This window comes from Glycine max, chromosome 11 (assembly GCF_000004515.6).
Source record: "Glycine max cultivar Williams 82 chromosome 11, Glycine_max_v4.0, whole genome shotgun sequence".
In the NCBI taxonomy this organism is placed as follows: domain Eukaryota; kingdom Viridiplantae; phylum Streptophyta; class Magnoliopsida; order Fabales; family Fabaceae; genus Glycine; species Glycine max.
In genome coordinates this window covers 6,512,532-6,578,934 of record NC_038247.2, presented here as the reverse complement: position 1 = coordinate 6,578,934, position 66,403 = coordinate 6,512,532, and the positions used below count along the sequence as shown (strand labels likewise).

The following is a 66,403-nucleotide window of genomic DNA, read 5'->3' as shown; positions in this document are numbered from 1 at the left end:
GACAATAAAGGAGGTGATCAAAATCCTTAACCAGGTGTGATAATGGCTTATCCTTTAAGGAGGCCACAAAGGCTTATCCTTTAACGAGAAACAACGCCACATTCCCAAGCAGGGGTGTCTATTCTAATTCATTGAAGCTATGTTTGAATTGAAATTAGAAGAATACTTACCTAAATTTTAATGCATTATAGCGAATTTCAATGCATAACATAAAAGAAGAAGAAAAATTATCGTTCGGAAAGTAAAAAAGTTTTTGAGCTCTCATAACTGAAATCCAAATATACACTAATTTATTTGTGATATTCGAAAAAATACTTCCTCCCTCAAATATAAAAAAAAATTAACTAATTATTGCAATAGTTAAAAAAATTATTTAATATCATTTAATTTTATTAATTACATTTAAAAATATTTTTCCTAAAATGTTCTTAATTGAAATTTAATATAAAAATTCATTATATAAAATAAAATTCCAATTAATTGAAAGATCTTTTTGAAATAATATCATTAAATAATCTGAAAGTAGTTAAATCTTGTTGAGTTCATCAAACATTTTTTTGTTGCTTATAATTAATTCGAGAAGGAGTACCCTTTTAGAAAATATTTTTTTATATACACTACTTTAATAATCTATATTTATCATGAGAGAACAAGTACTCTACCAAAAAAATTGTTGATCATTGTTGAATGTTTGACAAGTGTAAGTGTACCAAAATATTCAAATAGTAATATTCGAAAGTCCGAGTGTCAATTTCTACAAGACTTTATTTTGTACTTGCGTTGGATAATTTCTTTTTTATAAGAGGAAAAAATGAAATGAGGTAAAAGATGAACTAAAAGAAACAATAACTAAAATAATAGATATAAATAAGAGACAAAAGATATAATAGGAAATTCAATGAGATGAGAATGCTATGACCTAGCATGTCTTATTTGTCTAAGATGTATTATTTTAGATTTTTCTCTATCAATTAGGTAAAAAAAATTTATCCACATCAATTAGAATACTTGCCCCTCATGTCTCATTCTGACAAACATATCTTACATATTTATTTCTCAAATGTCTTTACTAAGATTCAATAGATAAAATGCATCAAATTTTAATTCTAGATATTTATTTTGAAGCATGAGCATAATGCAATCACTCTATGTCTAGCAATGATTTTATTATGATACCCCTTCCTTTTAATTCTATTAGAAATTATCCTTTGTCGAGCGACTAATCCCTAAAACTGATGCATATAAGACCTTTCTTGTATTTCTATTAAAAAATATATGTCGAGTACCTAACCCCTAAAGATGATACAAGGATGAATGATACATGAAATTAAAATAAGAAAGGATAATAGGAAAGAAAACATCTATTTGCATTGATAAATATGAAGCATACAATACATCTTTTGACTTTTAGACCTGTCAAATCGTAACTAAAGGTTTAGCCTCTCATAGCCATAAAAGGTCTTACACTTGAAAAGGGGTATAGAAACTGATGGAGGAGAAGGGGTGAAAAAAGGAAATAGAAAATAATGAAAGAGAAGAAATAATTTCCTAAGGGAGAGATCTCAGGCTTTAGGTGTGTATTAGAGTACTCAGTGTGTCTTTTTTTCTCTTTGGCGGCTTGACCATCTTTTTATAATTGTTGGAGTGGACTTGGGCCTGCGCGATTCACTTAGCACAGGTGTCTGTATTCGCATTAAGCTTGTGATGCTCGCTTAGCGTGTGTGTCTCTATTCGTGCTTAGCACGCCTCTTCTCGCTTAGCGCGTTAATGCATATTTTCGTGTTGAGCGCGTCTTGGGCTAGGCCAGATGCCGAAATCTTCTTATTTCATATTTTTGCTATTTTTTACATGTTTTTTACTTTTAATCCCTCCTTTTTTATATCTGCAAGTCATAAATAAGAAAAATATTAATTCTTAACAATTAAGTAAAATAATTGCTAAATAAATATTTTTAAAGTTATTTTTATTATATTTTTGTTATAAAAAATAACTCATATTTAGTCATCATCAATCATAATTAAGTCAAGAAGAAGTAATCTTTTAGAAAGAAAAAAAATTCTTTATATACACTACTTCTACAATCTTTATTTATCATAAGAGAACCTTTATAATTAAAAATATTATTTATTGTTTTTAAAATAACAAAAGTACTGAATAGTGATGACAGTTAGAATCTAATTAAAAGTTGACACCACTTTGCGAAATATCTAAATTCAACTCTAGGAAAAAGTCCATACAGACGATACTAAAACTAATATAGAAGACAAATAGACAATTCTTCCAAAAAGAATAAAATAACACTCCATTAATGGATGATTAGGTTTCGGATAAAAATTTAAATTGATACCGATTTGGTAAATACCGAAATTCAACTCTTGAAACCAAAAAACAATTAAAAAAAAATCAACTCTTGGAAAAAGTCCTTACAGATAATAAAACAACACTTAAATTAATGCATGAATAGTAAGTTTTGGGTAAAATATTTAATATAATTAATGAACTTTCCCTGCTAAACTTATTCGTGTAAAAAAAAAAAAAGCAACCAATATACAACTGATAATAAAAGGGAAATATATTCAACAATAAGCAAAGTTATCTTTTTTCACGAACCGAGTGATAGTGGCCTGCATCTTTAATCGAGTGATTCAGAATTTGAATTATGAAATAAATGAATAAAAAAAATATATTGATTTTTTTAAGCTTAAGAGTGTTTCACTTCCATATCCTCGTATGTATTCTCAAATGAAAAAAATAAAGGTGCGTAATTCCCACAATGAACAAACAAGTACTATGTCCAAAATGATTTTAACTAGAATTTATAATTATGACAAGTTAAAGATTACAAATGCATCATGACTCAAACATTTTCTAAGATAAATCATTGAAAGTACCAATCAATTAATATGAAATTGTTTTAATTTACTTAAATTTTTTATGTTTAAATCTTTTAACACATTAAATATTTGAAATAAGAATTTTATTATGATTCTACTTCGCTCAAGAAGTATTACTAATGATTAATATAAAAAAATCTGGAAGGGATATAGGGGATTATCACTATAGATATTTTTAAAAAATTTTATATAAAGAAACCTCACATCAAAATGCATTGCCCTGACTGTACATTACACCTCCCGCGCGCTGTGTTTCTTTGACTAAAATTTGCAACTTGGAACCTTTACGAGGTGCATATATATAACAGTGTGGATGTAGATGTAACTTTATGATGATGATGATTTATCCATGGGGTAGTGATAATCACACGAACCTGAAGGGTAACCACGTGATCGTGATTCGTGAAGGTAATAAATATATCATGATATCATAGGAATAACGTTTTCCTTAGCATTTACACCAAGTGCATATCAACCAAAAGTTGCACATGCCTTATTAGGTGGCTTTATAGCATATGGCTAGAAAAGATTTACCATTAGGTAAGGTCACTTGATATTTTGTAAAGATCATATATATTAATAGATAACTTTGTCTAATAATAATAATAATAATTTTTAATATCACAACTTGATTTTTTTAAACAGAATTATACATGTATAGAAAAGATTTATATCTAGGATATTTGTAGAAGAGAATCAGACATTTACTTACCAGAACTAACAACCCGTAGCATCGTGGTATATATTCTTATTTCTTGGTATATATAGAAACATCTAATGTGATTGTTCACTGGATTTTGTTTTGAAATTCAACGCACGCTGAGATGGTCATTTTCATGACGTATTTCATTCTCAGTTCACTCACTGATTTTTGTGTAGCGATAACAATCACTGCACTGCCATCGATCGCACAAATGCAGAAGATATTTAAGTGATTATTACAGGTCCATTACACATCAGTTTATCAAATATTGTTGTCCAGTGCTCCACTTACTGTCGAGTTCAACATTAAATGTACTTTTGATGTCTAACTTATATATTTGTTAAACAATTTCATTTAGCGTCAATTAATTTTAAAATAAAATCTAACAACATTATAAGCATTTTGATGTGCTAGCTATCTCATGTTGTATATACAGACCGTTTGTAAGTCGCCCTATATATATGATTTACTGCACTGTTTATTAACCGAAACCTCACATAAAACATTAGTATATATGAATGAATTAATTAAGGGTCGGACTATTTTTTATACATTTAATTTTGATTCAGTGCTAGCATAGAAATTTTTTATGTTAGTACTTAATGAACTACCATATTATATTCAATATATTTGTCCTTTTATATAACTATAAATACAACCAAATCTATTAAATCAGTTAGTTGTGAACATAAAATTGGATAATTACATTAATAGTTTATGAAATTAAGTTGCGTATATCTTCATTATACATATATACCTACTTCCACTCAATTTGAATGTTTATTTTACTTGAGTGTGCATATTAAAGATATTTTAACTTTTCAACTAACATTTAAAATCTAATTATTTTTAAAGTATAAATATCATCGAAGTGGATTATATTTCTTCCAACAATAATTTTTATATACAAAATTAGAAATTGAACTTTCAACTTGTTTAAAAGACCTTGCTATTTATTAGCCGTATCGGACTTTATTTACATGGAATAAGAATATCTGTGTACTCTCCTCACCTAACTATGTGATTTTTCTCGTGTTTGTCATGTATGTCATCATTTGAGATTCATATCAAATCAATTTTCCTTTCCTTTTTCTTGTTTTGTTTAATAAAAATACTTCCCTTTATTTTTAATCAAAGTTCAATTTTTTAAAATAATGTCAAATATAATGGAATGTGTAGATTTGGATAATATCCATGAAATAATAAATTTTAATCTTAGTGCAATCATTATATAAAAAAAATTGTGTTTACGAATCATCAGTAAAGTCTGAACCTTCCTTTTTTACGTGTTAAACTATTTGATTGCCAGTTTAAATATAACTTGTGTTTACTTTTCTTATTAGATTTGTTCTTGCTGAAGCTTGGGGCCTCTTCCAAGCTGTCCAGTTATCTTCTCAACGCACCTCTCCAATGTTATTTTTGAAGTGGACTCTAAGATCCTAGCAGACAAATTCAACAAGAGGCCAAGACCGAAGACTGTCTTCCAAACTATCATTAAAAAATGTCTACATTTGCTTTTAAATTTCATTCCAAACTTAAGGTAAGTTTTGTAAGGCGGCAACTCAATCATGCAGCTCATACATTAGTAATGAAAAGCCATAAACTTGTGTTTCTTAAAAAGAAAATTGTTCTTTGAACAATGAGTTGGAAATTGATCACTCTTGATACAATCTTACTTAATTTCTTGATCTACGACTGAACTGCAGTTAATTAATGGGACTACAAAATAAATTGGTTGGAGGATGGAGAATCAATTACAATCTTCTACATTCATGATCATGTCAGTTAATAAAATAACAAATCTATCGAGATTTCATGCTTTTGACATTGAGAACAATAATTTGGAAAAAATAAAAAGAATATTGACATTGGATGATTATTGGGTATTAATAAATTTAAAACAAAGGGTTAACAATTAAGAAAATATGAGTTATAGTGTTACACGTAACTGATCGCATAAGTGAAACCAAATACCTAAGACATTCATAATTGAATTGCTTTGGTTTATTTTCATTCCTGTAGAATCTTCTTTCTTTCTTTTTTCCTTTCTTTATATTTTCTTGACTTACATTTTATTTTAATCATCCACAATCTTTAATGTTGCCAACAATTCTTTTGAGATGATATTTTAAATTTTTTAAGTATATGCCTTTGTCTAATAGCAAATAGTCACAATAGCAATAATTTTGGACAACAGCTTTAAAACATCTAAAATATTTCATTTTCTTTTTTTAAAGATAAAAAAATTGATAATAGATATTCAATACTAGTTGTCAATCATGCCAAGAATCACTTCAAGAGAAAACAATCACTAAAAACTTATTTATATTAAGATGGAGTCAAATGCAACTTATATTCATCTTTCAAGAAAGGAAAGTATATATATTAAAACAAGAGACAAATAGAGTGCAATTTAAGTATTTGCTAGGAGACAAAAAAACATAATTTACTCTTGTAATTTTTTAATAATTCACCTGTATTTAAAAATTGATTCCTGATTTTGCACCGTCGGAGCCTTTTAATTCTCAAGCATGGATGAAAAGTATCGACGTTAAAAGCATGGATATAATGTGAGGGCAATGCTTCCATTAGGAGCAAGTGAATTATGCTGATCAAGAATGTAAAAATTCATCTCTAAGTTTCAAGATACCCCATGATCTAGAAAATGTTTTTTTCTTCTTTTTTATGTGAAGATATTGCAAAAGAATAGAGGTGAATATATGCTGCTATGTGGTGGTTCTAATTTCTACGGGGTCAGGTTTTGCAAATGAGAATTCACCTTCACTGCTACTGTTGGTTTCTCCCTCACTATGTTGTCTATGTTCTTCTTCTGCTTGTTGTTGTTGGTCGCCACGGTCCACTCTTACAATGAAGCTAGTTGTTTGCGACGACACAGGAAACAACTCAACATCATCGGATTCATATTCATGATCATGATCATGATCTTGATCCTCGTACGTTGTTGAGTGGCCGGTAGTTTTGAAACGGTGTAGTGTGGGAACAGAGGAGGAGTGCACTGTTGAAGAATTACCAATGGGGCTTCCATCCATGATTCGTGCACTCGACTTTCCTAGTGTCACTGTTCCTACATGCTTCTTCTTCTTCTTCTTCGCATCCATGTGCCATTTCTTCAGAGCCTTGTTTGTTTGCTCTTCAAATACTGCTGTTTTCATCCTTGAACCCATCTGCGTGTATGTGTGTGTTTGCAGTGATACATAGTCGCCAATTAGACCAATTCAAACGTTTATAACTTGCAAATATAAATCGTATAACATTATGTTTAAAAAATAAGCTACTATATATCAAAAACATTTAATAGAACATTGACAGATTGACTATTATTTGGTCCAAACTTCTAGTCATTTGATCTCTACAGTTCCACAAACTTTACTCTAACATATAATCATATATCACCCTTTGCTATATATTAAAAACATTTAATAAAATACATTTTCTGATTTATATGTTATCTTTCAAAATAGACAGGAAAAAAAAGGGGTAGTAAAGACTAAAGACATATCACATATTGGAAATAACATCACAATTAAATTTTTACCAAGATTTCATTTGAATGGTTTGGTTAAAATAGCTTAAAAAACATAAGGAGGGTTAGTGGCATTGGTAATTATATTGGAGTTCTGTCATTTCTTCTGTGTACCCCTCTGTTTCGGGTAAACAACACTCTACACTCGTGTGTGATATGTCTCGGTTAAGTTCATGCCAGCCCAAGATATTATATATGATTTGATGAAATCATCAAACCTTGCAAGAATGTCTCAGCAGAAAGCTAGGGAAAGAAAAACGTGAAGGTATACCTGAGTTACAAGAGCATATAATGGAAGGGTGATATAGCTGCAGAGGCATAGCATCGAAATCCTGCAAAGCCCCGTGAGAATTAATCAAATTAATTTATGATATTATCAGAGACGTCGATCATTCTAATGTTGGATGCGTCTATAAGACTCCCTCTTAAGTTTTAACTATTGTTTTCAAAAGCAAAGGGGATAGACTCAACAAACAACATAAGACACCTATTAAAATGCCAAATGTATTCTTAGGCAAGCAAGGGAATTTCAGAAGGAAGGTTTACCCTATAGCTACTTTTAATGCTGCAAGCTTGTAGTCAGTACGGAAACAGTTTCTCACCCCAAAAGAATACTGCAAATAAGAAATTGTTCTTTTATTATTCAGGAATATAGACAATAAAAACACATTGGCCTATAGCCAAGAAAGATAGTGTTATAAACTTCATTACCCATATCCACAAGATATATGTTATTTGGAATGCGTTCTGCGAGTGTAAGAAAATCAGTTAGTTGCTAACCTTAAATAAAAATAAAAAAATCCTTCAGATATTTTTGTAGAAGATCCACCAAACTATCTCAAATTGCATAATGATATAAATTTTGCAAATCCAAACCACATGAAAAGATCATTGCTTTTAAGCTGTTTAATGTTTATCAAAAAAGAATATGATTTGCCTGAACAGACAGACAAGTTATTTTCAGCATTATAGATAATTAGTGTTATGCATCAGAAAAGTTCATTTGCGACATGGTAAAGCTGCATTCAACTACAAATCTCAGATGTAATAACTAATAAATTGTCTATTCCGTATCAAAAACATTTGTAATTTGACTAGTTTTTACTAAAAGAAAACCCACTGAATACCTGGAACAAAGCAAAATGAATAACATGAAGAACTAACTGTGGTTGACCAAACCAAAAGTATTTGTCTGAGCCCTGGACAAGAGGCATTCCTTGGACAACTGCATGTCTTTCGGTGATTTCAAGAGCCATCTTTGCCAATATAGCTTGAAGTTTTGTTCCAACAGCCAAAATTAACTGCAACCAATCAAATGGCTTACAATTCGAGATCCAATTTGAGAATTTCATATATACAGAGAACAGAATGCTTACGACAACAGGAATTAAGGCTGCCCAAATTGTGGTACGCCATCCTGCAAAATTATATTTATTGAATTTAGTTGAATTTTCAACTACAAAATTAACAAATTCCATAGGACACCCCAGACAACATAGTTGCCTCTTACCATTAATATTGATGAGAAGGTAAACTACAACTGATGCCCAGAGGATAGGACTGTCAATAACATAGTTAGCACACATTTCAAATATAGAAGGAAAAACCTTACATAATACAAATATAATGTTGCGTATACATTTTACTGTTGTTACTAGTGTTACCTGACTCCCACAACCACCTTGAAGTCATCTTCTAATGATCTTTTGATAAACTTTTGGAAATTATATTTACTTCCAGGAGCCAGGTGGACCTATATATACACATAATTCACAGTCAATATAGAAGAAAGGTAAATCCACTAAGAAAAGAACATATTGTTCTATAAGAAGTGTTGACTCACAGTGATAAACCCATTGCGCAAAGTCAAGTAGTCAGTCTTATTTACAGACCTATAAAACTGCCTAAAGAAGCAGCGCTGAAATTGAAAAAAAAAAGTTGTTACATCATCACTTTTAAAAATAAGCATGAGAAATAGAAGGTATGGAACATTTGAGTTTTGACATAAAAAATTTGCTTAAGTTGGCCAATTTGATTTTTTTAATCAGTGTTTAATTTATAACTCAAATTAATGCCAGTAAAGTACCATCTTTTTGTTTCTTTTTACTAAACATTACATGTCTACCGACTACCATGGTGCCTCTATCTTGTTAGCAAAATTAGACTAGATATTAGCGAGGTGGGTCTTACAATGTAGAAGAAGATGGGAATCCTTGTCAAAAAGCTGGTATGGGCTCTCACGAATGATGTTTCGTGAGTAAACCTAAATCTTGAAGCAGCTGCATGCACACATAAATAGTAAGTGACAAATATACGCATGAGGTTTCATGTAATACTAATAGTATTTCCAAGATTAAACTTGCAAGTAAAACCGAAGAAATAGCAATTTTACGCTAGAAGAAGAAAATATACATTGTTTGAACCCATACCATTGGCGAACTCATAATTATGAGTTGAAGTCTCCGCCTCCCATGCCTTCCATCCACGTATCTGCAGAAAAAGTAAAACTCTGAGGTTTGGAACTATAACGGAATTTAGTTTCATCAAAATTAAATCAATTTAAGACACATTGCCTAAAGATCTAACCACAACCAAAAATGTACTTCTAGACTAACGTTTCCAGAGCAAGACAAAAAAAAAGGCATAAGGTTGTGTATCCTTAATATGCAGTTGCACAGATATGAAAAACAGGTTAATAAATGTTAGTAGCACGCTTTCTAACATACTCTTTTCAGCACACTCTTTATTATTCACTGAAATTCACATCTCATTTAATGAATCTCTGTCCAAATTTTGTAATTTTTAATAAAATTTGACTAATAGTAAAGTGTGTGTTGCTAGCACTATGATCTAGTCTACAAAAATATAGAAGAAAAAACAGACCTTTAGTCTTCCAAGCATCATTGTGATAGCACTGTAAAACACATGAATGACTGCTAAGAAGAATATGAGGATGTGTAACTGGTGCAATCCATTGACAGATAAAAGTGGCTCATGTCCCTGTAACCGCCAACAATTATATAAGCAACTATTCTTAGGAGATAAAATTGTTAATAAAGTCAGGCAGTGGAAAAGAAATCGTTTATATTGTGCTTATATAAATAAATAGAATAAATCAAAATATCATTATTAATATACAGAAGAGGTGGTAACTATAAAGGATCTGCATAAGAAAAAACTGTGAATAAAGATTGTAAATCTCTGTAAAAATGAAAATGATTATTATTCTCTACAGCAATTGATAAAAGAACTAACCTGATAAGCAACTGTTTTCAATTTGCTAATCTATTAAAGTACACCAACTACCTATACTTATAAGTTTAGCTGTGAGAAAAATTCTTCAAGGAACTATTCTGTTTCCAAAAAAGAATATAGAATAGATGAAAAAGAACAACTGAATAAAGGTCAACACAGTTATATTATACCTCCCTGCTGCATTTGAACGAGGCAGTATCAGCAGCTAAATATCTACGCTCATAGGACAAAAGTTTCCTACGATGTTCCTCTTCACTATCTGATGCCTTTTTGGCTTCCTTATACGGACATGGTAACATAATGTCTGCGAGCTTTTCAGGAATACATATTCTGACAATGTAACTCTGCCCGAAAGTTAAAAGCAGTGAAATGAAACCTAAAATCATCAACTCTGCAAGAAAAAAAAATGAATGAATAAAATATACTAGTACTAAAATATGACAAATGAAATGGTTATTTATTGCAAATAAAGATCCAAAAGAGCCTTTGACTTATTAAAATTCTTACCAGCCTTGACCTTTTCCAGAGCTTCGAGCAAAGCCGTCTTGTGCTTTTGTACAAGCCACTGAAGAAAATTTCAACGGGTGAGGGAAAGAGTACATGCACAAGAGAATTCCAATAAACACCCATCATGATCACAACAATCCCTCAACTTTATACTCCTATATTTCTAACACTAACACTTCAAATTCTGTGCCTGAATTTCAATAAAAAACAAAAGGATACTCTAATAAAATACTACTGACTCTCCAAATCTTCCTCGGGAGTTCTAAACAAGGGAAAACGGAAAAATGGTAAGGAAAAAACTCACTCTTATGGAAGAAAAAAAACAGCAATAAAAACTTCAATTTTAAATTGTTATGACTAACTTGCATGAATTATTATAATTGAATAATACAACTCTTAATTTGAACGAAAGAAAAAACTATTCTTTAAATTGAATGAATCAATTCAACTTTAAGGAAGAAAACAAATTTTCAATTTAAATTGGTGCTTTAAAAAATTCTCACAAAGGCAATTTAATAGAACCACAAACACAAGATAAGGCACGTAATGTCACAGCTAACAGTAAATTAGTCATCTCTGTAGGTCCAATGACCAAAATTCAGCAAGGAAAAAAAATAAAAATAAGATATTCCAAATTAAATTAAAGGGGACATAAATTGAGAGCAGCAACTAACGTATTTTTCTGAAATGAATGGAAGAGATGTAGAAAAGACAGTTGAATTAAATGGGAAACGCACAAACAGAGAGTTAATGAAAACAATAATAACTACAGAAACAGAGGTTCAGAGTTTCATTAATTGCATACACACCGTCCCAACTTTGTGGAGGCTCTTTTCGAGTGCTATGGATATCAAGATGAAAACAGTGCAGACAGCAGCAACGGCCCATGTTGGTGTCTGGTCGAGGTCTCTGGAACCGCTTCTACTCCCACCAGCTGCCATGGCCAAACCTCCAAAACAGAGCCATGAAAACAACACGGAACAAAACAGGTTTCTGAACTTTGAGCTATACATGGAAAAAAAAAGACTAGAACTTAGAAACAGGTTTTAGTTTTATGTAGGAATTATGTGTCGGTGTTCCTCGTGAAGAGAATATAAAGAAAGAGGTTTTATTATATACGAATTGAGAGTGTTGCTTAGAACGAAGGAAGGAAGTTGTGAATTGCTTAGACACTATAGCCCATTGGTTGTTGCTGATATTATTATTTATTAACAAAAATTCATCAAGAATCTTACCGTTATTACTTATTAGAAGTTGTAAATGGTTGACTTAATTAATCGTTAATGGTGGTCATACCAAAAAAAAAATCTAATGGTCATACCAAAAAAAAAATAAAAATCTAATGGTAGTGGTGGGTCATACCAAAAAAAAAAATATCTAATGGCAGTGGTGTCAATTCAAGTTGGGGCGCTCAAGGCAACCGATTGTTAATAAACAAAATATCAGCTTAGGTTAAATTGGAACAATGTAATCGCAGGCCAAAAATTTTCTAGCTAACCTAAGGTGATACTTAACAAACTAAATTGATACTTCATGGTCAATTTTTATGTTAAGCCTAAATTCAGTTAGGAATCAAATTTAATAGATATTATTTCATCAGATAAAGTATCAATTTACTTTGTGAAGTGTCACCCTCTCTCTTAAATAGTTCTTAAATTAACAAAATTATATAAGTACCTACAGTATTCAATATCCATCAACTTAATTCTTGAGTTGATATATTTTATTGACATTGAGAGATTAATTTAAAGAATTTTTCAATACTTGAAGTTGAGGGATTATGTAACATAATTGTTAATATTTTAAGAATACTTATATAATTTTAATACTTTAAAGACTATTTAGGGAAAAAAATATAATACTTCAAAGACCAAATTGCCAAATTGGTGATTTATTCTTTTTCCATCAATTCATCATATTTGTTACTTGGTTTATCTTGTGTGTGTTTGGAATTACATTATCCATCGATGGGATGTAATTCAAGTTCGACACACAATTAGTATTAGGAGTAACATTTTCCTTATTTTTCATTTTGACTTGAAAAACATTGATATGTACGTTGACAAAGCTGTTTCAAACATGTTAAGTCATGAAGAACTCAATGATATCTTAGTTGGTTGCGTATATATGGATAAATTTATGGAACTTATATTCAAAGACTCACTCATGGAATTGGTTGTCTTTGAAATCGAATGCTTTTGAATTTATACTATATTCTTGTCGGTGTATGGATCCAATATCTTGCATCAATCGAAGTTGTTAACACTGTTGAAACTGCATTTATCGTAGTTGGATCTGAATACCCCTTATATATCTTAATAATATACCTATTGCTATTAAAAAAAAATGTAATTAAGATTAGGTATGAAATTTTAATTAACCTGCATTTTTTTTCTTTAGTAAAGTAAATTGTTTCGATTTCTTTTTTTTAATGATATTTTTTTTCTTCCCATAACACCTTTTCATTTTGACGTCTCTTTCTCTTTTCTATGACTTTTTTTTTATTTAATACATATTATTAATTTGTTCGATTATACTTACTATCATATATTTTGGATTGAATAAATATTGACCAATAATAAATGATTTATCAAGAAGATACATGACTTCTAAAGAAAGAATTTTTCCTTTTTAAATAAATGTAAAATTTACAGTCAACAACAAAGAAATGAAAATTTAATAACACGTCTCAAATTTCATTAATTTATGTTTAATGACCTTTTATCAAAGAAAACAATTACTTTTTGTTAACAACTTTTCTTCTAAAGCTTACTTGTCTATAAATATTAATAATAAAAAATTATTTCTTTTGTATATATATTTCTTATTCTTAAATTATCCTTCAATATATATAACTATTTTTATTTTCTTTATGAACCTTTAAATATAATTAATGTTACTATTTTCCTCAACTGTTTTTTATTTTTTATTTTAAAAATAGGGGATAGAAGTATGAAGTGTCTCTGTCAACTAGTATGAAATAATAAATTTCATTAAAGAAGAGACAAAGAAAAATACTACTTTAAGAGACAAAATAAATAAATAAAATGTATATCAGTGTGTATTTAACTATTTATAAGGAAAGAGACCCTAAACATCTAGGGTGTTAAACTTATCTGATATTAGTGATTTCACGCATATGTTCCACATTTCAAACCCGTAATAAAGAAAAGACAATTAAGTTCCTATAGTCCAAAAGTAGGGGTCCTTTAATTCCTGCTTTTGACGCATAGAAATAGAATAGAAAGTCTATCAGATTGTCCGTTTATTGAAAAGTATGTTTCATATTAAAAAATACTAAATGATAAAATATGAATAAAATTTATTTACAAATATTATATATGACATATTATCAGAGTTTTTTAAATCTCATAAAAAGAAAATGATTTATATTTTTATCATCCGTGTATACTTATACGAATTAATAAATTTTAAATATTAACTAAAATGAATCAAATTGTCAAACTACTAAAATAATTTTATAAAATAATTATAATATATCATATTAATAATAATATTTTTATTATAACATATTATTATTAATCGGACCAGTTCATCATGATTAAAAAACTTTTTTTTAAGGTTTATCACCTGACTTATTTAATCAAATATATTTTTAAAAAAAATTAAATTTGATCTATTTACTGAATAAATTAGACCAGATTAGATGTTAAATAAACTGAATCATAAAGCTTTGACGTACTTCCACCCATCTTGGCATGGGAACAATATATTTCCAGGATTTGATTAGCTGCAATTAACCGTGATCATCAACTGGTCTTGATATTTATGGAAATTTGATCTATTGAGCTTGAATGTAGTTGTAGAAGACAATAGGTCCTTATCATGCAAATGCAATCATCCATTCATTTTCCTTACTCCTCATCCCCGAGATATAGTCAATTAGTCAGTCATCTGTTTAAGAGTAAATTGACTTGTTTTTTTGGATTGACCATGACTTTAATATTCTAATTAGTATACAGGTTGTGCCTTGAAATTCTTTTTTTCTTCTATCTACCAAAGATGTGGTTGTGTTTTTTTTCTTCCATCTACTAAGACGAGTGGAGACTGGAGCGAGCAGAGCACGGATGAGGGACGAAGGACTTTATTTTAATTTTTAATAAAATGTTTTACTAAATTAAATTAAATATTAAAAAAAAATCCATTACGAAACTTTTGAAATTTTAGAGATTCAACCAATTACATGCATCTCTCATGGAACTTTTGAAATTTTAGAGACTCAACCAAAAATAAATTTTTTTAGGAATTCATTACGAAATTTGAATATATTTTAATATTTCGGAAATTTTTAACATATTTAAGTCTAAAGTAAACAACCATCAAGTGATGTCTACATGCATTTTCAAATGTTTTTTTTACCAAAGTGCACCTTCTTGATTTTTCCCACAATATATCTATTCAAAAATTATTTCCCAAATTACACTTGTACACTACAAGGAGGAACTCGGGTTTGACCATCACGACTTCCGTTGAGGTTTTTTTTTAAATTTAAATGATTAAAAAATATAAATATTATATTATATAAATATATTTTTAATTGATTTTAAAAATAATTTTTATTAAATTAATTTTTTTAATAGCTAATTAAATTACTTTTTTAATAAGAAAATGATATTATTAAATATAATTATTTTTGTTATATTATTTAATTTACTTAAAATATTTCTTAGGTGAATATTTTTTAAAAATCTGAATTTTGTTTAATAATATATTTATTTTATTAAAAAAATTAAAATTTTTAATATTATTATTTTACTAAATATAATTTGTTTGTTTATGTCATTATATTTAATTAAAAATGATAATACTTTTTGTTTAACAATTTGTTCATAGAATAACATTATACTACATTATCAATAAAATACTTAAACAATCACATTTGATTAGGAAAATCTTAAGATGAAAATATGTTAAGACAATTGTTTTTGTTATGGTCATGTTGTCGCTAAATCCCATATTTTGTTCTACTTTTCCGTTCCATCGCATTTGATTAGGCAGCCATGACGTGAGAATACACAAGTGTTTAGTCTGATATTCACCACAATCACATTTTTTGGGATTGTAACATTACTCTAAACATTCTAGGTGGTCTAGGTGTTTGAAGTGGGGATTGAGTCTTTATTATAAGAAAAAAAAAAAAAACACAGTCTGAATTGACATCATTCTACAATGTGCACACGTCTTTAAAAAATTAAATGTCTTGCCAACAAAACTGACATGAAATGGACAATTCATAATCTCTTTTTTCACTCTGTAAATTACCATGGACGTCTGCTGGATTAATTACACGAGAAAAATCACAGTTCAAATTGACAACACTCTGCAATTTGCACTAGTATCTGAAAATTAAATGTCTCACCAGCAAAATTAACATGAAATGGATAATTCAGAATCTCTTCTTTCACTCTAAAATTATAATGGACGTCTGCTATATCAGTTACAAAGGAAAAAAAAACATTGGATTTTAGAAAACCCTTTAGGAGGACCACAACTCTAACCTTATGAGATTTCACACAACATACCTTCATAAACCAAATTTAATCTTATTACTATGTCATTTTTGGGAGGAATAAGCAGCCAGACCATTGCTAACTCGAGATTAATTTTCATTTTTCCAAATGGATCAATCACTCGTCAAAGTGGTGTTTATTTTCAAAGTCCCACTCTAACACCAATACGAGTTCCTAATGATTGTTCTTTTGATACACATAGAATGCACAACACCATTCAACTCACCAACGATCAATTAGTGGATGAAATCTACTACCGACAACCATTCATAGATACAGGTCAACAATATTTTTTTCAATCTCTACAATTGAAAAATGATGATGATGTTTACACAATGTTAATGTGCAATGAACAATACTCGTGTGTTGACCCTATAGAATTATTATATACCATCAATAGAACATTGGATGCTATACTCAACCTGCTTCAATCCACTGTCACTCATACTCTTGATGTCATTATGTATTACAATAGGAAGTGAAACATACCATGCCAAGGTGGGTTTTTGGGTTACTCCTTCATTGGAACTAATTCAATAAGATTTCGTATTCCTTCCGGATGCAACATGGACAAACTCAAGAATTTAATCATGCAAGTTGCACCTATGTGAGTTCCCCCTTATGGAATTCACGAATCACAATTGGTGGTCAGACGATTGTTCTTTCGACAACCAAGTCATGCTAAGTATTCAGAAAATTTAATTGAATATGAAATAACAGAATTGAAAAAATGAAGACGCACAATTCAACGATTGCAAACGATTCTGTCTAATAGAAATTTTGGCTATTTCTAACAAACCAGTAACCGAAATAGAAGAAAACATGTATCCTGCACAACATATTTCAAATTATCAATTAGTTTTTTCATATTTGCGTTACAATTGTATATTTTTAATTTGTTTTATTATTCTCGGCCATAATCTCAGTTACCACACTTTTAAATTTTATGTCTGTTATATAAGACAAATGTATCCATTATTTTTTCAGTGTTTTTTAATTTATTTTAATACTACTAATTAATTTTCTTATTTTTTAATTAACAAACATAACAAAAAAACCATCAACGACACATAAATTTAACTAAAAAATTACATACAACGTAATTAAAAAATTATATTATGATTTTATCTAAATTTTTTATTTTTCTTTATCTGTATTTTCTCCTTAAAAAATTCAAAAAAAATTAATTTAATAAAAAAATATTTTTAAAACCAATTAAAAATATATTTATATAATATAATATTTATATTTTTTGAATACTTTAAATTAAAAAAAATCTGAAGCAGGGTGGCCAAACCTAACTTCCTACCAGTAGTGTGTGCAAGTAGTGTAATTTGGGAAATAATTTTTTAATATGTGTATTATGGAAAAAATCAAGAGAGAGAATATGCACTTTGATAAAAAAAAAAAAACTAGTTTCAAAATACTAACTCTTTGCCACAGCCAGAATCGATCTTAATTAGAAAGTCAGATTTATATTGAAATTTGCAGATTTAATTATTTAGCACGCACATTAGATTTGAAATTTTATAGTATTAAAAATAAATATTTTTCCTATTTTGTAGAAAAATAAATTAAAAAATGTATATCTATTACATATTCTGACAACCATGGGTGTTAATATATATAAATCAACAACCATCATTATCAATAACCATTAACCATTGTTGCTGGGATTAAAGTTGCTCGTAGCATATGCTTCTTCTCCCACGTTGCTGTCAGCGTGAATGTCCAGAAGGGAAACACATACAGTGTATACTCGGGTAAGCATTTGTATATTTTGACATGGGGTGATTTTGATTTTGTAAAATTAAGTTAAAATGAAATCATTCGTATTTGAAATTTTTTATCTCAAAAATAAGTTTACAGATAACATACAACATATTTTAAAATTGAAATGAAGGAATATTGTTGGCATTCAGAAAAAAAAAAGATTATTAGCGGATACAGTGTATAATTATCGATTACTTTATAATTAGTATTCCATAACATAAATTTACATAAAAGTTTGTAGTATGAAATTTATTCTCTTAAAATAAAATTTAAAAAGAAAAATTAAGATAGAAAATTGATTATATATATTACAAGAAAATACATAGTTATTAAAGTGTATCTTGAAATCATAATTTTTTAATTGATAATAAATTAAAATGGACAAAATTTCACATCTGTTGTAAATAAAAAATTGATAGAGCCACTCTCTGTCAAATTTTACATTTCGTGCGATGAATAGATTCTACAACAGGATTCGAATTAATTTTTTTATGAGCTAAGAAAAAGATTTTATAAAAGGGTACCAGAAATACCCAAGAAAAAAAGTAGCAGTAGAATTCGAAAGAAGAAAACACAAGCAGACAATCTGAGAATATTACAGCTATCAGACCTCTAATACCCTATAAAGTTTTGCCGTTTATACCACGTTTTGTCCCCCACCCCTTTTACCCAACAAAGCCAATTATAAAATGAAGAATTGAAGCTATCACTTTTCCTTTTCACCTTTATTAATTAGGTCCACCACATTTGCTTGGTTAAAAACAATATCATTTCGGTATAGCCATTGTGACCAACCCACCGCAAGCCAAATGATACAACATGCACCATTCCTCCTTTTCCCTGAAATTAGTTAAGCCCAAGTGCTGCCATAAATGTGATGTCGGATCCTCGGGATTCCAAATGAGACTATAATCTAATGATCTGGACAAAGACAAGGAAAACGTGATTATCATAACACTTGAAAATGATGAGAATTAAACTAACTCTCGCTGATTACTTAAAATATTACATGTTTAGATTCGTCAAAGCAATCTATATAGAAACTATGAGAATTAAACCAAAAAGAAGAATCAATTGTGTTATTAAAACTTCGAGAATCATTTTGGAGCACCAAGTGTACGAGAAAGCAAGATGGTAAGGGGATGATTAAGATTAGTATTTGACGGACCTAATTGAGTTCAATTATTATTAAATCATCTTGTCAATGACATTGGGTAGTATTTTGCCCTTTCTGTCATATTTAGCATAGTATAAATTGAAAAAAAAAAATGCTTGATGTCACTTTCAACACCACTTGGTACAGTTTTAATGACACCAATCAACAAATATGACAAGATGTATGGCAAGCATTTTTTTCCTCTTCTTTTGATTGTGTTACATCACCCTGTAAACAAAACGAATACATAATCAGGTCTGAATGGTATTTTCAAAACTAATACCAACGTTTTTTTAATAACTAATGCCAACGTTAATGCAATCAAGAACGTACATTTGGTTTGTAGCATATTGAAATATTTCCCCCCCCCCCCCCCCCCTTTTTTTTTAAATAACGATAAAATCAAATATTTTTTCAACTGGCAATTACTTCTGTTTTTTTATTTTGTGAGTTATCAATGTTAGATTATTATGACAACTAAAAAGAAACAGAGGACTTTCTGCATTTGCATTCAATTCCTAATAGCGATTAATATAAAACATCTTTTTTTTAAAGAATATACAACATATTTGATAATAACTTGATAAATGCTTTGTATATTGTTTGAGTATTTTCTTATTTGATAATATAAGTATTTTCGTGATAAATGCTTTGTATATGTTGTAGCCCATAAGTTAATGGGCCGTGGCAAAAAGAAACGAGCCCAACTTCAAGTGAATGCACCATACTGGTCTTGTTAATAACGAAACTAAAACGAGATCTAGCGATATTATCGAAGCGCAAAACGAGTAGCAGGATCTGTTGTTTTTGTTCTTTTTCGTTTTCTACGAGGAAGGAAAATAACAATAACAGAGGAAGAAAGAAAATTACACAGTTTCAATTTCAGTATCAGCTACACTTTTTAGAAATGGCTACTCTATCAAGCTTCATCGCTACGCCGAAGAATCCCAATACCCACTTTCTCTCAGGTGATTACTTCCATCACTATCATCATTGTCATTTCCCGAAAGGGCACCACTCTAAAGTGAATAACTGTTCCCTTTTTTCTTTCAATTTTTTTGCACCATTCATTGCTGTTCCTTACACTGTATTTTCCGTTCTGTTGTCGTTCCGTATATCAAGTTTGCATCATTTTTTTTTTCGTGCTTGTGTATTTGTAATTCTCGGATATTCTAAAAATCCCTTTTTTGGGGGGCCAAATGAAAATTGAAAAAATATGGAATTGTTTTAGTTGTGTGTCTCTTTGGTGTTTGGTTCCTAGATAATGCGGAAGCTTGATTAGACTGACATGTGGTTGAATTGCGTTAAGAGAATAAGCCACTTCCCTTAGGCTATGTTTGGTTGGGGTGGAAATGAACTGGTGGAAGATGAGAATTTGAGCTAAACTTGATTGTCGTGTATGCCTATATGCATTGCCATTTTTACTCCAACCAACTATATCATACCCAACATATATTTCTCTTTGTTTCATTTTGAGGAGGATGTGATACTTGATTCTTCATACATACTTGCTGCCGTCTTTTTCTGTGTTTTGATTTAGAGAAAAGTATAGAATTTGGGCCCCAAAAGATGTTACGTTTCCCGTAGTTGTTTTTTTTTTTTTTTTTTGTCTCCAAAAGTTTCTGTCTATGCAAATTGATTCCCAAAGAGATGAACTTGTTAGCAAGTTTATTTTACATTGGTAGAGTGAACTTGTTAGCAAGCTAACACTTTTATGACCTATTTGGATAGACGAAAATCTTCAAAGACAAAAAAAATACGAGTAATGTAACATCTTTGAAGAATTAAATTATATATTTGCTCTGGTTTATTTAGGTTTTTGTGGATATGAGTTGAAGTTAGTATGCATGTAAATCTAATTTTGGAGCCACACAATCCTGATGCCAGGAGATGTAGTCTTGGGCAAGGTATTTGAGTGGGCCTTTTTCTCTTTCCAGGTATTTGGGATTTTTATATCTGTACTACTGGCAAGTGGCAAATAACTTACATCTTTGTGCTAAATTCATGGGAATAAAGCATGGTGTTTGATCCTTGCTACTGTAATTGTGAATGGTATCTTACTAAAGCTATACATATCAAACACCTCCTATCTAGTGATTTTCCTGCAATTCTTATATTCAAATTATTGTCAGGTTCCTCATTGACGATGGACAAATGCTTCTTGAAAATCAGCTCCAGTGAACACTTTCCAGGTTCCTCTTTAAAGACTAAAGCAACACGTAACCAGCCACTTGTTATTCGAGCAGGGTAGGAGGACAGAACTTTCTGGTGCATCTTGTTTTTTTTTTTTTTTTGGGGGGGGGGGGGGGGGGTACATGACTGTTTAGTATATAAGCCTAGAATATGGTTTGGCTACAACATATATTATAACCCTCCAGCTATTCTTGTTCTTGTTTCATTTTGTGTTTCTAATTAAATATTGTTGTGATTGTCGATTGTATCTTACATTTAACTCTTTTGCTTGTCTAAAATATTGGCACGACCATAATTTTAACAGGTTAGTATACCTTTTGGGATTATGTTAACTTTATAGTGTTTCTAATCTTTCTGCTAGAACAGTGGTGATGGTGGAAGACCAAGTAGTGGAAGTGGTTTTGTTGGTGGTTTTGTATTGGGAGGACTAATTGTTGGAGCATTGGGTTGTCTATATGCACCTCAGGTATGTCAACATTTTCCTTTTCTTGTGGCTGGGCAGAAGGTGTCTTGTTTCTTCAATTTATTATCATTTACAGGTGTCTCATTACCCATATTGTGGAATATTGTCTCTACTTGTGAAGAATATACTTTACTTCACTTTGGTCCAACTTTAGTTTTGCTTAAATCTGATGTGAATCTAATCTTAATTCGTTTCCATCACCTTACTCTTATAAAGTTGAGAGATAATTCCCCTCATTATGTACATATGCATCAAATTTCAATATGATTTCTTCATTTTTATTGGCACATCTGCACTGATTTGGTTCTATTTAAGTTGGCTCTCTTTGGAATCATGCATCTATGTTGTTTTTCAACAATTGTTGTGTTAGGTTTGTTTTCACATGCTTGAAAAGAAAGAATGCATGGATGGATTTACTAGTTTTTAAACCTTTTTCTTTCAAGTTTATGAACGACAATTTTTTGAAGATGGAACTGTTTTTTATATGTTGTTTTGACTTGAAAGATTGTTTAATGAGTTTAAAGGTCAGAAAATAGATTATCTTTGACTTCTATGTTATTACTTTGCAGATAAGCAGGGCACTAGCTGGAGCTGACAGTAAAGACTTAATGAGGAAACTTCCAAAATTCATGTATGATGAAGAAAAAGCTCTAGAGGTCAGGAAATTTTCCCACAGTTACTATTTACTTGAAAGTTGAAACCATGCTCATGGAGTGTGTCTGAATGTTTGTGAAAGAGGAAGAACTTCTGCTTATGTTTAGTATGTGAAATTCACCCCCTCCCCCCTCCTTCCTCATAGAAAAAGACAAAAGAAAACATAACCAAAAATTGGTGCCTGGTATAACTTAATGAGTTTGTCCAACAATTGAAGTCAATGACCCAAAATATGAGTAGTGAATTCAGAAAATTTACATTACTTACACATAAGTAAATATTTGCAAAACGATCACAATTACATATAAAAAGTACAATATAAGAAGCTAAATTCATTGTTAATGTAACTAGATTGTTAAGTAAAATCTAATTCACTAGGGTCAGCCTAGTGGTGGGGAGTTGGAGTAGATGCATGAGGACTTAGATTTGGTTCTCATTGCCGTCATTGTACACAGAGAAAACTGTATTATGCAGGAAGTAAAATGTTGCATTTGATTTTGAGGGATTTTTGTTTTGAATTTGGAATTTATGTTTTTTTCACTAGCCATGAGTAAGTGTAGTTTTTTTATTCACTGTGGATATGAGCTTGTCATACAAATTAATTTGATGAAATTCATGTTATCTTCTGCTGTGATGAAAACAGAGGACTCGCAAGGTGCTAACTGAGAAAATAGCACAGTTGAACTCTGCCATAGATGGTGTTTCTGCACAGTTGCGGCCAGATGAAGACTCAAATGAAATTGCCCTGAACTCAGAGGAAATTGAAGCTTCCATATAATTAAAGCAATTTACGATGTCTAAGCACAGATTATCATCTTTTTTTCGTAGTTAAGAAAATACTAACTTTGGTTATTGGATTAAAGTTTTAGGAGTTAAGTTTGCTTATGACATTTAACTATTTCTTTTTATAATGGTTCGTTGTTTACATATGGTATATCTAGTGAGAATACTGGTTTATTGTGAGAAATAAGAACTATAAATTTGAATTTTGATCAAGATTAAAAGTAAGTTAGTAATCACATGAATCTTGATCACTTAAATAAGTTTTCTTTTTCTCACAAAATTATCATCCCTTTTAATCTTTATCGATTTATGTAGAATTATATGGTCTTAATTTACAATTCCCATTTATTACAATAAACAAGAGTTCTCACTTGTTTTTGCTTCTCAAATAATGACAGCGCCAATCAGCCATGAAATTGAAATCAAAGTCGACAAATAAAAAACTGTTTGTCATTTACTCCAAGTTGATGTCACAAATTGCTTTTGCATCATCTAATCTATTAATGTATGTACTTGTCACACGTTGGTTCCAGCAAACATATATAATGAATGGGGGCATAAGCTAGATCTGAAATTTACATTTTATGTTCTGTTCCTGAATAAGTCTCCATTAAATAGACAATGTGACACTGACAAGTTATACCGATAATTCATTTAATTTACAGTCCATCTTTATCTCATATAATTAGTAATATTGAGGGCAGATACATGCTAATTTTTTTAATATTTATATGCAACCCCAATTATTTAAATTTGTATACATCTTGCCTACTAATTATCATAAATAGGGAGAATGATCTTCAGTAAAATTTAACATGAGAGATGTGAATTTATCATATCGATTCAAAACTTGTAAACATGATTTTATAGCTTTTTTTATAAAAAAATAAATTAAATAATTCAACGGGATCCTGTAAATAGAGGTAACAAGGTGAATCAAATTGTACCAGTATGTTATTGGTTTAGGTATACTTAGAGTCACGTGAATAAAAAAAGAATGTAGTTGTAGTTAGTTAAATACACTTTATTAAAAATATTAGTCAAGTTTTATGATAAAGATTAATCGTTGATAAAAATTAATGATAACTTTATATCAATAACATGGTAACTAAAAAAAATATTTATGTGAAATTATTATATATGGGAAATTTATGCTGCAATGAAAAATAATGAATGAACCCTAAAAAAATATTTCCCTTAAAAAATAATGCTTTTTAGTGTTATTTTATAATCAAAACTAGTATTTTAGCATGTATAATGCATATTATTTTTTTACTCAACTTTCCATTTTTGACCTTAATCCAAAGTAATATAATTATTTAATTTTACTTGTCATACTTCATATGTTATACGCAAAATACTAAAACTGAGAGATATAATTAAAAAATTATTATTATTTTATAATAAATAAAATACGTAAAACAAATTATATATATATATATATATATATATATATATATATATATATATTTTAATGATCTTCACTTCTCTTCGGAAAAAAAAAATAATGATCTTCACTTTTTCTTATGTTTGCATTTTGCTTTGTTTTATTACTTAAGTTACTTTCAGTAATTAATTCATGTTAAATTTGATTTTTGTAATAGATATGTTAAATATAGTGTTTGTTTCTTTGACATATTATAAATATATTTTGTCAATCTGATTATGTTACTATAATGGTTAATATGTTTTATTATTGTTGTTATTATTATTATTAAAATATTAGACAAGGTGTATAAATAAAAACTTAAAACGATTTTCCCTTTTATTTTTGGAAACACTTAAAATAAAGAATATAAATAGACATGTTAGCAGCACGTGCAAAGCAAGCATATAGGAAGGAAATTTTGCCACGATTTAAGATTACAATCAAGTCAGGAATGAGAAACATAAGACATCCATGATCTTGTTGTCACCATCTCCAAACCAATAGACAACAAGACTCAAGAAATGAGGATGTTTTGCGATTGGCCTTTCTTTTCTATAATTATTTTGGGTAAATATTGGTGGCCGTTGACATTGCTTCATGATTTTACTCCCTTTTGATTATCAAGGTGACGTGACATCGCTACCAATTTAGACGTATTTTAATACATTTATTTTCTTATTTAATTAAAGATTAATATTAAAGAACTTATGTTTTATTATTATTATTATGGTTTTTTAGGAATTATTATTGCAATATTAATCACCATCTCATATTTCACTTTCTTTTCTCTTTTATTGTTGTAAAATTTATTTACTACTGTTTAATATATATATATATATATATATATATATATATATATATATATATATTAATCTTTTAAGATTTTAATATTTTTTTGAATATTATATTTGTAGCTTTTTAAGATTTTGAATATTTTTTATTTAGGCCCATGAGCAGCAGGGACGAACCTAAACTAAAATATCAGGGAACTAACCACACAAAATAAAATTATCTATACGACTTTATATCATCAATTTTGTACAAAATATTTATAATTAGATATTTTAATATGTTAAATTACATTAATAATCTATCAAAACATACAAAGTTTTTCTTATATGTCACAAAAATAATTAATAATTGAATTTATATTATTTTTTAACAAAATTAATTTCAATGTATACCAACAAATTGTCAATAAAAAAATATTTTTCATCTGATTATGAAATGTTGAAGTGTAATCATGTCACTAAAACATTAAATAAATATATTTGTCTTACACCTTGTCATTATAAATATTATTATTGTAACCTAACTTAATCTTGATCTTATTTCTAGTCAATGTAGGATTTAGATTTTTTTCAATACACATTCTCATATCTAACACTTTTGGACTCGAGACGTGAATGACATGATAGATGATCTGTTTAATAGATATTTACGATAGTCTATGATATCATCTTAAAATATAAATTTTGACCTAACTTAATTCTAAAAGTTAACTTGTAGGATGAGAGTTGTCTCATTTATATATTTTATCTTTAGTTGATGTAAGACTTGAGTTTTTTCATAATAATAAATTCAATGACAACACTTATTTATATGAGATTTGAAAAATAAAAACTCTTTTCGTACAAGAAAATAGAGTTTAATAATTATATACTAACAAAGCTGAATAAATTTTTTTCTTAAATTACTATTAATTAAAAATAAAAATTATATAATAACTAAATTTTAATGAAATATAATATTTAAATAAAATTAGTATTTATTTTATAATTTTAAAAAGTTAGTAGATAAAAATTATTATATAATAACTAAAATTTGATAAAATGTAACATTGAAATTTTAAAAAAATATATTACTATTGATTTTATAATTAAAAAAGTTATGGGATAAAAATAATTATACATTAATTTAAATTTAAATAAATATATTATTCAGTTTCAATTAAAAAAATTTATTCATTAAAAAATCAGATTTCTTTAAAATAATTAAATAATAATCTATTTAATTTAGAAAAAAGGGCTAACCTATGACCTATCAACCGCATGTCATTGTAAGAATTAGTATTTCATAAGTCTATGTCTATTTACTTCGAAGACTAATTCTACCCAACTCGTTTATTTACAAATTAACATGATTGAATAAAATGAAATCAATATCAATTTTCTTCTAATAAACCAACTATTTAAACTATATTTACTCAATGCTTAAATTTCTTTAATCATTATTAAATATGACAACAAACGAATAATTAATATTTATCGGTTAAAAAGAAATTAACATTTATTGATAACAAAATATTTATTATTGTTATCTTTGACCAGAGCATTTCTTGGGATATTATTATTGTAAGATTAATTTCTCAAATAAAATGTTTTGACTAGAAAAACTTCCCAGCAGTTGTCTTTTTTCAATTTTTCATTAAGTACGCGTTAGTTAATATACACTCTAATTCATTGAATGCAGAACTCATGAATTCTTTCTTGTTCGCATACGTTGTTACTTGTCAATTTGAGTTGGAATTCTATAATGCAAAAGTTTAATTATACTTTTCGTCGGTGTGCCTATACTCTTAATTGTCGCTTTCTACTTTTTTTAGTAAATTAAATTCTTTTATTTTTAATATCAAGTACTAATAAACTCAACTTTCTTCTACCTAATATTTTAAATTTATTAGTTTCAATAAAAATATTTGAGATTTTATAATGAATTTTGAGATAAAAGATTTCGTAATATGCGAAATAGTGATATTAAAGTTTGAATAAGTTTTTTTAAAAGTGAAATTTGATGTTTTAGTTGTTGATGTTTAAATAGAATATGGTTTAAAATAATTTAACCAAGACCTGTGAACATAAATATAAAATTGAAAATTTGAGATTTTTGAGTAGAAATAAATTAACAGTAAAACTATTTTTTTTATTTTAATATTAAGAGAATTAATTAACAAAGAAATTAAAATAAAAAAGGACTAAAAAAAATAATCTAAAAATGGTTTATTTATCTTGTTTGATTTTGTTGAATTTTCCAATTAGATTTTGAATTAGAAATATACGGACAAAATATTTGTCATTTGCAACAAATTAAAATAAATTTTACCATTCTAGAAAAGGTTTCCTTAAAAATTAAATTTCAAATTAATAGTACTAATTGAAAGCAATTGCTTGACATTAATATATATTAATTAAAGTCATGCACTGGGTATATATTACTTTTAGGCTTGCAAGTTGCAACAATTTACTAATCAGGCGAGATATTTAATACTTATTATATATGTATTACAAGGCTTATTTGGTGATTCTTAAAAGATTAAATAAAAAACTGAAAACTGAATTGGATTGGCCATTTTTTTAGATCTTAATTGAATTGGCGACTTTGAATTAAAAATAAATAAATATCGATTAGATAATAAAATAAGAAAAAAGATAAATTTAGATTAAATAACTATTCTCCTCAAAATAAATTCAATCTATCTATCCCCTCCAATGTACAAGTAGTCCTAGGTGTCGTGATTAATGTGATGATGAGCTTGATTAAGTTTGGTGGCTGACAGAGATTTAATATAATGCCAGCTGATTAATGTTGTGACTTGTGATTCTCACCTGAAGTTGCGCTTCCCAGTTGTATTATTTTTTTTGGTTAAGAAGTTGTACTGTATTTCTTAAACAGTTACGTTACGTCAAGTAGGGAAGCTAGTGAGTGGTATTCCACCCAAACAGCTCCGATCAGAGTCATTTGTGCAAGTTTATCTACAAGGGAAATTAATGCAACATAAGATTCGCTGTTCAAAGTATATCCTGCTGTCAAATTGCTGGAAAAGGTCTGATAATATATTCAATATCATTTGTCTCCAGGACAATGTTAAAGCGACTGTAAGAAAAAAAAAAAAGAGGACAATGTTTAAGGAATTTATATAACTGTTTTATTTTGATGATGATTTCTGTCAGAAAAAAGAAATCATGTCTGTATCCCACCGGGCCCACGAGAGTTCGGTCATGGTAGTAAGTGATCTTCATGACCTGATATTGTTCTTAGTGGACATCGTTGATGGTTATCACTTTTGAGATTGACTAAAGTACTTATGCAGGAGGAGACATCAGAGGAAGCAAGTAAATAACATTTTATCTCTATTATGCTCTTAACTCACGAATTAACTTGAGTTTCCCTTTTCAAACACTCACCCCACCATCAGGAAAGGAGCTCATATATTTAATTAGAAAGGAGGAGGAGAGAGATCAAATCAAGTTAGGAGATACTAAACTTAATAAGAACAATATCAAATCATAAAATACATAAATTATGAATTATAAATGAAATGGCATTGTCATTTACATGAATATAATTAATAAATTTATACTTTGTTCCTTTTTTTCAAGTTAGGTATGTAGCAATAGTAAGTGTCTTTCACAAGCCTTTATAAGTTACTTTCTAATTAATGGGTTGATTTGATAAGATAGTATATAGGTTATTTTTGAGAAAATTAGTTGCTAACTGAAAAATTGATTTATTAAATTATAAATATTCGATAAAATTAGTTGTTAAAGTAGTGATACAATATAAAATAACATAAATGACATATTTAAAAAGGATAATAGGAAAATTAAATAAATATTTTAAAGATAAAAAGGGAATCAAATATAAAAAGTTAGAAGCTGGACGTTAGGATTTTAAAAAACACTACTTCAAATACTATTTCAAAAAATGCTAGAAGCTATTTCAAAAAATTATTTACTAAACAATTAAATAAGTTTTTCAACTAGTAAAAATAGTTAGATTATGTTCGACAAGATATTTCAACTAGTTTCTGATTTTTTTTTACTAACTTAAAAACTTATTTGGTTGTTTGATAAACAAGTTTTTTTTAGTGACTACTTAATAGCTTCTAGCATTTTTTTAAAATGTTACTTAAATTAATATTTTTTAAAACGCTAACTTTTAGTTACTAGTTTTTTTTTTATATTTTCTTTCCTATTTAATCTTAATATGTTTATCAAATTTTTTGCTTACCATTTTAAAATAAATCATAATTTCATTATTTTTTTTGTCATTTTATACTTTTCAGTTATTTCAACAACTAATTTTATCAAACACTTTTAATTTAATAGGTTAGTTTTTTAATTACCATTTAGTTTTTTTCAATTTTAAGCTAATTTTTTTAGTTAGTTTTGTGAAATATATCCTTAAAAGTTGACTAAAATGGCTTGTAAAATATAATCATAAACTTCTATGAGATATAGTGGTTATTATGATAGGTGAGAACGTTTGGACATATTTAAATTATCTCTAGGTTATTATAGGACCTTCTTCCTTTTCTTTCCCATGTGTTAATTATTCTTTAGCAAGTGTTTTTGAGCCTATTGAACTTAATAATTAGTTATGCGTACATGACCATCTTAAACATATTTGACCGAGTTAAATTTGAGGTAACATTCAATTAAGTTCATAAGTATTACTCATAAAACCATTTAACTAAAATATTAATTACACAGTGCAAACAGTTATACATATTTATGACGTAAAAGATTTTATATAATCATTTAATTATAACTTATTTATATGTTAAGTTTAATAATTTTTAGATGATTTATGATGAGATAATAATGTAAAACTGTTATACCCAGTCAAGTCAATGTATAGATATTAAACTTTATAAAAAATTTATTTAATTAAAAATATTAATTACTCATAACAACATTTAATTAAAATTAAAATATTAATTATTACTTGGCATGTATCATAGAAACCATCGTGTATATAGCCAGGAACCATCGTGTAGAAGAGAAGATGATGTATACATATCCTCCAAAATAATTAACGGGAGAGCATGAACATACATAGTAGTATGAAATTGAACTTGGTCCTATTTGCTTATTGTGCTTACCAATTGACAAGTTGGCTTTGGTCAAAGTTGAAGGAGAGAAAGAACAATCTCTCTGTCAATATATATATGGAAGACAAGCCACGTATAAACTCAATCCTCTGAGGCGAATATATATCTTGTTTCGTCCCTTAATTCTCTCCTTACAAACTCAGTGGTTCTTTTGCTCAAGATTTCTGAACTCAGCCTCTGATTCCCAGGTTTTATACGTCGCCCTCTCTTTCACATATATACATGAGCACTACCATTATATATACTATATCTCTTCCCTCTCATCTTTCATTTATATATAGTGCATCTTCGATTCAGAAAGCTATCATTTTCATTTCAAATGCACGTATTGGTATTAGTTATTAGTTATTGGTGGCCTAATCAGTAATCAATTACTTTTTCAATTTCTGATTGATTGGCTGCCCACCGGCGAGGCTAGCTTCTACGTTTTTTCTTTCCAGATAATTTATATGATCATATATAAAAGATGATTCGTTTCATTTATATATATGTCGGCTGCTGAGATATTCTTAATTTCGATCCACTTAGAATGTGCTTCAGCTAGCTTTCGTGTTTGCATTTTGTCACTTTTATGGGGCAAGCACTTTCACTGGGGGCATGCTTGTTACCCATATACGGATATACCTATGTCAATTACATATCTACATACAAATGAAAAAAAAGTAGGACCGAAAATAAACTAGACCAACTTAAACATAATTTCGATTCGTTGAACTTGATTCTAAATAAAAAGAAAAAATATATATTAAAATTTGTATCTATATATTTAATTTTTATTTTATCTTGTATATGTTTACTCTATATTATTTTTTGTATCCCTGTCTTATCATGAGTTATATTTTCTAGGGAGTAAAATAAAAAAAGGAGATAAAAAAATTAATTATATCTTAAAATCTTTACTAGTCTTTAGGAGGCTGATTTATGAATGACATTAATGATGAAGAGGTTTATAACATCTACACCATGCATAATCAATTGGGTTAGACTTTTCTTTAATAGGTATATATAACTATTGACATGATGTTAGAATTGAAATGATAAAAATTAAATTATTCCATTTGGGTTAGTCTATAAATATATAACTTTCATAATTAAGAACAACAATTATTAATGTTTTCTATTTAATAAAATATTATTTTAAAATAAAATGCTCGTTTAGTTTAAATAATAATTAATTTTCAATAAAATATTATTATATATATTCAAAATATAATTTAATTAAATAAATTTGCAAAATTAAATTTTAATTATATAAGTGAAAAGGATATGCACATTATTACTCCAAATAATTCACGGTCTGAATTAATACTCCACTAATCGAAATCGAAATTTTACTTAAAAACCTGGAGCTTGAAGGCCACAAATTGATATGGAATGGAGGTTTTTTTTTTTATCTCTAAAAAATGTTAACTAATATTTGTTAGGGATCATCAATATGAATACACACAGAACAAATATTTTTTTAGCATGATTTATTTTATATCTAAAAGTTAATTAAGATTTGAATTTTGAATCTGATTGTGGAAAGGAGGTTGTCAATATGAATACGATAATACAACATGCTAGCAGCTAAATATTTTTTTTTTATTCTGATTCATAGCAGCCAAAAAATCAGAGTATTTACGAAACCTCTCCTCTTATAATAATACAATTATAGTACAACTTTACAACGACAACTTTGCAGATACGTGAATAGTCATGAGCTTCTTAAAAATAAATAAAAATGTTCGTTCAAACAAGTTTCGTCCGTTGTTTCTAAATTATTGGATTTGTTGTTTTTAGATGTATTTTGCACCACACATATTTTTTTTTTTTTGGGGGGGGGGGTGGGGCGACAAGATTTACTTCATAAATAATTAATGACTTTGCAGTTTTGTCACCCCTTTCATATCATTTTGGGTATTAATTAGCGTAGTGCCATCATCCTAAATATACGGTAATATTATTATTTTATCCAAATTAGGTTTTATACCACACTAGCTAGAAACATAAATGTGTGAGTCTCTTACACAAAATCAAAATAAAATAAAAACTCATCACTTTAATAATGCACAGCTAGCATTGTTCATAATCAATGTACTGCTTGCCTTTTTTGGGGTGGAGGGCCGGGTGGTATCTACTATTTTGGCCTTTTTCGGGAATAGTTATTATTATATTTATTCATTTATTTATTTTACTTTATTTTTATTTTTCATTATACTCCGTATCATTTATTATATTTATCGTTTACTTTTTTTTTTCTCTATTTCTCTTTTTCTTTCATCTATATATTCCAAAAATTAAGTACATAAGTTTATTGTACCAATTGATTAAAAAAACAATTAAAAACAAATGAATTATAAATCCGATGAAACCATTTAAAACAACAATTTAGATTAACTTCGCAAAAAATTATTTGCAAATAAATTCCTGGCTTCGTGCTTGGTTCTTTCTTGTGTTGCCATCAATCATTCACTTATTGGAACAAAATTCTAACAAAACGACACAACAGTCAACCGACAGTGGGTGTTGAAGGCATAAACATGGAATAAACCTTACTCGGGGGAGGCGGGATCTGAGACGGACGTTACAATTAACGTGGGGAAAAGTTTCGAAATTATTAAGGTGCAAGTACACAAAACGTTGAACTCGGTTGAAACTCTAGAATTATCTTCAGTTTCTACTTTCAAGCAATGAATCACGCTAGACAACAGTTGTCTCTTGCATAACGCTTATCATCTTTTCCAGCTTTGATGACAAATCTAAACGATATATATGTTTGTTCGGTTGTCAATAATTGAAGCGCAAAAAAAAAACAGTTTCCGTTAATCATAAACATTTTTTTTTAAAAGTATATTTACTTGCTAAAATTATCATATTGATTTATATTAATTTGAAAATTTAAAATTTCTCTAGTTCCTTGAGAATAGATATGAAGGAATAATATCTCTTAATTGATTAATCAAAGTGTTGAAAAATAATATAAGATTATAATACGTTTCACATGTATGCGAAAATGATTTATTTAATAAAAAAATTTATGTTTGATTTCTTATTACGTGTAAAATTTTATGGACTAACATAATTACCTATTACAAATAAAATTAATCTTTGATCCAACGTCTAATGCATACATCCATGATCACAAATAAAAAAAAAACTCTCATACTTGATTATCAAACAGTCAATTGAACAATTTTGTGCAAGCGGACGTAGGCTAATACTTTCAGTAATTAAGAATCTGCGACTTATAGAAATTCTTAATGTCACTGTCAGGTGAAGTGCAATTTGCAGTTCTTTCTGTGAAGCTTAATTAAGAATTGAAAATAATTATTCAAGTTGGAGACGGACACATGTCTCTGTCTCTACGTACAAGATTCATTTGATTTCAGAGATCTTGCTGAATTAGGAATCAAAGTTTCAACCAGCACCTACTCTGCAATCTACATAGTCATAAAGGGAGTGTTGCAGCTAAGCAATGACATTACATATAGTAACGCAGGCATGCTGATGAGTTCAATGTGTTGGTCTGTGTTTGGCTTTGCCCGAAAAATACACACATACCATGTTAAATTGTTAATCAACAAGTTATATACTGAATTGGCACTCAGTGATTGGACTTGAACTTACTATCCGTCCCTACTTAACAACACTTGTTAGTTATTGGTCACTGTCCCACTTCACATTTTTTTTTTTTCTGGTTTTGGATTCTAATGATTCATCTCTGTTCTTTCATGTTAACTCATCCTATAGGAAAAAAAAATATAAAAGCAAAAATCAGAGTCCAGAAGTAATAATAAGCGGCAAACAGAAGACATAGATCAGCACAAGAAAAGCAAAGGAAGATGGGTTTTCTGGAACTATTGGAGGTGGCTTCTATGCCAGTTATTCAAGTCCTACTTATCAGTGCATTGGGAGCTTTGATGGCAACTCAGTTTTTCGATAATATTCTTTCACCAGACATTCGGAAAGCCTTGAACAAGGTAAGAGATGAATGTTATATTAAACATGTATAATGATTAATTAATGAATAAACACCTGCTCAATGCTTCCCCATTTATTCCTTTGAATAGACAACAAATGCAGCACAAGCTCTGCATGGTTCTAATCAAACATGTATATTTTAACATTTTTTTGTTGTGTTTTCGTTTGCCTGTTTTGCAGATTGTTTTCGTTATATTCACACCTTCACTTGTGTTTTCCAGTTTCGCCAAGAGTGTTTCACTTGATGATATGATATCATGGTACGCATGGATTTGTTTTCCACTCTAAATTTTTTTGGCATGATTTTGTGTCATTTTTATAAAAATGCTAATTACGACGAAATAATTTTCACCAAACAAGCAAGAACTATACGTTTTCCATCAAAACTTATTTATGTTAAATATTTAGTTTTAGTCTCTAAAATTATGATTTGTTGTGACTTTAATATTTAGAATTAACAAAATCCTAAAAAAGTTTTCGAAATTGTAATTTGTCACTTGCTTTAGTCCTAAAATAAATGATTACATTTAAGGACTTTTTTTGGGATACATATAAGGACTTGATGAAACAAATTACTGTTTTAAAGACTTTTTTTATAAATAAAAAAATCATTAAATCTAAGGACTGAAGTAACAGTGAATCTCATTTTCAATAAACTATAATGACCAACTTTGTCCTAAACATCTCACTCATTTTATGTGGCCGTGTTTGTGTTGATGCATTCGTTTATTTTGCCTCTGCTAGTCTTATTGAATAGAAAAGTACTTATAACTTGTTCGATTCGGCATCTATCCAGTATCCACAAAGGATACGTGTCAAACGTAGAGCTAATAGTGCCAAATCATGTCCACGAAGTTTGCATATAAAGCCAATCACTTTTGGTTTCCATTGTCCACTAACACATAAACACGTGGATTTCGTATTCGCTAGGCGCAAGAAGGTTTCTTACGTATAACATCTTTGTTTTTAATATGTATTTCTTGAACTGTTTTTCTTCATAAAAAGCCTAAAAAACTAAATGAAAAAAATAAAAGGTTACCGATCAACTATAATGTCAATCAATACATGTACAAGAGCATTCTTATTGAGGAAGAATTAAGAATGAACTTTAAGCTTTTTAATTAGGGGACAGGAGAGGAATTAAGAAATCTCCCTCGTGGGCACTGCAGAATACATAGTTATAAGCGTCATTAATTATCACACACAATGCACAGACTTTGACTTTGATACATTTTGTCACTGTTAGTACTGATGGATTATGAATGCAAGTTGGAGGTTCTTTTGTATTAATGGATTTTGCTAAACCATATCATGTTGACCCATCTATGCAGGTGGTTTATGCCCGTTAATGTTGGACTTACCTTCTTAATTGGAGGGATTATAGGATGGATACTTGTAAAATTACTGAAGCCCAATTTGAAAGTGGAAGGTCTTATTATTGCTGCATGTTCATCAGGTATCATATAGAAAAAGTTATAGTATGCTGAGCAAGGGTAAAATTTGAAGAAATGGATGCATCATGCATGTCTTAATACATTGTAAAATTTATGCCACCATCCCCATCCAATCCTTCTTCATTTTTCACTCCTTCCTAGCTGTGTCTTAATTTTATTAGAAAACCTTCATCTAAAATGTACTTATTTCATGAATGCTACTTTGATCAGGAAATATGGGTAACCTTCCTATTGTAATCATCCCTGCTATCTGTGATGAGAAAGGAGGCCCATTTGGTGCACGTGATATTTGCCGCAATAATGCACTCTCTTATGCATCTTTCTCTATGGCGGTAAGACATCCTATTTACATTTAAAATATTTGCTTATAGCATACTATTGTGTAGAGTATCTTATTAACTCGCTTGTTTTGTTAATTGTAGCTTGGTGGCATCTTCATTTGGACCTACACATACCAGACGGTAAAAAGCAGATCTTTGAAATTTAAGGCACTGGAAGCTGCTGAGATTGTAAAGGTTCCCAACAAAGATTTTGATGCTAATGCAGAAACTCACCTTCTCAAGGATAATGACAGTGAAGACACAACAATACAAGTGCCAACATCGACTTATATAGGTGACACTGAAAACCAAATTGTAAGACCTTAACAACCCATGCACTACACTACGGATATTACTTGTTTCTGTACGAAGGTTTTCAAAATTAAAATCAGTATGCATTTACTCGGTGTTGGTGTGTCAGTCTAATGAATGCAGCTCATTTACTCTTCACCCCATCAAATTTTATCTATATGAAAGTGATTATTCACAGCTAACCTAGTAACAAATTAACAATAATTAGTATAATCCTATCCCATTAAGCATGCATATAGACCATAATATATCAAACATTCTCAACTACAACTAGTTACTAAACAGGATGTGAATTTTCAGATTGTAGACCAAGATCAGTCCAATGTATCAAAGAAGAGAGAATCATCTTGGCATAGAATGGTAGAAGTTATGAGCCATCTTCTGGCAGAACTAATGTCACCACCTGCAATTGCAACAGTGAGTTCCCTTTTTTTTTTTCTGCTTGCTTTGCTAGATTTGTTTCTTGGTTTTCAGTCTCTAGTTTGTACTACATCAATGCAATTTGACATTCATCTACTTTCATATTCCATGATCAGTTTTTTGGTTTCCTCTTTGGTGCGGTTGCATGGCTAAGGAACATAATAATAGGAGACGATGCTCCACTTCGTGTCATCCAAGACTCTCTTCAATTACTTGGGTATGCATCTTTGCTCATGAAACCAAATTCGTTCTCCAGTGTCATTTCTTTTCCAACCACAGTTATCGATCTGATTGAATTCATTGCTTTGCAGGAATGGGACCATTCCTTGCATTACCCTTTTGCTTGGTGGTAACCTCGCTCAAGGTATCAAAAATCCTAGCGGCTTTTTATTTTATTTTATTTTATATCAATTTCATGGGCTTAGCTTACTTTGTCATGAAATTGCAGGCTTGAAATCATCAAGTGTCAAACCTTTGACCCTCATTAGCATCATCATAGCTCGACTTTTGTTACTACCTATTATTGGATTGTTTATTGTAAGAGCAGCCGCAAATTTTGACTTACTCCCTGTTGATCCTTTATTTCAATATGTGCTGGTGATGCAGTATGCGATGCCACCAGCTATGAATATTAGTAAGTGATACAGTTCATTCCATATTTCCATGTGTGCTTTTAATTGAAGTACATTCACTTGATCTTTCATTAGCCATAGATTCCTTATTGTCAAAATTCAATGATATTAATTATTATGCAGGTACAATGGCTCAGCTGTTTGAAGTAGGAAATGAAGAGTGTTCAGTTATCCTCTTGTGGACATATAGTGCTGCAGCCATAGCACTCACTGCCTGGTCAACATTCCTCTTGTGGCTACTATCTTAAGGCGTCTTCATTCCTGATTTCACTGCCTAAACACTTTTATACAGAAACACATATAATGGCTGTGTGACTGACAATGTTATACAACAATTTTCTTTCACCACTTTTGTTCTAGTCAAGGTCACATATAACCCATGCCACACAACATAGAAGTTAGGAGACTGAAGTGATTGGCTTTCTCTTCCCCTACAACACAAGACACTGCCATTCAGAAATTAAGTATCTAGCAATTCCACCCATGTCTTCCTTTTCGGCAACCTTCTACAGGGACAAATTGTATTTTAGGTACTGAAAAAAGTTTGTGTTTTATGTAGTTCTCCATTGGAAACAAAACAAAAAGGGTTTACTTATAGCCATTTTCCCATTTTGATTCTTTGTATTTTTATTCATTTTTTAGTTCAATTCTTCTTGTATTTCAGAAACTAGTCTTACCGAATTTATATTGTTTAATAACATTTTATATTCAATGAGAACCACTAGGTCAAGGGGTTTGGGGTAAATGGATAATATACATGAAGTTTTAGGTTTGAATCTACCATTGTGCACAAAAAAAAAAGAATGAAATTTTTAATCTACGGTTGTGCACAAAAAAAAAGTGAATGAAATTAAAAAATTTCATTCTTAAGGAGATATTTAGAAGAAAATGCAATAGAATTTACATAAAATTATGAAAATGGCTCATGATTTTTCTAATGTGTTAATCCAATCATATTGTGTTTTTAGCTTTTTCTCCTGTTTTTCTTTTTGGATAACGAGTTAACTCGACGACTTAAAGTGGATCTCGTCATATAAGACCTTCTTCAAAATTTACTGTTTTAGTGAAAAAAATTGTTTCCAAATTTTTTTTAATGTTGTCTTAGGTAGAATTGAAGATATTTCTAATGTTTTAAAAAAAATTAAGTTAAAAACGTGATTAAATCTCAGTCCCTAATTTAATCTAATGATTAAAAATTTATTAATTAAAAATTCTCCGGTTATTTTTTATTGAAGACGATCTGAATCGATGACAAGATTGTATATAGGGCACCCTTGGATGGTGGAATCCCACATATTTATCTCAAATTATTCAATCAAGACCAAGCTCACCCAAAAACAGAAAAATTCTAAACCGTTGTTTAAGATAATTTCTTGCTTACTTTTTCAATTTTTAACACGTTTTTTATTAACGGTTTTCCTTTATTAGTATCATTGTTTTCTCTATTCGTTTGTGCTAGCTATTCATAATGTTTTTAACTTTCACTATTTTTTTATGAGAAATTGAAAAGGAAGATAAATTATTAAATGATAAGGAACGGAATTGTCATTCTCTAGTTCTATGTGTTGTATAAGTATTTGGTTATTTCGTTGCATTATTTTCAGTCTTGTGAAATAAGGGCTTCATGCCCTTTATTCTTAGGTTTGTGATCATTTTCTAATTTAAAATGATCACACTGACATTATTATATATTGGACCTTGAAATAAATGGAACTGTATAGAGTTTGACGGAAAACGAGGGGTGGGCGATCCCAACAGAACATGGCATTGCATAAAACACAGCGAATGGAAGTGTTTTGATGTTACCAAACAAGGCAAATGAAGTGTTGTCGTGTTTCAATCTTTCTCTTATCCCTAATTCGTCTCTTTTTTTTCGCCTCAGAATCCCAACAACTCTCTCTTCCCTCTCTACCCCCCTCCTCGGTTAAACCGGCCACGGCACTTGTTGCTGCCCTCGATGGCACTATGTATTTGGTGGACAGTGTTTCTGCGAGGGTCATTTGGTCTTTTTCAACTGGATCTCCAATCTACCACCACTCCTATCGTGTTTCCATCAATGATCCCAACGTTACCGGTCTCATTGAATGCGGAGATGACTGGGAATTAATCCTCCATGACGCTCACTTTGGTAAAACGGTAGTGTATAACACATCAAATATGTCATATGTCAATGCTTTTTTATATTCTATGGTCCTGTGATGTTACTAAGAAACATTAGGTTTCTGATTTATTATCTCCTTTATGTAATTGGAATTGATGACTCTTGATTGATTATGCACCGTTTATTCAACTAGAAGTTGCGTTTAAAACTTTTTTCATGCCTGCAGAGACTCTCTGAATCAATTGCAAATTATGTTGCTTTAACCCCTACCGAAACAAAGGAGGGAGCATCCATATTTGGATCCAAAAAAAACACTATGTTTGAAGTGGATGCGAAAACTGGAGTGCTTGTTCGAACGCACTATGATCTTGATCATGCTTCTAATGTGGTGTTGAGTGATGATGATCGGCGGCAGCGTGCTACAGCTACAAAGAATAATGAGCTTGTTGATCCTGCACAGCTGGACCCACCTGAGTTCTTGCTCAAGATAACTAGGACCGATTATGTTTTGAAATCTCTTGGTAAAGCAGGAATAGTTTTGTGGACTATGAACGTGGCTGAATTTAAGGCTAGATTAATTTGCCAACATAATGAATATCCTTCTGGAAGGGATTCATTTTATCCAGAGGATGGGTATGTTGTAGACCGTGGCTTAGATTTTGCTATGCCGTATGCATGTTGGGACATGAAACTAAATGAAGTCTACCGCCAACGCAAGAATTTTCTGTTACATCCGGCTGCTGGTATTTATCAAGAGAATGGTATGCTCCCATTCCATACTTCAGAGCTGATGCTTCCATCACAACCTGAAATTGATGGATTTATCCTTGGCCAGGGTGGTAATATGATGCTGCCTTTGCCCGTATCAAATTCTTTGCCCTCTTTGCAACAAAAAATCGACTTCTATGAGAGCAATGATAATGTAGCTATGCTTCCTCGGCCTCTTATGGAGATTACTACACAAGAGGAAGTTGATCCAAAAAAGGTGATTGAATGGTCAACAACATTACCCCTTGTGTTATTTACCATCTTTCTTGGCTTTTTTATTTTCTACCACTATTTGGTGGTTACAAATAAAGACCAAAACAGGGAGTTAAATTCAAAAAGTTTTCCTCCTAAGAAGAAGAAAGCACGCAAGTCAGTAAAGAACAATATCACCGTTGACAACAGACAGGATAAACCTATGTCATCGGCTGAGGAGGATATACTAACACATATGGAGACAAACACTGATACATATACACAGATGCAAGTTGATGGACGCAGAATTGGTAAACTGTTTGTATCAAACAAAGAAATTGCTAAGGGAAGCAATGGTACCATTGTTTTTGAGGGGACATATGAAGGCCGAGTTGTTGCTGTCAAACGTCTTGTCCAAGCTCATCATGATGTAGCCCATAAAGAAATCCAAAATCTCATTGCATCTGACAGACATCCAAACATTGTTCGATGGTATGGGGTGGAATGTGATCATGATTTTGTTTATCTTGCTCTAGAACATTGTACATGCAACTTGGATGATTTGATTCATATGTACTCTGATACATCAGAGAACCCAACAATTAGCGAGGATCAATATTCTAATTTTTTAAAAAATGCTCGAATGGAGTTGAGGAATGATATGCAATATCTTTGGAAAGCAAATGGATTTCCATCATCTCTGTTACTGAAATTGATGAGGTTAGTGAAAATATTGAACACTTTGTTTGCTGATTCAGTCAACTATCACTGGATGTGATGTATCACATTTTTAGGCTGGAAAAAAGGTTGTAATATTTCACTCATCTAATTAGTAAAAATGGTGAGTGAAAGTTGTTAGAACTACCTGAATTTGCAGACAAGGGAGATACCTTATCCATGGATGAGTGCTGTAGTAGCCAACTTGGGTAGCAACTTCTGTTATTGACATGCACCTAATGTTTTTCTATTAGAAATAGAACTATAGAAACCATTTTTTTAATAAGCTATAGAAGCTAAAGTTTCATATGGTAGTTGAGTTTTAGGCTAAAAAAATCTACCTAGTTAAGGTGATGTGGAGTAGCATTTCTATAATTGGAGAGAAAAGAAAAGGATCTATCATAAATGTGGAGCTAGATCTAAGGTGGTAGGTTGGCAGCTCCCATAAAGAAAAGGTGAGATAGTAATAATTTGGGCATTACCTTGTAATAGGAGAATCCAGTAGGATGTGAAAGACACAAGTACGGCATATGGAGGTAAAAAGATAAAATAGTAAAAGATTGGTAGAAAGGGTAGAAGTGACCAAAAAAAGTTAAGAATATGTAGGTTGGTGTTGTTTAATTTCCATTTAGGACTCTTGTTGAGTCAAGTCATTCTGTCATTGGAGGTTGTTAGGTGTTTCTATTTAGTAGAGCTCAAACATGAGGGTTCAATTATTACATTATTGTTTTAACTTATTTGTTTATTTTCTGTTGTCAGCGTCTTGACTTTCACTTTTATTTTGAAACACAGGGATGTAGTTTCTGGACTTGTTCATTTGCATGAACTAGGAATAATACATCGAGATTTGAAACCCCAAAATGTTTTGATAATAAAAGAAAAATCATTATGTGCAAAGCTTTCTGATATGGGAATTAGTAAACGCCTTCTTGAGGATATGTCTTCTTTGGGTCACACTGTTACTGGTGAGTAGAAGCATTGATTTACAGGTCTTAGCTCTTAATCAATTCTTTGTTCTTATTCTTAATCTTACAATAAGGTTCAATCAATGTCTTAATTGCATGTAGGCTGTGGAAGTTCAGGGTGGCAAGCACCGGAACAACTTGTTCAAGGACGTCAAACACGAGCTGTGGATTTATTTAGTTTAGGTTGTGTTCTCTTTTTCTGCATGACTGCAGGAAGACATCCATTTGGAGAACGTCTTGAGCGTGATGTCAATATTGTGAAAAATCAAAAGGATCTTTTCTTAGTGGAGTTTATTCCTGAAGCTGATGATCTTATTTCTTGTTTGTTAAACCCTAACCCTGATCTCAGGTATATCATTCTCATTCAATGTCAGTTTTAGGATAATAGTTATACCTTCTCATATATATTAATAATTTGCATCTTGTTATGAATTACTTATGAAATGTTTATTTGTTATTACCTCTGAAAATCCAGCTTTTGATTTTGCTAGATGTTGTCCATGTATGAAATGTCAATTGAGATTTTTCTCTAGTATTCAAAGTTTAATTGACCAATATAAATAATAAAATGGAAGAGCGATACTCTATTTTGATAAATCTGTAATAATCAGTATTATGAGTTGTTGAATATATGCTGATGTTAATCAGACTTCTTTTAAGTTGAGCCAAAAATTGGTCAGAATGGGTTAAATGAAAATGATGTGATTTAACATGGTCACATGGAGGTATTCATCTTGAATATAATGCAAAAAACAGTCATTCAGGTTGTTATGGACCTAATGACACATTTGTTATGGTTCTCTAATGAAAGTTATTGAAACATCTGTATTTAATGGTGCTGCCGGTGCACCTTCAACTGGCTTTTTAATAATTCCAATAGCAGTTTGGACATTGCTTTAAATGTATGGATACTCATTATGGTGCTTTTGGGCCATGAATGAATTCCAGAGCAAGAAGCTTATTGGAAAATTGAATCTCTTATTTGGTGAAAATATTACCTATTTAGGATCTACATTATTCTGATTTGTATTTTGATTTTATAGTTATATTTCTTTGTTTCCTTATTCACTTTATCCTTGTTTACTGTATAATTAATGCAAATTGTGAGGAAAGGTGATTGCCTTGCACATGCATGCAGATGTATGGTTGGAGCAAAATAATTATCCGTAGGAGGTTTTCAAAGGGATTATGTTGCATGCAATTGCCAAATTAACATGAGATATAATTGCATAAATTATGATAAGATTCAGAGGGATTGTCTGAGAACTTTCAATGAGTAGAGAGACTGGAATTATATATTTTTGTGTGTTTGTCTTGTCACAAGTAAGTGATTCATTGAAGAAGTTATTTCATTTATTGTCAGGCTAACGGCGATTGAAGTATTGCACCATCCTCTTTTTTGGAGCTCTGAGATGAGACTTTCATTTCTTCGTGATGTAAGTGACAGGGTGGAACTTGAAGATAGAGAAATTGATTCTGATCTTTTGAAGGCACTAGAAAGCATTGCTCCACTGGCTTTAGGTGCAAAATGGGATGAGAAGCTAGATCCTGATTTCATAACTAACATTGGTCGTTACCGAAGATATAAATATGACAGTGTTCGAGACTTGTTGAGGGTCATGAGAAATAAGCTAAATCATTACAGGGAATTGCCTCAAGAAATTCAGGTTTTTTCTTGGACTAACATTTTCCCATGATAATTATTTTTCTCTTGGTGAAACCCATGAAACTACTTCACTTTCAAAGTCTCATTATCTAGAATTGTATTAAATAATCCAATGTTGCTTTAACAAATGTTGCAATTAGCATTAGTGAAAAAAATGTAGCTCTTGATCAAAATTAGCTCTAAATGTTGTGGTAAACTTCATTTTTCAAATTCATCCCTAATACCAGTTACACCAAGTGAACTCTGAATATTTTATGGATGTGTTTTAGTAATTGTTCACTTTAATAATAATTTTGCCTTGCAATATCCACAATATTTTCCTTTTTCACAATCATCTCTTGCAACATTCCCCCAATATCTAAACTCACGTCCTTCAAAATTTATTTTCAACTAAAACCATATCTGAACTCTGATGTTTTATCACATGAGACGATTTCCAAGTGCATTTCCTTTTATTGCTTTTTATTTCATATCTCCCTTGTTTTTCATGATTGGGTAGTTACTGGATTGGATTTATCATTTATGGATTGCATGGGTAGGGTTGAAGGTCATCATTAGTAGGAGAATGAACCAACCTCCATTTTCTTAAGCTGAAATATACAAATGCAATTTTCAGGAAGGATGGAGTATTTCTACCCATTTCCAGCATAATGTATTTTTTTCTTTGCCTATTTTTATGATTCTTTGATATCAACTTTTCTGATTTCTTTATGAATTGAGGGAGGCCAGTGTAATGTTAAAAAATGAGAGGCTCTTGAGTGTAATTTCATTAAACTTCAGGGAATGTAACCTGTGGAGGTAAATTCATCATAATGCATATTAATCAATGCTGATAACCCAGGAATGATTTGGTCATCTTTACATGTGTGTGGCTTCTAATTTATTTCTTTTTGCTTATCAGGAACTGATAGGACCTGTTCCGGAAGGATTCAATGACTACTTTGCAAGTCGATTTCCAAGACTCTTGATTGAAGTGTACAAAGTTATATACAAAAGTTGCAAGGACGATGAATGCTTTCAAAGATATTTTAGAAACATTAACTAGTGTCTTGGTCTTGCTTGGATGGCTTGACAGTTTATCAGTAGGAAAAGAATGGTTGGTTGCAGCATGGAGCAAAATCTGTTTACATTTACAGAATGGAGCAGTAGACTTGTAATGTAATATAATGTACATATGTTGCCATTCGCCACTGATTAATCTACCCCAAAGTTACACAATGGGACACCATCTGTATCGTCCCTAGACCCTAGTGTTCAGAGGATTCAGCTAAATGTACATTAATATATTTTACATGGCTTTGAGGAGGGTGGGAGGGGATTCTTGAATGATTACCTTTTTACTTAAGTCATATAGAAATTAAGAATTGTAAAAACTTTAAATGTTTCAAAAGTCTATACAGACAGGAATTAGGAGCAGGCAGTTAGTTCATGGAACCAAAATAAATGATTATTATGACATCTCAAAGATCCCGTGCTTGAATTTTTCATCTGATTTCGCTCTATATTATTGTGTATTCTACTAAAATCTAATAGGAGAAGTGGAAGTTGAAAATCTTATATCACGTGCAGTTCCAAATTGACATCATATATAGGTTAAATTTAATTTTTGGTCTCGGATTTATTTATTTTTTATTTTAGTTCCTTGCAAAATATGGAAATAAAATATTTTATGAAAATTGTTCGGTTAACTCATTCTACATTTATGATAACTCCATTTATTCTCTTGTGTGACATCATATATGGTGTTTGTTTGTATCAGATATGTTTCTGGCTTTATGCAGGACCTCATCTATAATGGGTCCTTACTCAAAAAATTGTAAATTGGTTGTCTGAAGTAGTGATAAATGATGAAGTGCACACTAGTTCAATTCTTTTCCTCCTTTTCTCTTCTTCGCCATAAAAAAGAAGCAAAAAATTTGCCTCAACTTGGATCATTCATGGTTTACTGTTTGGGACTGTAGTTTTCCCTATGCTCAATGTGATCACACTGGCTAGGAAACAAAGTAGCTTGAGAAAAATTGCAATCGTTAGAAACCTCTCCACAATTTGAAATGCAACATTAGATGTATGTAAAAATTAAGAAGATGGAGGAGCCGTACTAGGAGGAAGATAGTGTTCTTCTACACGATATAGCAGTAACATGCTTTAGCAACTAACTATGGTGTCAACCAGGAAAGTGTTATTACAGCGCATGGAAATTGTGGGAGGGCTTTGTCATCTCAATTTGTTTCCAGTGAAAGCTCGTTGTTATGCTAAGGCTATTATTAGAGTTTTTTTCATTTAACTTATTGCTTATGTATTTTTTTTTTTTACTTTCATCTTTCAACTACCAAAATGAGTAGAAAGCTTTAGAAATTTTCGTTTTCATGACAAGGAGTAAACAATTTTATGTAACTAAAAATAGACTAAAAAATTAATTACAAACCCTTAGTCAAACATAAACTGATGTTATGTTACAATCCATCTATTGGCCACACGGGACAAACAAATGACACTGTTATCGTGATTGCAATTATCAAGAGAGTGAATTGAAAATGAAAAATGATTTTACATATATAAACTGAATTAAAAACTTTATCTTTTTTGTATAAAGAGTTTGTGTTAAAAATAAGTGTTACATATAGCTACCAAAAGTTGTAACATATCCAACATATATATTTACTTGAAAAGAAGGAAGTACTAGTAGCTAGAAAATCATGTAGAAATATTGGTCATACTTCGCTAGCACATTCACTTCTGCGTGGAGCATATCCCTTATTAGAGCTGATGGATGAGCTTCCTTCACTGCTTCTGTATGAGATCCTCTCCATTTTTCTTCTCTTGGACCGGCTCTTAACGGTCTCTTCTTTTTCGTCTGCAAACGAAAGAAAAGTCTTAAGACGTGAAGATTTTGATCCTAAGCTTTGGCCGTCAGAAGAATCAAGTTCTTCAGAGACGTAGTGCTTGTGGTATTGCCTCCAAATCTGTATAAGATATACCAAGAGTGCAAGCAAGCAGGCAAGCCCGCAGATCACATAGAGGCCCCAAAAGCTTTTAAGTTGGAGTCTTTCCACTTCAAGCTTTGCACCTTGTGATAAGCAAGCGCTACTCAAAAGCCATTTGTCATGGATCCTTTGTAAATCTCCATTATCTATCATTTGCAATATGGCAGTTGACAGGTCAACTGCTAATGGCGAGTCCCGTGGAAAGGCCTGAAGAAAAAATCAAGGATAACATGACATTACCATAAGCTGGAAACTTCAAATATGGTAACCAGCAATCTTGAACTAGATTCCAGGGACAAGTTGACATATTACCATGTATGGCAGGAAGAATTGAAGAATTCCAAGATTTGAAACAGCTATGGTGACATTTCTATTGCATGCAAATATTTTATGGGTTTTGGTAACCTCTGCCTTAGAAACTATTTGATGCAGAGTATAAATATCTAATATCTCAAACATTCAAAAAATACTTCATATTTTCCTGTTTAAAATGAGTAATAATGCTATTTTCATTCTTTAATGTGTCCTAACTCCTAAGCCACACGTTAACAAAACCCTTATTATATAGACATTTGGTCTGAATTTGGCAGGTAAGTTATGTTTATGTTAGAGATTGTAATCACCTATCCCTGTTTTCCCAAGAATAAAGTCCATCAACATGAGGTGAAAAGCAATGCACACAGACCAGAATATTTGAGAGGAAAACATGTAGTTACACATACTTATAGAAAAAAAACCCATGTAAATTGTAAAGAACATGTTAGAGATACTTACAAATCCCCAACCGTTTCTGGTGAACTCTTGACCTACAACAGTTAAATCACAACGGCTGGAAAGGAAGATGTCAGTGTAGGCACGCTCATCAATGTAAGCAGCAACACCCCCATTTTCGGGACCCTTTCTCAGTGCTTTAGCAGCTTCTTCTGTTGTTGTTAGAGGAACAAGCCTGGACTCATTAATACCAATTTCATGAACTAAATAATTTCTAGCAAAAGAACCCTGTGTGTACCCAATAGGCTCTTTGCCAATTACTAAACTTTCAATGCCTTTAATGGGCGAATAAAGCTGTTGCACTGTGAGGATTGATGTTAGACTTGCCGTGTAACTCGAGTTAATTATAAGAACTACAAATAACCATATAATCAACACAAAGCGACCAAGTGCGCTCACTGTATTTTCCCCTGCATGGTATAAACAAAAGCAACTTGATTAATCGAAGGGAAGCTACCACTTTGACCATAGATGGCACAAAAGACAAAGAACTGGTACTTACTGTGGGAAAAGAACATTGTTGAAAAACTAAACCTGCCAGATGCAACACAAACAAGTTACAAACATAATAACCAAAGCTATATATACAAATAAATATAATAGGAAAATTAAAACCTCTTTATAATTATTGCATGTATCATAAACATAGGTCATGTCGTAAAAAGATTCAATGTGATGAGCCTTGGAAAAGAGGAAAGATACCAGATTTCCTTACCATAAAACAGTAACTACTTGTTTTTTGGGTGGTCCTCTAAATTCATCATTCACCCTATGCTCCAAAATCCAAACAACAGCTCCCACTAATATGAAAAAGATAGCTGTGACACACCACATCTTTGGGGTAAAAGGGGCCAAAAAGGCCAAAGCATTGGATTCTTCCTTCCTAACCGGTGCTACTACCACTAGACCAGACTCAATATATGGCTGAGTAAAATCCACCATCCTTGTTCTTTCTGTAGTAATTGCAATGTCACCTACTGCACCATCAAATTCCTGCACGAGAAGCAAAAAAATGGTCTCAGAAGATTACCATAAAACTTTCAAACTCCACAAAAAAGTTATCCATGATACTCACACCAGTTGTGATCAGACGGACAAGCTCAGTCATACTAGGATTGTTCTTACCTTCCCCGTATGGGACAAACTTATAGGGGACAGCATAAGACAACAGGCTCACTGCAGCAAGAAATACATCAATGCAGAATCCTTCAAACGTATCAGTACCTTCTATTTGTGAGACAAATTCTTTGTAACTAACACCTTTTGGTACGCCAATCTTTAAGAGCCTTCCATTGTTTGGAAAAACCCAACCACGAGGTCTCTCACCAGTGTTTCCAGGCCAAATTGGAGCGAACAACTTTTGATTTTCCCTGGAAAGATTGGCTGGTTTGGAATAAAGAGTTTCCGGAGGAACAACTGATAGTCCAGAGTAATTAGACCAATAACCGATCCTCCGAGTTCCAGTTCCAATGACATTAATGATTTCATATGCAGGATTAACAAGGTTTCTATCAGATGTGTACTTGAATGGACCTGATACACCAGTCATGTTAACCTCATAGATGTTACTGCGTAACAAATTTCCTTCATTGAAGATTTTCAAGGCTTCAAGATTCAAGTTATCTCCATGTATGCTAGATAGCTTTGAATCAGTTGAGAATGTAATTTGGTTACCTTGTTTGAAAAATGCATCAAGTGCATGAGCAAGCACATAAACAGTGTCATATGCGTATATAGGTAAAAAGCTCAATCCAAGGTGGGCATTAGCAGTATTCCCACTAGTCAAGTTTTTCCACCTAGAAGCAAACCTCCTTTGGAGCTGTGAATCCGGCGTGTACATACGCGGTGTAAGAACTCCTTGAATGTCATCCAATGAATCTGAAGAGAGGGGACTGTTGATATCAAGCAGAGCAGAGAGGAAAGCAGTGGCTATCCAGACATACCCAGTTCCCATCATCCCAAGATTCTTTGCAACACTAAACAACTTGGGGCCAAATTGAGTATTTGCATGAACAACTATTACCCGTGATTCTGCCAGAGCCACCTGAACAAGCACATTAGAAATCTCTTCCATAGATGCGTCCGGGCTCAAAGGTGCTTTATATGATATCCTGCAACGCCTCTCAGCAAGCTTATCGCCTAATGCACCAATTCCATTTCTCCCATTATCATCATCAAGGTAGACAGCAATAACATCTTTCCAATCATGGTAGTTTACAATGTCTGCTATTGCAGTCATTTGATAAAGATCACTGTGACAGGTTCTAATGAAGAATGGGAATTGAAGTGAAGAAAGGGTAGGGTCCAAAGCTGAAAATGACAGCAGAGGAACTTGGAGCTCATTTGCAATGTGAGTTATGACATGAGCTGTTACAGAACTATGGGGGCCTATTATTGCCACCGTGCGTCTTGCCATGACCTGCAAAACTGTAATCACACACAACTAAAATCTGACAGAGTTGAAGTAACTTCATCTGTGGCTGAGAAAGATTATTTTTAAGCTTTAACACATAACAAGGGTGATACTATGAAAGACATACCCTCAGAAATGCTCAGGAAACCTCTATACTTAGAATCTTCTTGCAGTGAGAGGTTCAGCTTGGTTTTACCAAGAATAGTAGGATCAGAGTTTATATCTTCAATCGCAGCTTTTATAGCAATTTTTATACTCCTGCCAACACTAGTATTGAAAGAGAAGAGAGCCCCAATATTTACAAAATCTGGTATTGTGGAATTATGCATGCCGTCCCCATTTGAAAAGAACCCATTGGAGAGAGCCATTAAAACCAAGAGCCAAGCTAAAATCATCGTTGGACGAGGTGCCTATAGAACAATAGCCACTAATTAATGATCAGCCTCATATCCCCAATTTTTTTTTTTCTTTCTAAAAAATAAAGTACAAGTACAAGTACTAAATTAAGATCTTAGAAAGAGGTAGTAACAACCCCAAAACCAAGGATGTTATAGCTCAAAAATTCAAAAGGCAAATCTTAAACACAAAACAGATAAAAAGCAAAACTTAAACACACAATCAAGATGGGAAAGAAAAAAGCACTTAAGTGCATACTACTAAAGCAAACAAGTATATGATTGCAAGACATACAGCAAAATGTAAAAAATAGAACTTTACTCAAAAGGGTTATACATGCCTGGTAGATTCAGATAAAAGGAGGTGGCATCAAATACATAGTACCAAAAAGACAAACTTTAACCAGTGGCCAATAGCTGCACAGGAAGAGGGAACCAAAAGTAAGGGAGCAAGACCATCAAAAGAATAATGGAATATGGAGAATCTGGGCACTGAAGAAAAGTGGAGAAAATTGGCAAAAAGGATACTTAATGCTAAGGTTGGTGCTGAGAGATATAGTCCATAAAAATTAATGCCACTGAGCAAACATCATTGTTGTCCTCCTTGTTTTTTTGTTTGTATTTGTAAGATGATGGGAAATAGTGACCCTTGGCATCAATAGCTTGGGCATTGACTTGAACCGTGTGTGTGAAATTGCCTTCAAGATAATTGTCGTTGTACACAACAGCACAAGGCAACAACAACGTCATGTGAACTCTGAGGACTGTCCTCTCACACAGGAGTGGTGGGTCGGATTCTTGAACAGGACATACATTCACACATCATTGGATTGGTTGTGTTCAAATCGGTGTCAATGACGTGGAAATTTCATGGATGGAATATAACATTTCCACGTTTTTCTTTAGTTGCTATTTATATATATGAAGAAGGAAGACGACTTTGCGTTGTGTAGAACAAAAGAATAATTAACACGATGTGAATTGGTATATTTTGACATAAAATAATAACAACATGTTTGACTTTTCATGAGAAATAATTGACGACATCATTGGTTGTAAGTGTTATATTATTGGTGTATTACATGTTGTAAGTTTTTTTTTTTCTTTTTTAATAATTGTTTTAAAGATTATATTAACAATTTTTTTTTATTAACTAATGATGAAAAAATATTTGCATTAACAGGACATGCCTATTAAACTTCACTGTAAGCTGTACAGTAGAGAGACAGTAAAAGAGAAAAAATAAATTAAAATAAAAATAAATAATTATTATTAAAAAACAATATTTATACTTTTTTCACTTTCCCTCAAGTCCTCAACAAAATAAAAAATACATATCATTGTATTTTTTTCTATCTCTGTTTTTTTAATAAAATATGCTTATATCATTTCATTAATAATCAGAGTATTAATATATTTAGGTATGACATGACAAATATGCGGACTAACAAATCATTTAGACACCTTTAAGAGATAACCAACTATTTGATTAGTTTGTCTCTAGACTAAACTCAGAGAAATTTGTAATATGAGTGATATGTTCCTGACATGATTTCACAATAAAACCAAACTCAGAGCTTAAAAACATATCTTTAGTATTTACTGTAAAAGCTTTTCAGATAATAAACTAAGTATATATGCTTCCCTTGAAACATGAAAGTGTATTGGGTGGAAAGCAACAGTTCATGCATGCGTTGTATTCACCTCACCACGCACTACAAAGCGCATTATCAATTCATTATCATTCTAAATACAGTGCGACGTGACGTTCAGGACGGAAAATTAAATGAAAAAAGGGAGAGGGATTTAGTGTCTATTAGGAAGAAAAAAAAATATTGTATTTATTGCGGGATTCAGATAATTTATACTTTATTTCAATTTAAATTATTTTATTTTATTTTTCTTTTATTAAATTATTTTCCTCTAAATCAGACACATCTTAAAGAATAAAGATCTCACTTAATTTTGTTTTTTTTATTAATAATAATTTATTGTTATGGGATAAGGATTTCAATTCTAGACTTGCTTTTTTAAAAAAAGATGTCTAAATACTTTTAATTGTTCTTCGAAAAGTAATTTTAATTGAAAAAAAATGAAATTACACTTCTTATAACTACGTACGGACAAAGTGTTTCCGTCGGGAAATCAGCTCACTGTCAGAAAACCTTAACCAAGTTGATTTGATAAAAAAATCAATCAAATCATGCCCCATCTTAAAAATACAAATGATTTTAAATAAAAATAATCATACATTTTTTTAAAAAATGAAACGGTGTCATTTACATACGTTTAATTACATTTTTTTATTGGATCACCCAAAAAATTACATTTTTTATTTACTTTGTAATACAGTGTTTAAAGATTTTCATCATCTTAATTTTTAATTATTCTACATTAGTTCTTATATTTTCAAATTGTGTATTACCGAAATCATGATCACGTAAATTTGAATAGGAGTAGAAATATTAATTGAATAAGGTTTGATATATTTAAATAAAAATTAAGAATCAAGTTTGGTGTAAAAGTAAATAATACAAGAAGGAAGGTTAAATTATGTCTTTAGACATATAAAACCTTTATTAAGAGTGAAAAATATATTTATCGTCTAATGAATATAAACCTAAAACACTTTAAAAGATTTTAATACATATTGCATCAGACAGAAAAACAGTTTTATTTGAAAAACAAAAAAAAAGATAAAATTTAAAAATAAATTCAAAATTCTTTGTCACTTAAATAGCAAAAAAAACACAAAAATAATTTATATTGATTCATTTCAATCTCAAGATTATATTTAGTTCTTGATAATCATTAAATTTCTACTAACTTATCAAAGTTACAAATATTATTTAATGTCACTTCTCATTCTTACACCGACAAGTTCTATCTCATCTTCACTTAAATTTAGTATTATTTAGCCTACTAAATCACTGTTTATTCTAAATAAATCAACAAAATTTGTTGAAGTTTGCTCACTTACTAAAGTATGATTTAACAAACGAATATATCATTCAACATTTTTAGTCATTTTCTCTTAAGGTATACAAGGTATTTTGATAGCTTAATATCTTTACAAGAATATACAAAAAAATTTAGAAGAAAGAATAATTCACGTGAATTATTCGTTGTATCTTGTTTCTTCAAAACTTCTTTTATATATAATCTTTTATCTTCAAGTATTGATTATCTCACAACGATTGAATAATGCTTGTATTAAATGCACGTCTCTTCTTTATGTAAAGTTTATGCTAATAGGAAAACTTGTCTTATACTTAATCACTTTTTTCATTATAGTAAGTCAACAACAATAAAGTACATTTTTTGATGAGAATTCATACCTTCTAGATTATAGATTTTATTTATTTTTTATAAGACTTAGATAGATTGTAGGAGAATATTTTCTACATAAAAAAATCTCAGATATAAAATATTAATAAAAATTTTAAATGTACTATTTAAATATTATAACAGATCGTCTTATGAGTATTAAAACATAAATATTTTTTCACTTTAACATTTAACATTTCTTTTTATAGGTTTTTTTAGGTTTAATGTGCAAGTTTAGTTTTATCCGTTAGTTAACTTTAAAGACATATTTCATGTTAAAGTTTTACACATATATATAAAAGCTAATAGGCTAAATGACTAACGGACTCATGAAAATAACAAAACTTTATGTAAAATAAATAATATTTATGAAAAAACTAAAACTACTATTACTCAATATTACTTGGGAGTTGAGACAAGGATAGGTAGGTTAGATTTTACAATAGTTAACTTCATACTTTTTTTTTTTTAATTTTACAACCTTTTTGTCTCCCCGTTACTCTTTTTTTTCGTGGCTCTTATTTCCTATTAGAAAGGCGTAAAGTTTGATTTTTTTTTTTACATGATCGTACAAAAGTCAACATAATATCATTTTTATTTTTATTAAAAGTAAAAAAGCAATACCAATACCTTGCTCAATTTTAAAGGGAGTACCAAAAGTCAACATACGTAAAAAAAATCGTTCATTGAAATTTATTTATCCTATATCGAGTATAACCACTTCAATCTTCATAATGGTAGGAGAACTCACAAGACGACAAAACTAACAGATAATCTTGGACTAGCATGTTCCGAAGAATGATGAGCCACTTGGAAGTTGGATCAGAAGGTCAACCCAAATGAAAAAGAAAAAAGAAAAAAAAATGTGATAGGGGATTTTTAATTTTTTAGGTGAATTAATCGAAGTTCAACGACACAGAGAGCCTAAAATCAATAAGGATTGGTTTGATAGAGTGGAAGAGAATGATAGAGAAGAGAAACAAAAAAAATTAAATTGAAGTAGAGAAAAAAAAAGTGAGATTCACATAATTTCTTAAAATTTTTCCTTCATTTCCTTTTTTTCTTCTCTAACCAAATAAAGTCTAAGAGCCACCTATCAATAAGGCAAGGAAATAAAAAGAATAACAAAATGAAAAGTTTTACCAGCTCTATATATATCCAACTCAAACTTTATAAGAAAAAATAGCAACCTATTATCCTATATGAACATGTTGTTGTTTAAAAGATTCACACATAACAACATAATGTTATTTTATTAACAAATGTTAATTGATAGTTTGTTAGTTTTTATTAACAAGAAAGATCAAATTCATGGCTTTTTTTTCATTTTTAACTATCCAACTAATTTTATATCTCTTACCCAAACCAAAATAATATTAGTGGCAATTCAGTTGTTATACACACACATTAACTTAAGAATTATTTCAACCCTAAAATATTTGAAAGAAATTCTTTATTTAGAAAAATAATATAAAAATAAATAACCAACACATACTTATGATACTCATATTAAAATATAGTAAATTTATATTATTTGTTTGGCATGTTAAAGGACTCAATTTTTGTTTTCTTTGTTTGAGTATTTGAGACAATATGTAAATGTTCTTCTTAACTTTATACACATAATTTAAAGGAAAAAATCAAGGCAATTATATATATATATATATATATATATATATATATATATATATATATAGAAAATGTTTTTTATTCTTTATTTTTATCTACAAATATTTATAACTCAAAATTAATTATATTTTTTTCTTTTTAATTAAGTCTTAAACAGAATTACTATTACGATACTATGTTGTTTTTGTAGGATTACGATATAATGTTAATAGTTTATTGATTATTTTCCACTTAAAATAATTTTATAATTAATAATTAATAACGATATAAATACAACTCAAGGTAATTTTATATAAGATTTGATTCCTTTAAATTGAGCCACCCACTTTATAAGTAATTACATTCAAACACATCCACATTTTATTTTGGATATGCATGTAATATTAATCGTTAATTTTTTCCTCAAGGATACACATTGCTTACTTTACTTTTTAAAGTGGGTTGCTCATTCTTGAGAACGCATATTTTTTGTTATATAGATTTTGCTCTTCTATCTAACTTTATTAGAGAATAAAGCAAGTAATCTCAGTGGTTAATATTTTAACACATTCTATCTGTATTTATTTAATATACATCGCTACATGCATGTAATATAGTGTTTAAGGAGTTATGAAAATAAATATTGATGTGATTTGTTAGAGTAAGACAATGTGTTAGTGTTGATATTATTTGGCAAGATCATGGTAACTAGTTATGGCAGCGGCTAGAAAAGTTTTTTCTAGGTATGAATTTTGATAAATAATAATAATAAAAAAAAAGTTACCTGAAATATTAGCTATTCGAGGGGCTATTCGGCTGACAAAAAGAATTAAAACAAACATCAGGTAAGGCATACAAATTAAGCAATAATAAAAATGAAATGCATATACAGAATAATTTACATTAATATTATAATAGAATATTGATCATACATAGATTTTAATAGAAGAGGTTTTGTTACCACAAGGGCATGTGGTCAACTAGTAACACAAATGGCAGCATAAGAAGCCACATGTGAGTTCCTTTGAAGCGCTACAATGGCGAGCGCAAAACTTGCAATTGCCAATCACTTTATACATACTCTTCTCAACGGTTCCCCCTTCTCTCTATCTCTATTTTGGTCTTCGTTTTTCTGCTCTTAATCTTTCTCCCTTTGGCATCACACCATTTGTTCACACCATTTGTTTCTTTCTGTGCACGCTACCTACCAGCTAACAGATATATCACCACCCTATTTTTTTTTCATCTCTTTTTTCTGATCTGTGTTGTGTTTCTCACGGTTTCCTTGAGTAGAGTTTTTTTTTTTTTTTTTCTTTTTTCTTGGATCAAGTGTAAACCACATTTGGAATAGCCGAATAGCTGTTTCTTGCTGAGTGATCTTCTGGGGTGGTTTGAACAGTTTTATAGAAGCTTCTGGCATAAGGGACAAATAAAATAAATCTTTAAGCTTTTTGTTTGGTTTTGGTTGTGGTTGGTGTTATGGGACAAGGACAGGTTTCACGTGTGAGGCAGCTACAATGAGTGGTGTTGGTGGTGGGTGCCCCTGCCCCAGGGGCAATAGTGAGTGTTCCATAGAGGATCTGAATGGCGATACAGTGGGGAATTTGAATCAGAATGCTGCCAAACCTCCAAGGGACCATTCGGTTATGCGCCATTGCATCAGCTCTTCTTGGTCTGCTGAAACGGTTAGTATATATATCATGAAATTGAAATCCTATGTTTTTGTTCATGTGGATTGGATGTCATCAAGATTCAATAATAGCTTTGCATTCTTTGATGGCTGTGAAAAAAAAATTTGGTACAATTCTAGGATTTAGGAAAGCTTGGAACATATTGTTTCCTCATTTATTGTTTTGATATTATCCTAGGACTCTTATTAATTGTTGTATTACAAAAGAGGCTTGTAGCGTGTTTGGTTCCACGTCCTAGATGTGGTTTTTCTTGTTTATTGAGAAGCTAGAGTAGTTATAGCTTCCGCATCCTAAACTTGATTTTTTTTTTATTTCCCAACGAGTTTTCAAACATGCACTTGGATCTTACCGAATCTGCAGCTAATTGTAAAATGGTCAATAAACTTTCTGGTGATTTATTTATTGATGATTTAGACAAAAGCTGCAACCTTTGGATACTTTTCCTTGAAAGTTGGTAAAATGACATTTTAGTATTAAACTTTTGAGTAACTTCCTGCGTTTCTTGGTTTGTGTCCTTGTTATAGCCAGTTTGTTTCGAGTGTCTGTCTCTGTCCATGAATGCATAGAAAGAGAAATGCAGTTTGAGTTCCATGGAAAAAAAATGGATTGCTTATTTGTTCAAGTTGGGGCAACCCATGTATTTTGATATAGCCTTAGCTAGTAATTATGACCTTTCTTCTTTTGTCTAGGAATCAAATATGAATATTGTTGGACTTAAATCAAGCACAGAAGAAAAATCGAACTTTTCACTTGTAATGCGATCTGGAAGCTGTTCTGATAAAGGACCAAAGCAGTACATGGAGGATGAGTTCATATGTGCTGATATTCTTAGTGAATGTGTCGATCTAGGGGAAGACCTTCCTTCTCCTGCAGCATTTTATGGGGTATGTTTCTTCGTTTTGAGTTAGATCGATCCCATTATTTACCTAATGAAATGGGCCAAATCTCTTTATAAGAGGTGCAATCTCCGAGACATGAATGAATTTCCCATCACTGATTAACCACAAAGGCCTAAAAGATTTACAAAGATATATACAGGATATAAATTACTTAGTTGAAAGCATGTATTGATTAATATTCCAATTTGGTTGCCATTTATTTAAATGCCTTTTAGATTAAATACTCATGGAGATTGATATACAGGTATTTGATGGACATGGAGGTGTTGATGCAGCATCATTTGCCAGAAAGAACATTCTCAAGTTTATTGTTGAAGATGCTCACTTCCCATGTGGAATTAAGAAAGCAGTTAAGTGTGCATTTGTGAAGGCTGATCTTGCATTTAGAGATGCTAGTGCTCTTGATAGTTCATCAGGCACCACTGCTCTAATAGCCCTTATGTTGGGAAGGTAAGGACTGAGAACCATATAATTATCAATTCAGATCTAAGCATTGTTGGTACTTGCACGTAGATTTTCATGTATGCTAGTACATTAATAGTTGTACTACTACTACTACTACTACTCTATTTTGCAGTTCCATGCTTATTGCCAATGCAGGAGATTCTCGTGCTGTATTGGGCAAACGAGGCAGAGCCATTGAACTTTCCAAAGACCATAAACCAAATTGCACATCTGAAAGATTAAGAATTGAGAAACTGGGTGGTGTCATCTATGATGGATACCTCTATGGCCAACTATCGGTGGCACGTGCTCTTGGAGATTGGCACATCAAAGGTTCTAAAGGTTCCAAGAGCCCCTTAAGTTCTGAACCTGAACTAGAGGAGATTGTGCTGACAGAAGAAGATGAGTTTTTGATAATGGGATGCGATGGATTATGGGATGTGATGAGTAGCCAGTGTGCTGTTACAATGGTGAGGAGGGAGCTCATGCAGCACAATGATCCCACCACATGTGCAAAAGTACTTGTTGCTGAAGCCCTCCAACGCAACACCTGCGACAATCTGACAGTTGTGGTGGTGTGTTTCTCCAAAGATCCACCTTCTAAAATTGAAATTCCTAGATCATATAGGAGGAGGAGTATTTCTGCTGAGGGCCTTGATCTTCTCAAGGGTGTCTTGAATGGTAGATGAATAAATAAAACTTGTTACTGATTGATTTGTACAGATTATTGAGTAGGGTGTTCTTCAGTGGGGATTTTTCTGACTAACTGCTACCCCTGCTGCCCTTGAACATTGTTGTTTGCTTAAATGTCAATGCCAATAATAATGTTACACAACTTGTACCAATCAGACTCAGGCCTTCTTTACTTATACTATACAAGAACTATGATCACCCGGCAAGGTTCACACATACTTCTGGTCACAAGCTTCTTGAAGTCCAATTTTTGAGAATCCTTCAGCGCTAGTCTTCCCATTTTCAATGGCGGGAAGTGATACAAATACACAATACAACAGCAAATTTATATTTTCCAATGAAAAGAGTTATGAAGTAAAATGTTTTTTTTTCTTTCTTTCTTTTTCCCTTAGTTTATCTTTTACAACACTCTCAAGTCATTGTAAATTTGTTAGGAACATTCACTTTGTTTTCTGATTGTTGTTGTTGACCTTTTTTTGCCTCTACACATTTCGGAAATGAAAGGAAGCACAGATAACCACTTATAATATAACATCCACTCGGTTGTACAACAATTCACAATTGAAATGAATATGTTAAAAAGACAAATCATATTAAATCAGGAAGGATTGATTGCGTTAAATAAATAACATATTCAAGAAAACCATAAACATTCAAAAGTAAATCGCATATTGGACCAGTAAAAGTCTACAGGTGATTCTTAAGAATTACAATATGTAAGATCTCTTAATCTTTGGGCTGGGAAAGTTGTTAAGATGCTTTATACTTTAAAATTGATAAGATTCTTAAGAATTACAATATGTTAGATCTCTTAACTCAAAGAGTTAGTGCAGTGGTATAAAATTTCACTGCATTCACATAAATGGAAACGATATCTAGCTGAATAAAATAGTAAATCATAACTCAAATTTTTTAATGGGAAAAGCATTTACATTTAGTGTTACAGCCAGGGGTGTGTGTATTACGAGGTTCCAAGGTCACAGGTATTTTTATTCAGACGATCTTGTTTAAGCAGAGAAAGGTTATTGTGCCATGGCAAAATTCTGAATCTGACTATTTAATACAGTTATAGTGCCTTATATTTAAGTTCGACATTATTGAGTAAACTAAAACAACTGTGTCAATTGAGTAGGGCGATTTTGGCGAGGGAAAGAGTAGAGTAGCTGCTGCTACTTGATTGATGAGATGCGTAAACTTTGGAAAGCATTGGTATATCCTACATCCTCTTCAATCCCTTTTCTGAGTCGTTTCCAATTCCAAACGCATTCATCTTCTGCACCAAGCCAGGAGCATGTTTCGCAGCTGATACTGGACTAGAAATCTGCTTCCGAGGCGGTGGAGTGCTTCAGATGGGCCTCCACCAACCCCAACTTCGTCCATTCTCGATCCACATACCGCGCCTTGATCCACAAGTCTGCACTTTCCGCCGTTTCGACACGGTCAAGCAACTGCTCGACGAAATGCCCCACTCACTCGGCGTGCCACCTGTGGATGACATCTTCATCACCATCATCCGCGGCCTTGGCCATGCCCGGATGACTTGAACTGTCATCAAAGTGCTTGACTTGGCGTACAAGTTTCATGGCAGCCCCTCCCTCAAGATTGTCAACTCAATTTTGGATGTTCTTGAGAAGGAGGACATTGACATGGCTAGGGAGTTTCATAGGAAGAGCATGATGGCAAGTGGGGTTGAGGGGGATGATTACACTTTTGGAATTTTGATGAAAGGGTTGTCCCTCACTAATAGGATAGCTTAAGGTTTTAAGCTCTTGCAGCTTATTAAGTCCAGAGGGGTTGCCCCAAACACTGTGGTTTACAACACTTTGCTTCATGCACTTTGTAGGAATGGGAAGTTTGGGAGAGCTAGGAATTTGATGAATGAGATGAAGGATCCCAATGATGTTACCTTTAATATTTTGATATCTGGGTATTATAAGGAAGGGAATTCAGTTCAGGCTCTTGTCCTTCTGGAGAAGAGTTTTAGCATGGGGTTTGTGCCTGATGTTGTAAGTGTCACTAAGGTGCTGGAGATTCTGAGCAATGCTGGCCACGCCACGGAGGCTGCTGAGGTTTTAGAGAGAGTTGAGAGCATGGGAGGTTTGCTAGATGTTGTGGCTTACAACACCTTGATAAAGGGGTTTTGTGGAGCAGGGAAGGTGATGGTTGGGCTTCATTTTTTGAAGCAGATGGAGAGCAAAGGCTGTCTTCCAAATGTGGATACCTATAATGTACTGATATCTGGTTTTTGTGAGTCGAAGATGTTGGATTTGGTTCTTGATCTTTTTAATGATATGAAAACAGATGGGATCAAATGGAACTTTGTTACATTTTACACAATAATCATAGGTTTGTGTTCAGAAGGAAGAATTGAAGATGGCTTTTCTACTTTGGAGTTAATGGAGGAAAGCAAAGAAGGCTCTAGAGGGCACATCAGTCCTTATAATAGCATAATATACGGCCTGTTAAAGCAAAATTGATTTGATGAGGCAGCTGAGTTTCTAACAAAGATGGGGAACTTGTTGACAGAAGCTTGATGATTTTAGAGCACTGCAAGAAGGGGCCTATTTAGGATGCAGAGAGGGTGTGTGATCAGATGATTGATGAAGGTGGAATTCCAAGTATTCTAGTTTATAACTGCCTTGTACATGGATTTTCCCAACAAGGTAGCGTCCGAGAGGCAGTTGAGCTGATGAATGAAATGATTGCTAATAACCGTTTTCCCATTCCATCTACATTCAATGGTGTCATCAGTGGTTTTTACAGACAAGGAAAAGTTGAGAGTGCCTTGAAGTTGGTGGGAGACATCACTGCAAGAGGTCGTGTACCCAACACAGAAACTTACAGTCCCTTGATTGATGTCCTATGTAGGAATGGGGACCTTCAGAAAGCCATGCAGGTCTTTATGGAAATGGTAGACAAGGGCATCCTTCCTGACCAATTTATTTGGAATTCAATGCTACTTAGTCTGAGCCAAGAAAGACATTGCAGTAAGAATATGCTCAACATAGATGACATACTCTAGTACTCCTCGGGTGGATTGTGCAAACTCTGCCCCATAATCAATTTCTTAGCTTCACACTCTTAATACTCTCTCACTTGTTAAAAAGTATTCAGGGTTTCGGGTATTGTTTATTTGGAGGAAAAAGGAAATTGGTGTAGACTTCAATCAATTGTTTTTAAATCTAACACCAAGTAATTTTGTCTCCGAGTAACACTTTCTCTCTTAAGTTATTTGTAAGGTAATAATATTGTTTAACTAATTTTTTAAATATTGAATATTTTTATATATTTCAATAAAGTTTAGGAACTAATTAAATAGTCTTTTTAATAATTGGGGGACTATTTAATATATTTTTTTAATACTTTTAAAACTACTTGACTAATATATTTTATTTTTATTTTAAGAACTACTCGAGAGAAAATAATAGTTCAAGAATGAAATTGGTGGTTTGCTCCTAGTTGATTCCTACAAACCTCATCTCAATCGTTATGGGTCTCCATATACCTTAACTGAAGTGTGGAGTGTGGAGTAAATTTCTCTTGGTTCTCAATTTACGGATGAAACTCATAATTTACTTAGAGATGTTAGCTGAATAAGAGTTTTTTTGGTGGTAGATTGTAAATTAAGATTTTAGATTTTTTTTGGTGATCTCATAATTTGGTGAATTATCCATTCCATTTTTTTCTTTAATAGTAAATTTCATTTCAGGATCTTAAACAATTTTTTTAAAATCTCACATAAATCTGATATTTAAATATTTTATTTAATTATTTATTAAATTAAATATTTTTCTGAAGACTAAAGTTGCTTAATAGTCCTTCTGTGTGGCTTGCAAAGTACATCACGTTTTCTTTTTGTTAAACGACAAGAAATAATCAGCTGGGACGCACCAAATTTATGAATGGGTACACCGACACATGACCAATTGGTTGGAGATGGGTTAGCTTGTCACTGTCAGATAAACAATGATCAAATAAATTATCTTCACTCCCTTCCCTATCACACTGTAAATGATTTTTTGTACAAAACTTTCAGACGTCTGTTCAAAGATGATTAAATTAAAAGGAGAAATACAGAAGTGGTGGTTTTTCTCTTTTTAGGGTAACCAGAAATGCCTTGGTCTTTTATGAATAAACACTACTACTATTATCAAATTAAAAAATTATTTCCCTTATTTACTGTTTATGGTAAGATATTAAATTTTATATAGCTAGCAAGTGCATAGTATACACGGATATTTTTAAATTTATATAAAATTATAAATAAAAATAATACTAAATTTTTTTATTATTAATAATGAACGTTTTATTTCATTAAATACAAATTAATTAAAAAAAATAAGACTTTTAAAATTGATTATGAAATTATATAAAAATATTAAATTTAAAACACATCATATTTATTAATATGATATGACAAATTTTAAATATTAAAATAAATATTTACTATGATTATAATAATTTTAAGACTTATTTTATTTAAAATAAAAACTATATATGTAAATTTGAAATTAAAATCAAAATTATTTTTTTTAGACCACAAATATTTTTCACTAAAGATAATTATATTCGAGTCAGATAAGATTTAAGATTTAAATTTAAAATCTATAATTAAATTAAAATATTGTATCAGTTCATCCACATGTTTAATAATAATTAAAATTAAATTTAAAAAAGTAATATTTAAAACAAATGAAAAATAAATAAACACACAATACAGCAAATGTGACATAAGTTTAACAAATATGAGGATAATTCTTTAAAATATATTAATTCGAAGTTAACAACTCTAGTTTATTATACGAGTCGAATTGTTTTTTAATAGTTTTATTAGCTTCTTTTTCTCCTTGCTAAGTATTTTTTTAGGATTTTTTTTAAAATTGTTTATTTGATTTCTATAATTGTATTCATTTTGAGTTTTAGTTTATATATGATAAAATTTTAAGTTTTAGTTCATGATAGGATTTTTGTAGCAATTTATCATTGCTAAAAAAAATTGTAGCGGTTTGCTACCACTATACTTTATTTTAGTGGCTTTATAATGCCTTAAAAGTGTTTTTACTAATTTTTAACTTTTAAAGTTTGGTTGACAAGTAACTAAATAATTTTCTTTGATAGTTCATAATATTTTTTAAAATATTTCTTAAAGTAACGTTTTTTTAAAATACTAACTTCTCATTTTTTATATTTTTTTTCATTTTTATCTTCAATATAATTATTAAATTTTTTATTTTTATTTTTAAATAAATTATGATTTTATTGTTTTTATTTTATATTTTTTAAATATTTTAACCGTTAGTGAATACTTATAATTTAATCTGTTATCTTTTTAGTTTTCAGCTTCCAATAAATTTTTTAACTTTAAACTAATTTTTCTGCTAATTATACGAACAAATTTATGATTTTTTAACGTTATATTTTTTGTAGACAAGGACTAAAATTTTAAATAAAAACAACGTTAAGAACAAAATAAATAGTTTGATCTTCATTTTTCAATCCGATGCATATGATACGTGAAACTTTAACAATGACTTTCGCGCATTACGAATTAAGGATGTTACCCATTTGGTTTGATTTATTTTTATGTGACTCTTAAAATTATGTTTAATTTAATCACTAACAAAATAAATTGACATAATGCAAAATTTAATAACTACCTGAGTTTCGATCAATCTTTAAAAAATTATACTTCCTAAGGTTGTAGTTCCAATCAAAGAAAGAACTAGATTTTATATAAAAATAATAATAAGAAAAATAATATAAATATATCAAGAGTGTGACTTTTAAATAATAAAAATTGAATTAAATTAAAATAAAATTATTTTTTAGTTTTATTTTGTTAATAAATATAATATTTTTATTTTTTATTTTATCAACTTTAAAGTTTAAAACAGAGTACCCATCCGAGAAAAAATCCATTAAGATGTATTATAATTATAAATAAAAGAACGACTTGAAGTTTGTTTGATGGTTAGATAAATAATTTTTTTATTAATGTTAGGTTTTAATTTTTAATTCTTTATATTTTATTATATTTTTATCCTTAATTTATTTATTTAATTTTCTTATTATTTTTTAAATATGTCATTTATATTTTTTAGTTACTTCAACCATTAAGTTAAAAATTAATTTATTAAATTATAAGTATTTGATGAAATTAATTATTAAGATAACTAAAAAAATATAAAATAACTAAAAAATAATAAAATAATTATTTACTTAAAAGGATAAAATAATATTTGATATATATATTAAAGATAAATAAAAGAAAATATAAAAAAATTAAAAATTAATATTTTTAAAAATATTACTTCAAGTAGTAATATGTTAAAAATATTAAAAATTACTAAAAATTATTAAAAAAATATTTATCAAAAAGTTAAGTGGATTTTTAACTTAATAAAAAAACTAAAAAATAATTAAAATAGCTCCCTAATCATAAACAAAGTAAGAGCTTTTTCATTTTTTAATTGTAAACTTTCCTGTTTTTCTATTTTTGTTAATTTTCTCTCTTTCTATTTATTTGTTGGAGCTTGCGATTTTTGTAGTAGCAGCCGCTAACTCCCTTAGGTTGATGTTTTTTTTTTTTTAGCAAAATTACATTTTTGGTCTCTCAATTTATCTCTAATTTTATATTTAGTCTCCCAATAATTTAATTCATGAATTTTATCCTCCTATCTTATAAAATCAAATCGTGCAATGTTGGTCCCTCAAGGACGTTGACGCTTAAACAATGACGTTGACTATCACGTGTCACCTTCTTATTGGATAATAACTGTCACATGTTATATTTTGATTAATCAATGAAAACAAGCATGTCATCTTTTATGGAATTAACATTCAATACATGTATTAATTATTATCCAATAAAAATGTGACACGTAATCGTC

At 30.6% G+C, this 66,403-nt stretch overlaps 7 protein-coding genes across 10 annotated transcripts; 5 read left to right on the top strand and 2 right to left on the bottom strand.

Annotated features, from left to right (window-relative positions):
- Positions 1-6,144: 6,144 nt before the first annotated feature.
- Positions 6,145-12,130, bottom strand: LOC100786840 (MLO-like protein 10). Its single transcript, XM_003537645.5, has 15 exons — positions 11,713-12,130; positions 10,904-10,961; positions 10,567-10,787; positions 10,025-10,141; positions 9,571-9,631; positions 9,332-9,420; positions 8,985-9,059; positions 8,806-8,894; positions 8,652-8,701; positions 8,518-8,558; positions 8,269-8,442; positions 7,853-7,888; positions 7,688-7,755; positions 7,413-7,473; positions 6,145-6,782 (listed from the first exon to the last, which is right to left on the bottom strand). The coding sequence occupies exons 1-15, from the start codon at positions 11,914-11,916 to the stop codon at positions 6,324-6,326; spliced, it is 1,803 nt and encodes a 600-aa protein (XP_003537693.1). The 5' UTR covers positions 11,917-12,130; the 3' UTR covers positions 6,145-6,323.
- An 8,004-nt stretch (positions 12,131-20,134) lies between these two features.
- On the top strand, positions 20,135-23,546 carry LOC100786309 (uncharacterized). Its single transcript, NM_001255481.2, is given in 5 exon segments — positions 20,135-20,331; positions 21,496-21,610; positions 21,923-22,022; positions 22,589-22,675; positions 23,317-23,546. Coding segments are annotated over 5 exon segments (498 nt in total). The 5' UTR covers positions 20,135-20,270; the 3' UTR covers positions 23,452-23,546.
- Positions 23,547-30,688: 7,142 nt separating this feature from the next.
- On the top strand, positions 30,689-38,476 carry LOC100785791 (protein PIN-LIKES 7). 2 transcript variants are annotated; one of them, XM_041006652.1, is made up of 12 exons: positions 30,689-30,966; positions 34,034-34,412; positions 34,511-34,740; positions 34,922-35,001; positions 36,073-36,197; positions 36,406-36,527; positions 36,618-36,830; positions 37,128-37,244; positions 37,364-37,464; positions 37,559-37,611; positions 37,696-37,881; positions 38,003-38,476. In XM_041006652.1, the coding sequence occupies exons 3-12, from the start codon at positions 34,603-34,605 to the stop codon at positions 38,125-38,127; spliced, it is 1,260 nt and encodes a 419-aa protein (XP_040862586.1). In that variant the 5' UTR covers positions 30,689-30,966; positions 34,034-34,412; positions 34,511-34,602; the 3' UTR covers positions 38,128-38,476. The 2 variants fall into 2 exon arrangements, with proteins under 2 accessions (XP_040862586.1, XP_003537691.1); XM_003537643.5 differs by lacking the exon at positions 34,034-34,412.
- Positions 38,477-39,481: 1,005 nt separating this feature from the next.
- LOC102661527 (serine/threonine-protein kinase/endoribonuclease IRE1a) lies at positions 39,482-45,753 on the top strand. Of its 2 annotated transcripts, none has more exons than XM_006590694.4 (6): positions 39,482-40,015; positions 40,207-41,660; positions 42,450-42,622; positions 42,725-42,971; positions 43,986-44,289; positions 45,190-45,753. In XM_006590694.4, exons 1-6 carry the CDS (start codon positions 39,698-39,700, stop codon positions 45,331-45,333), a joined length of 2,640 nt encoding a protein of 879 aa, XP_006590757.1. In that variant the 5' UTR covers positions 39,482-39,697; the 3' UTR covers positions 45,334-45,753. The 2 variants fall into 2 exon arrangements, with proteins under 2 accessions (XP_006590757.1, XP_006590758.1); XM_006590695.4 differs by having other exon boundaries at positions 39,509-40,007.
- A 1,063-nt stretch (positions 45,754-46,816) lies between these two features.
- Positions 46,817-56,859, bottom strand: LOC100785258 (glutamate receptor 3.6). Of its 2 annotated transcripts, none has more exons than XM_041006651.1 (8): positions 56,719-56,859; positions 56,571-56,602; positions 50,584-50,866; positions 49,119-50,470; positions 48,759-49,036; positions 48,546-48,577; positions 48,047-48,453; positions 46,817-47,479 (listed from the first exon to the last, which is right to left on the bottom strand). In XM_041006651.1, the coding sequence occupies exons 3-8, from the start codon at positions 50,849-50,851 to the stop codon at positions 47,000-47,002; spliced, it is 2,817 nt and encodes a 938-aa protein (XP_040862585.1). In that variant the 5' UTR covers positions 50,852-50,866; positions 56,571-56,602; positions 56,719-56,859; the 3' UTR covers positions 46,817-46,999. The 2 variants fall into 2 exon arrangements, with proteins under 2 accessions (XP_040862585.1, XP_014619394.1); XM_014763908.3 differs by lacking the exons at positions 56,571-56,602; positions 56,719-56,859 and adding exons at positions 51,193-51,268; positions 51,380-51,729.
- A 352-nt stretch (positions 56,860-57,211) lies between these two features.
- Positions 57,212-60,016, top strand: LOC100781874 (probable protein phosphatase 2C 47). Its single transcript, XM_006590691.4, has 4 exons — positions 57,212-57,471; positions 58,167-58,361; positions 58,621-58,826; positions 58,954-60,016. Exons 1-4 carry the CDS (start codon positions 57,304-57,306, stop codon positions 59,507-59,509), a joined length of 1,125 nt encoding a protein of 374 aa, XP_006590754.1. The 5' UTR covers positions 57,212-57,303; the 3' UTR covers positions 59,510-60,016.
- Positions 60,017-61,159: 1,143 nt separating this feature from the next.
- LOC106795017 (pentatricopeptide repeat-containing protein At2g17525, mitochondrial) lies at positions 61,160-61,990 on the top strand. The gene is made up of 2 exons (XM_014763549.1): positions 61,160-61,242; positions 61,357-61,990. The coding sequence occupies exons 1-2, from the start codon at positions 61,160-61,162 to the stop codon at positions 61,988-61,990; spliced, it is 717 nt and encodes a 238-aa protein (XP_014619035.1).
- The last annotated feature ends 4,413 nt before the right edge of the window (positions 61,991-66,403 follow it).

What these genes read in the sequence shown, in the direction of transcription:
- LOC100786840 (XM_003537645.5), bottom strand. Translation starts at nt 11,916, where the DNA reads ATGTATAGCTCAAAGTTCAGAAACCTGTTTTGTTCCGTGTTGTTTTCA. An exon ending in TGATGCTTGGAAGACTAAAG is followed by an intron (nt 9,632 to 10,024) that starts GTCTGTTTTTTC and finishes CTTTTTCTGCAG; the next exon opens with ATACGTGGATGGAAGGCATG. An exon ending in CATATATCTTGTGGATATGG is followed by an intron (nt 7,756 to 7,852) that starts GTAATGAAGTTT and finishes TCTTATTTGCAG; the next exon opens with TATTCTTTTGGGGTGAGAAA.
- LOC100781874 (XM_006590691.4), top strand. Translation starts at nt 57,304, where the DNA reads ATGAGTGGTGTTGGTGGTGGGTGCCCCTGCCCCAGGGGCAATAGTGAG. An exon ending in CTTCTTGGTCTGCTGAAACG is followed by an intron (nt 57,472 to 58,166) that starts GTTAGTATATAT and finishes TCTTTTGTCTAG; the next exon opens with GAATCAAATATGAATATTGT. An exon ending in ATAGCCCTTATGTTGGGAAG is followed by an intron (nt 58,827 to 58,953) that starts GTAAGGACTGAG and finishes TCTATTTTGCAG; the next exon opens with TTCCATGCTTATTGCCAATG.
- LOC102661527 (XM_006590694.4), top strand. Translation starts at nt 39,698, where the DNA reads ATGAAGTGTTGTCGTGTTTCAATCTTTCTCTTATCCCTAATTCGTCTC. An exon ending in CTGTTACTGAAATTGATGAG is followed by an intron (nt 41,661 to 42,449) that starts GTTAGTGAAAAT and finishes TTTGAAACACAG; the next exon opens with GGATGTAGTTTCTGGACTTG. An exon ending in TTTGGGTCACACTGTTACTG is followed by an intron (nt 42,623 to 42,724) that starts GTGAGTAGAAGC and finishes AATTGCATGTAG; the next exon opens with GCTGTGGAAGTTCAGGGTGG.
- LOC100785258 (XM_041006651.1), bottom strand. Translation starts at nt 50,851, where the DNA reads ATGATTTTAGCTTGGCTCTTGGTTTTAATGGCTCTCTCCAATGGGTTC. An exon ending in TTTCCTGAGCATTTCTGAGG is followed by an intron (nt 50,471 to 50,583) that starts GTATGTCTTTCA and finishes GTGTGATTACAG; the next exon opens with TTTTGCAGGTCATGGCAAGA. An exon ending in CCAGAAACGGTTGGGGATTT is followed by an intron (nt 47,480 to 48,046) that starts GTAAGTATCTCT and finishes TTTTTTCTTCAG; the next exon opens with GCCTTTCCACGGGACTCGCC.
- LOC100785791 (XM_003537643.5), top strand. Translation starts at nt 34,603, where the DNA reads ATGGGTTTTCTGGAACTATTGGAGGTGGCTTCTATGCCAGTTATTCAA. An exon ending in ATGCATCTTTCTCTATGGCG is followed by an intron (nt 36,528 to 36,617) that starts GTAAGACATCCT and finishes TGTTAATTGTAG; the next exon opens with CTTGGTGGCATCTTCATTTG. An exon ending in GACTCTCTTCAATTACTTGG is followed by an intron (nt 37,465 to 37,558) that starts GTATGCATCTTT and finishes ATTGCTTTGCAG; the next exon opens with GAATGGGACCATTCCTTGCA.
- LOC106795017 (XM_014763549.1), top strand. Translation starts at nt 61,160, where the DNA reads ATGGCTAGGGAGTTTCATAGGAAGAGCATGATGGCAAGTGGGGTTGAG. An exon ending in TTTGGAATTTTGATGAAAGG is followed by an intron (nt 61,243 to 61,356) that starts GTTGTCCCTCAC and finishes TGCACTTTGTAG; the next exon opens with GAATGGGAAGTTTGGGAGAG.